The 72,089-nt window shown below is 36.9% G+C and overlaps 1 protein-coding gene and 1 long non-coding RNA gene across 2 annotated transcripts; both read left to right on the top strand.

Annotated features, from left to right (window-relative positions):
- The first annotated feature begins 16,528 nt into the window (after positions 1-16,528).
- LOC138425359 (uncharacterized) lies at positions 16,529-59,863 on the top strand. The gene is made up of 5 exons (XR_011251185.1): positions 16,529-16,624; positions 49,859-49,916; positions 51,287-51,386; positions 52,953-53,093; positions 58,430-59,863. It is a non-coding gene; the product is annotated as an uncharacterized lncRNA (long non-coding RNA).
- Positions 59,864-61,822: 1,959 nt separating this feature from the next.
- On the top strand, positions 61,823-66,213 carry DEFB110 (defensin beta 110). The gene is made up of 2 exons (XM_069562607.1): positions 61,823-61,877; positions 66,065-66,213. The coding sequence occupies exons 1-2, from the start codon at positions 61,823-61,825 to the stop codon at positions 66,211-66,213; spliced, it is 204 nt and encodes a 67-aa protein (XP_069418708.1).
- Positions 66,214-72,089: the final 5,876 nt, after the last annotated feature.

The raw sequence follows: 72,089 nt of genomic DNA, 5'->3' as shown, positions 1-72,089 counted from the left end.
CCATTACCTACAGAAGAAAGTGGAAGCTTCTGAGCCTGGCAAAGCAGTGTCTCCTTTATTTTGTCCCAGCCTGATTTTTCAAGATTATTTGCCAATGCACTCGTCCCTGCACAAGCCTCCTGCACAATCTCGTGCTTGCAGGATTCACGCTATGTTCTAGATACATGTGATAATTTAGTACCTTCTTACAGCTCCTGTTTCCTGCTGTTCCTCTTACCTTAAATGCTCTCTGCCATCTCAGCCACTGTAGTTGTATAATCACTTGACAAGACCTAACACAAATGAAGACTTCTTTTCACATCTCAGGGCCATCACTGAATAATTTCCTCAGAACCTTATACTGTATGTATCGATTATTATAAAATAATTGTGTATTTTTCCAATAGATTTTTAGGTCAAAGAAGACAAATACTATATTATGTTCTGTACTGTTTCTCCTTCTATCTCCCTAAATTTGTCTTATAAACAGGATTAGTATCCATTCTTTTCCTATTAATTTGAGCCCCTCCAGGTTATAAGAAAAATTCTGTTTTGGATTGATGACATGAGGATTAACACAGTTAAATCAGTGAGTGTCCATTCACTAAGGGACACAAGACTACTAATGCTTTATAAGGTTTTTTGTTTGTTTGCCTTTAGACATGCTTGCATTAAAATTAGAACCTATTGTTAATGTGAATATGTATTTATTTATTCACTAAAAAGTCAAGCACTGTAGAGAAGCTTTGAAATCAAATCTCAATTCAAATTACATCTGGGGAGAGCTACTTAACTTTTTGAATGTCACATATGCAAACAAAGGCTTCCCTGGTGGTGGCTCAGATAGTAAAGAATCCACTTGCAATGCAGGAGACCGGGGGTTCGAGCTGGTTGGGAAGATCCCCTGGAGAAGGAAATGGCAATCCACTCCAGTATTCTTGCCTGGAAAATCCCATGGAGAGAGGAGGCTGGTGGGCTACAGTCCATGGGGTCCACAAAGAGTCAGACACAACTGAGTGACTAACATTTTCTTTCACTTTCTTAAGGTAGTTTTGAATGATTGAATAGGAAAAATTGAGTTGAACAGTAAGAAATAACCAAAATTCTAGCATCTTTCTTTACCCACATATACAGAATCATTTTGCTGTGAAAGACAGCAAACAATGTTCCCTATAGAACAGATGATCGGTCAATGGTCAGCCTTAGGCAGATGATGGATTATAATGATAGTTACTACCATTACTATGATTAATATGATGTGATGATTAGGAGGACGCATTGCTCTAACCATCATTTCTCATCCAGTCTTCTCATAGCCAAGTCACTGTGTGTGTGCTAAGTTGTGTTCGACTCTTTGCGACCCTATGGACTGTAGCTTGCAAGGCTCCTCTGTCCATGGAATTTTCTAGGCAAGAACACTGGAGTAGGTTGTCATTTCCTACTCCAGGGGATCTTCCTGACCCAGGGATCAAACCCAGGTCTTCTGCACTGGCAGGGCGGATTCTTTACCACTACGCCACCTGGGAACCGTTACTATGATTATTATGACATGATGAGAAGAAGGACATGCATTGTCTTCTCATAGCCAAAGCACATATAAAACCTTGGCTCAGTTGTGCTTGAAAAATAGAGTGAAACTGCCTGGCCTGGTCACACCTTGGACATAAGTGAGTAGCCAATGGAATACTAAAACTTTGATAGATAAGAGAACAAATGACTGAAAAGCCAAGCACACATCAGCATTAAATTCAGTCACTATTAATTGAACCTCTACTGTGAGCCGGTATTGTTGGTTCCAGAATAAAAAGACAAGGGAGGTGCAGCTCCTGCCTCTGAAGAGCTTGCAGTTTGCTATTACACAACACAGACAGAGATGTGCTTGCAAAGACATTTACGAGAAAGACTATCGGAATGCAGAGAGAGAAAGGATTCATTGTACTGTTGGGATGTGCATACCTCTCTAGTCTTTAAGAAGGCTCTGGTTTTCTATATGTGTCTCACTGTTGGTGGACTTTCTTACATATCAAGTCATTCATTTTAATAGGATTCTGAACAATTTATGAGCAAGGTATAACAAAGAATCGTTGCTGATTTGCTTTTCTCTCAGTATCTCTGCCCCTTCTGTGCCCTCTTCCTTTTCTCTCTCTCTCTCTCTCTCTCAATAATATATATAAAGCCAGACTCAATTCCAACTCATGGAAGATGAACAGATTTTAAGTTATATCTTGGCTTCTGTTAAGTATTCCAAAGCAGGTAAGTAAAGGAGGCATATCACCCCTGTGTTGTCACTACAATGGTTTTCAGGTTCGTTGCGTGTTTAGGGAGTTAGAAAAGTATGAGGTACGAAGGATCAATTCAACATAAATAACATTGTTCCTTAATGACATTGTTTAAAAGACATTCAAGGACACTTGTTATTGTACTTACAAAAATTGTTTATACATATTGAACAACAAAAATCCAGTTTCATGTAGAATTATAAAGATTTATTCTAAAGGGATCAATGAAGCTCTATTTCTATAAATTATCTGGAAGAAAAAAACAGGAAATAACTTTCACATTCACATTAATGTAATTCACATTTACAATAATGGTTTTCACTTTATTTTTTCTTTACTTTTCTGTTAGTGTAAAATGTGCTGAAAAGAACCTTTGTTTTTCTCAAAATATGTCTCTGATTACTGTTTGCATGTATCTACCCGAGAGGCAGAGCTACAATAATTGTGTTTTATCAGAACATTCTACTTTAAATCTGACAGAGCACTTCTATAGCCAAATATTCAATTAGAAATACAGATGCACTAAAGGAAACCAATTTTTTAAAAACGTGTCTATATTGCTCACATTGCTCTTTATGTTCAAATTCCAGCCACTTAAATTGCACATAAGTTTAATATGAATATGGTGGTAGCAATAAGCTCCAATGAGTTTTGGTACATTTTCCAGGCACAACTCCGCAAGTCTCATGGTGAGGTATTTTTTTGTTCTGGTGATAACACATCTCATTTTTTATTTAGAAATATATCTCTTTGTAATACAGTAACACAAATTTCTCCTTTAAAACTAAAATTTTCAGAACTTATCTCAGTTTAAGAACCATCATGCTTCAGATTTTTTCCCTTAAACAGAAATTTTCTCTTAATATGTAGTTTAAAAAAGTTTTACATAGTAAGTGCGGTTGTTATTTCAAAATCTATTATATGTTATTACTCACATTTCAGTTCTAATTATTTTTTAAAAGATGCATAATTTCCCCCAGAGCTTGAAAAAATACAGTGCATTGACATTGTGCCATAAGTAAAAGAATCCAAACGTGAAATAAATTTCAACAAAAAGTATGAGTGGCTGGTGCAAGCTGAGGACATAGGGAAGAAGACTCAGTGAGACTCTGAGCAAAAATATCTATTCAAATAAGTAAATAGTTCAGTGCTTTTCACCTTTCTCATTTGAAGAATTACCTTATTGGGGCACAGAATTTGTCTTTTTAAAGTAGCAAATTCAGAGGAAACTAAAATGTTGAATAATGAAAGTATATTTTCCTTATATAATTAGAGTTTCAAATATTGAGATGGAAGAGTTATTAAAAATTTATAAAAACTCTTCTAAAAGATTTTTATTTGTAATCTATCATACTGTGTCAATAGGAAAAGATGTTTCTAATGAAAAACCAACATGTATCTTATTCCTCTCTAATTTGTGAGGTAGTTTATGGAATTGTCATTTGTCCCTTGAATTGCTGTTTCAACTCTCCAAGTAAGTACAGGTAGAATATTTTAGAATGCTTATAGGTATAATAAGGTTATTTTATTCTAATAGCATGCTATAAAGCAAAAGTAAAAAAAAAAGACAAAGTACAAATATGATTGAAAAGAAAATAAATAGAGTTAATACATATGACAGGTCATTCTCAATCATGCTTTATGTGTATTGTGGATTTTGACATCAAAATTACATTCAGGGATAAACATAAACCTTTGAAATCTACATTGCTCCATTTTATGCTACTAAAAACATTCAGACTCACTATTGATTTAATATTCATTCTCAGTTTGAAGATACATTACCCGCAGCAAGAAAATACACTTTGTAATTTTGGCTTGGGTTAATGTTCCTTACTAAAACCTCAATTCATAATGAAATAATTGCCTTCTCTTAGTATTGCAAAATTTAAAAAAAAATCAGAGGTAACATTACAGTTTGAAAGAAAATTCTCTCGTTTCAAGCTACAGATGGAGATATGTTGCTCTAATAACAAATGGTTGGCTTCTCAGAAAGTATATCTGTGTATGTGAGTGTGTCTGTGTATGTATATAGACAACATACACACACACAGCATGCAGTACACAGGAAACATTGGTTAAGCTTCCAAATTGGACAATATTATGAAGAGTTAACTCCCATTGGCTAGAAGCTATAGAATATCACGGCCAAACTGGAAGCTTGAATCTAACAGTTTATTTTTTTTTTTACATCAAAATTAGCTGAAGTAGCAGACATGCAAGCATATATTAGACCTTCTACAAGGATAATAAGTAAATATATGTGTGTAGAATCTAAAGACAGAGAGGAAGTTTGGGGTTTATGCTTCTACTTGCTTAGAACCAAACAATGTACATTTCAAAGTTCCAAAGGCACATTTGCACAGACATTCTAATTATTAGTTCACGTTATCTCTGCTGGCGCAACGTGGTTCTCAGCTTTTTAATCACTTCTCTACTGGCACGGCTAATGTGCCTACAAGTTGTCTCGAATTTTAATATTGCTAAATTTAGTGACACAAGTTGTGATTAAATTGTGAAAACTTGTTTAATGCAAACCCTGATTGAAAAGAATACATGCTTATTTAAGGAAAATGTACAACTTTGCAAAAATTATATAGCGCTATATATAGTCCCACATTTAACAGCTTTACCAACCTGCAAAAAAGTTGGTTCTTGTAGAAAACTGCCAGGCTATGTAGTCTGAAATCTGGAGTCGTAATACCAGAGAGCTGTCAGTCAGCCATCCATCCATCTAATTGGCTTCTTACCATCTTTCCATCATGTTTTTTTTATAACTGGTCGCCTCTGGCTAAAATGCAAATCATGAGGAAGAGCCGTCTAGAAAAAGCTGCTGCTTTCTTAATTATCTGTCAGAGTATGGACCAGTGGACCTAGGGCCGCGCTGTAGAGTTATGCTAAGCAGCAAGGCATCATGGGAATTGGAGTGACAGCTCATTTTCCTCCTGTGTTTTCTGTGTTCGAATGACAATGCAGAAATACGGGTTTTCCCACACTTTCTCTGAACACTTGGGCTATTGCTCAGGGGAGCACAAAGCCAAAACTGTCACATTTCCAGACATGGTCTTATTGCTGTCACTATGACAGGATTGTTGACAAATGCCAGCAGTCATCTCGGCATCTTGGGAAATGTCTGCCATGATTGTGTCAACAGCCTGACAGAAATTGTTAATGTTTAAACTTCTTCCACTGACAGAATCCTGTCTTGCTGACAATATTTGTCATATGAAACTCAATCTTTGTCAAACTTGCTTAAAAATTAACACTTTCTCAATTTCTTTTTTTTTTTCTGGTTTACTGCCTAGCAGTGCAAAATTTCAGCAATAGGATTTCAGCAAGGTAGTATAACACAGCAGTTTAGGTCCACATTCCATACAAATCCTCTAAACTATTATTAATTTATGTGGCTACTTTGTCCTTTTGACCTTTGACCTTTGCTACCAGGATAATTAGCCATATATATGCTGTGTGTGTATATATATGTATATTTATGTATACATACACACACAGACATGTATGATACACACATATACTTACATGTGAGTGTGTGTGCATGCTTCTGAGGAATCACACTTGTGAATTAGCCATGAGGTATAAAACACTTCCTCAGGATACAATGTGAAAAGTCAATTAAATCTTGCAGATTTTTAGCTTACATAAAACTCAGTTGCAAGTTTGTCGATACCCATTAACTAATTTCTTAGCTATAAATTTTTAATTTTGTTATTTTTAACTTTGATTTTTAAAAAATCAATCTGACAGGTTAAACAGTATCTATTGCAAGAACTCACCAAAGAGTTGTTTTGGAGTTTGTTAAAAAAAACAAAACAAAACAAAAACAAAATACATGATTTTGTCAAATCTGGAATGTGGGGATAGCTTGTATTTCCAAATTCTGATAATCTGTTAGGAAGTATTTATGTGAGCAGTATAAAAGATACTAGTATTTTATAAAGGAGCATCTTGTTTAAAATCCACAAGTGGTTGCTTTTTAAAAATATTTTTGGTGAGACACAATACTCTGATTATTAGAAGGCAGTAAAATCATCTCTGGCTGTACTAGAAATACCCAGTTATCCACAGGAAGCTGCGTTTCTTAGACACAGTGTAGAAAAGAGCACTTGGTTAGCTGAATATAGTGTCCATCTGTCCCTGACAGAACAATCCTTGTCAACCCTACAGTGACAGCTTGTTAATAATGACATAACTATTATTAGTTGTATTATTATTAGATAGTATGTCATAATACACAAATATGGTATCCACTTATACCAGTGGGGACATATTAAAATAATTTATTATTAGAATAGCAATATCCTAGAAAAATAGAGTGTGGCTAATGCTATTTACCTGAATTGCTGCCAAATATGATTTCTAGTTACTCTGTAGACAGAGAATGGACCAGGTACTACCTCATTTGCTGAAATAAAGAAACTTTGTTGTTTTTGATGTTGGCCATTTTTTTTTTTTTGAGTCTTTAGTGGATTTGTTACAATATCACTTATGTTTCATGTTTTGGCTTTTTGGCCCCAAGGCATGTAGAATCCTAGCTCCTTGTTCAGGGATCAAATCCATACCCCCTGCATTGGAAGGTGAAGTCTTAACCATTGGACTACCAGAAAAGTCCCAGGGGACTTCTTAATATGCTTTTCAGTCTCAATTTTTCTTTTCTTTCAAAAATTTATATATATATATATATATATATATATGTATATATATATATGTGTGTGTGTGTGTGTGTATGTAAAGGTATACATATTTATAAATAGCATATAATAGCATAATTAAATAATATGAAAATGTAATAATAATATAAATGCATTTAGTTAATTATTACTTAAATTTATTTCTTACAGGAGTTTTAAGTTCATAACAAAATTGAGCAGAAAGTATAGGGAATTCTCATATGTCCTGTGTTCCCACTCAGGTACAACCTCCCTACCATCAATATCCCACCCCAGAGTGGTACATTTGTTACAACTGAGGAACCCACATTGATATAGCATAATTATATTATTTTTCCTATCTTTTAAATTCCAACATTATCATAAGTATCCCCAACAGTATAATGTGAGGTCTCGGCAAACTTTATGCAGTGAAACAAATAGTAAATATTTTAAATTTTTGTTTGTATCATAACTTTTCAACTCTGCCTGCAAAAGTATGGGTAATACATTTTAAAATATGGGTGTAGCTCTCTTCCAATAAAACTATTTCTAGAAGTGGACAGGGGTCAACAAACTATAAACCTGTAAGTCAAATCTAGCCTACTGAGGGGCTAAGTCATAAGATAAATCCTTATTTCAAATTTCAGCTCTACTGCATATTAGCTGTGTGATGGTGAGCATATTTTCAGCATATCACTTTATTATCTCAATTATTTTTCAAAATAACCATATAGGAATATGTTAATTTCCTGATATTACAAGTGAGAGCTATAACTTGCAAAGGTCAAACTATGACCCCAGAGCTGCCAGGTAAATGAAAAACAGAACTGAGATTCTAATATGAGTCTGTCTGAATTCTTAGCTTTCTGCTTTTCTAAATTATGATATGTTGTCTGTAATTCTCAGTTAATTCTGAAATAAAATTCTAGGTCAAGTTTCAAGACTTAGAGAATAGTAATAGAGAAAAAAGATTGATACTGAGGGCAGTATCAGTGATTTAGGGGAAAATGTGCTGTTTCACCACCTAAATTGCTTCCTTATTGATAACACAGAATTTTGCCTTCAGCTTCTCTAATATTGATCACTTCCTAGAGTTGGCCCAGAATATCTAGGATAGGGTACAGAAAAGGAAGAGGAAATATGCCTTCTAAGTAATATTTAAGGATGACTCTCTCAAAAATTCAGGAACAGTACCTATGATGGTTAATTTTATGTGTCAGTTTGACTAGGGCACAAGGTACCCGGATATTTGGTTAAAGATTATTTCTCTGTATATCTATGAGGGTGTTTCTGGATGAATCAGTTAGACTGGATAAAGCAGATTGCTGCCCTCCCAATATGGTGCTGTGCCATGCTAAGTCACTTCAGTTGTGTGCAACTCTTTGCACCACTATGGACTATAGCCTGCGAGGCTCCTCTGTCCATGGGATTCTCCAGGCAAGAATACTGGAATGGATTGCCATGCCCTCCTCCAGAGGGTCTTCCCGACCCAGAGGTTGCACCCTTGTCTCTTACATCTCCTGCGTTGGCAGGTGGGTTCTTTGTCACTAGTGCCACCTGGGAAGCCCTCCAATATGGCAGGTTTCATCTAACCTGTTGAGGGTTGAATGAAACAAAAAGAAGGAAGGGAGAATTTATTCTCTTTCTGCCTGGGAGTTTCCAAACTGGGACATGGATCTTCTGCGCTTGGACTAGAGTTTCTACCACTGACTTTCCTGGTGCTCAGGCCTTTGACATTGGGCTGGAACTATGCCACCAGCTCTTCTGGATCTCCAGCTTGCCAATAGCAGACTGTGGTACTTTGCTCCTCCATAATTATGGGATCTAATTGTTTATAATAAACTCATATATAACAATAAATATTAATAGTGTATATACGAAAATCTCCTGTGGGTTCCCTGGAGAAACCTGATTAATACAGCATTATCTTAACATCCTTTCTAAGTAAGTCATGACAAAAGATTCCTCCAGGTTGGGCTGTGTGGACCGTCTTCATTTCATGGGACTATATCCATCATTCTTCTCTGGCTCAGTGTGGAAAGTGCACCATCACTTCCTGTTGAACATGAATCCTGCAGGCTCTGTAAAAAGTACTGAATCAAGACCCTACAGCCAGGGGGCGCATCTCCAGAAGTGGAAGAGGCATTCCTAGATAATCCTCTGCTGCTCCACCTTGTCTCTCGACAATTCTCTGTAATGCAGTTCAGTTCAAATTTGTAAATGTGAGGAGAGCATCTGTTTTGTTTTAGATTTAAGTTGTGTAGAGGTGTCAAGGAAATGTGAATCCTGATCACTTACTACTTGGAGATCATAACACTTTAGAAACCACCCAGTGATAAAATGGTAGAGTGCTTAAAAATCAAGCAAGAAATCCTTTTGTTTAGCATGAAAAAGGCATGTGTTTAGTAATGATGAAATACTACCAATTCTCCAGATATAAATATATATAATTGTCATGTTTATATTCATACAGGCAAATAGTCTTCCATGTCTTTTTAAATAACACCTTTTTTAATGTTTCACTTCTGTATTGCTTTACATATCTCATACATATGTGCCTTGTGGTTGTCGCTGTTTGAAAGGATACAGTACTCTTTGTGGGAGGAATCTGTTCTGTTTTTCAGTGAAATAAACCTACATTCTTGATCATTGTGTCGTAAACTAGATGAGTTGAATGAAATATCTTTTTCATTCTCTCTCACTCTCTTTCAAACGCAAACTCCTTGAGGCCAAAGAGGGTTTTTCACAGACTTAATATTTGTTTTGAAAGTGTTGCATAATTATGTGAGAGGAGTTATAGGTTGCATTGTATCATCAAAAGAGATATATTCAAGTCCTAAACCCTTCAGTTCAATTCATTCACTCAGTCGTGTCTGACTCTTTGTGACCCCATGGACTGCAGCATGCCAGCTTCCCTGTCCAGAGCTTACTCAAACTATGTCCATTGAGTCAGTGACGCCATCCAACCATCTTCATGCTCTGTCATCCTCTTCTCCTCCCGCCTTCAATCTTCCCCAGCATCCGGGTCTTTTCAAATCAGCCAGTTCTTTGCATCAGGTGGCCAAAGTATTGGAGTTTCAGCTTCAGCATCAGTCCTTCCATTGAATATTCAGGACTGATTTCCTTTCAGATGGACTGGTTGAATCTCCTTGCTGTCCAAGGGACTCCCAAGAGTCTTCTCCAACACCACAGTTCAAAAGCAACAGTTCTTTGGTGCTCAGCTTTCTTTATAGTTCAACTCTCACATCCATACATGACTACTGGAAAAACCAAAGCTTTGACTAGATGGACCTTTGTTGGCAAAGTAATGTCTCTGCTTTTTAATATGCTATCTAGGTTGGTCATAACTTTTCTTCCAAGGGGCAAGTGTCTTTTAATTTCATGGCTGCAATCACCATCTGCAGTGATTTTGGAGCCCCCCAAAATGAAGTCTGTCACTGTTTCCATTGTTTCTCCATCTATTTGCCATGAAGTGATGGGACCAGATGGCATGATTTTAGTTTTCTGAATGTTGAGTTTTAAGCCAACTTTTCACTCTCCTCTTTTACCTTCATCAAGAGGTTCTCTAGTTCTTCTTTGCTTTCTGCCATAATGGTGGTGTCATCTGCATATCTGCGTATCTGATATCTCTCCTGGCAATCTTGATTCCAGCTTGTGCTTCATCCAGCCTAGCATTTCTCATGATATACTCTCCATATAAGTTAAACAAGCAGGGTGACAATATCAGCCTTGACTTACTCCTTTCCCAATTTGGAACCAGTCTGTTGTTGTTCCATGTCCAGTTCTAACTGTTGCTTCTTGACCTGCATACAGATTTCTCTGGAGGGCAGGTCAAGCGGTCTTGTATTCCGACCTCTTTAAGAATTTTCCACAGTTTGTTGTGATCCACACAGTCAAAGGCTTTGGCGTAGTCAATAAAGCAGAAGTAGAAGTTTTTCTGGAACTCTCTTGCTTTATCAATGATCCAACAGATGTTGGCAATTTGATCTCTGCTTCCTCTGCTTTTTCTAATTCCAGCTTGAACATCTGGAAGTTCACAGTTCATGTATTGCTGAAGCCTGGCTTGGAGAATTTTGAGCCTTACTTTGCTAGTGCGTGAGATGAATGCAGATGTGTGGTAGTTTGGACATTCTTTGGCATTGCCTTTCTTTGAGATTGGAATGAAGATTGACCTTTCCCATTTCTGTGGTCACTGCTGAATTTTCCAGATTTGCTGGCATATTGAGTGCAGCACTTTCATAGCATCATCTTTTAGGATTTGAAATAGCTCAACTGGAATTCCATCACCTCCACTAGCTTTGTTCATAGCAATGCTTCCTAAGGCCCACTTGACTTCGCATTCCAGGATGTCTGATTCTAGGTGAGTGATCACACCATCATGGTTATCTGGGTCATGAAGATCTTTTTTGTATATTTGTTCTGCGTATTCTTGCCACCTCTACTTAATATCTTCTGCTTCTGTTAGGTCCATACCATTTCTGTCCTGTATTGTGCCCATCTTTGCATGAAATGTTCCCTTGTTATCTCTAATTTTCTTGGAGAGATCTCTAGTCTTTCTAATTCTATTGTTTTCTTCTATTTCTTTGCTTTGATCACTGAGGAAAGCTTTGTTATCTCTCCTTGCTATTCTTTGGAACTCTGCATTCAAATTAGTATATCTTTCCTTTTCTCCTTTGCCTTTTGCATCTTTTATTTTCCCAGCTATTTGTAAGACCTCTTTGGACAACCATTTTGCCTTTCTGCATTTCTTTTTATTGGGGATGGTCTTGATCCTTGCCTCTTGTACAATATCATGAACCTCTCTCCATAGTTCTTCAGGCACTCTGTCTATCAGATCTAATCCCTTGAATCTACTTCTCAGTTCTATAATTGTAAGGGATTTGATTTAGGTCATATCTGAATGGTCTACTGATTTTCCCTATTTTCTTCAATGTAAGTATGAATTTGGCAGTAAGGAGTTCATGATCTGAACCACAGTCAGCTCCTGGTCTTGTTTTTGCTGACTGTTTAGAGCTTCTCCATCTTTGGCTGCAAAGAATATAATCAATCTGATTTCCGTATTGACCATCTGGTGTTGCCCATGTGTAGAGTCTTCTCTTGTGTTGTTGGAAGAGAGTGTTTGCTATGACCAGTGTGTTCTCTGGACAAAACTCTGTTAGCCTTTGACCTGCTTCATTTTGTACTCCAAGGCCAAATTCCTGTTACTCCAGGTGTTTTTTAACTTCCTACTTTTGCATTCCAGTCCCCTATAATGAAAAGGACATACATTTTTTTTTTTTTATGTTAGTTCTAGAAGGTCTTGTAGGTCTTCATGGAACTGTCCAACTTCAGCTTCTTCAGCATTCCTGGTCAGGGCATAGACTTGGATTACTCTGATATTGAATGGTTTGCCTTGGAAATGAACAGAGATCATTCTGTCGTTTTTGAGATTGCATCCAAGTAGTGCATTTCAGACTCTTTTGTTGACTATGATGGTTACTCCACTTCTTCTAAGGGATTCTTGCCCACAGTAGTAGATATAAAGGTCATCTGAGTTAAATTCACCCATTCCAGTCCATTTTAGTTGGCTGATTCTTAAAATGTCGATGTTAACTCTTGCCATCTCCTGTTTGACCACTTCCAATTTGCCTTGATTCATGGACCTATCATTCCAGGTTCCTATGTAATATTGCTCTTTATAGCATCGGACTTTACTTCCATCACCAGTCACATCCACAACTGGGTGTTGTTTTTGCTTTGGCTCCATCTCGTCATTCTTACTGGAGATATTTCTCCACTGTTCTCCAGTAGCATATTGGGCACCTGCCAACCTGGGGAGTTCATCTTTCATTGTCCCCTGAAGGGTTAATAGGGTAGCAGAGATGTGTCTGCAAATGGGTCTCTCTGCTCAGGCTGAGCGTCCTTGCATACGAGGCGTTCTGCCAAAGAGTCTGGATACAGCCTTGAGTTTAATGGTCCCTTGCAAACGAGGGAGCATTCCCTTCTTGAGATAAGAAGGAGATGAGGGCTTTGTGCAGACTCTGCAGTAGACAGAGATTTCACTCCCCTTTGCTGTACGATAACATGTATGCACCTGCACTGTACTGAAAAGGCTTATTCTTACAGTCTGGAATTCTGCCTAAGGAGGGCTTTATAATAATAAACGGCAATTAGTTTGCCCAGTTCTGTTCCTCTGGCCAGAGTGGTGTCCTGTCTGTCTCTTGTGTGTCTTGTATGTTCTGTGTCATTTCACTCGTAGTAACCAACAGTCCCCTCTTTTTGCCTTTTCATAATGTTTGTGGGGTTCTCAAGGCAAGAAACTGAAGTGGTTTGCCATTCCCTTCTCCACTGGACCACGTTTTGTCAGAACTCTCCACCATGACCAATCCGCCTTGTATGGCTCTACATGGCACGGCTCGTAGTTTCATTGAGTTAGACAAGGTTGTGGTCCATGTGGTCAAATAGGTTAGTTTTCTGTGATTGTGGTTTTCATTCTGTCTGCCCTCTGATGTTCTCCATCAGATAAGAGGCTTATGGAAGCCTCCTAATGAGAGAGACTGACTGAGGGAGAAACTGGGTCTTGTTCTGATGGGCAGGGCCATGCTCAGTAAATCTTTAATCCAATTTTCTGTTGATGGGTGGGGCTGTGTTCCCTCCCTGTTGTTTGATCTGAGCACAAACTATGGTAGAGGTGAGTGAAGATAATGGTAACCCCTTCAAAAGGTCCCATGCAGGCACTGATACATTCAGTGCCCCCAACCCTGCAGCAGGCCACTGCCGAGCCACACCTCTGCCGGAGACTTCTGGGCACTCACAGGCAAGTCTGGGTGAGTCTCTTGTGGGGTCATTGCTCCTTTCTCCTAACCCCTAGTACTTCACAATTGTGACTTACTTGGACAGAGCATCATAGTATTAAATTGAGGTCATCTTGGAGTAAAGTGAAACCTTAATCCAATATGACTGGTGTCCCTGTAAGAAGAGACACAGGGAAAGACAGCCATGCAACAATTGAAGCTGAGATTCCAGTGATGAATTTACAAGCCAAGGAAATGTAAAGATTGCTGATAAAAACCAAAAGCTACAAGAAGTAAGGAAGAATTCTCCCCTCTAGCTTTTCAGAGAAAGCATGACTGACCCAACTAGTACCTTGATTTCAGAATTTAGCTTCCAGAATGGCAGACCAATATTTTTGCTGTTGTTTTAAGATACATAGTTTTTAGTACTCCATCACAACCAACCTAGGAAATGAATATAGGTGCATTAAAGTATAGGAGTAATAGGCTTTCTTTTGGAGCCCCATAAATCTGGATTAAAATCTCAACTCCATCATGTCCTCTCATAATGTTTCTTTCCTTATCTGTATAATGAGAACTCCTCCCCACTGGAACCTTCCTCAGACATTCACCAGAAGATAGTACCAACACACAGCCAATGCTAACATGCTTACCACATGCCCTGGTGTCTTGACTAGACCTAGATTGGCAACCAAAGCTTATGGTGATGGCTTAACAGAATTCTAGCCTCTTTTAAAGTGTGTTCATGAGTAGCTGAAAAAAACAGTAGCTGAAGTGAAAGTGGAGATAAGTATGTTTTCCATTTGCTTATGATTTTCCAAGACAGTGAGGTATGACATTATTCTGCCTAGGAATCTTATTCTTTAAGGATTGTGAGTTTGGAATCTCTTACCTTGTGACTGTATCAGTTCAGTTTAGTTGCTCAGTTGTGTCCAACTCTTTGCAACCCCATGGACTGCACGCCAGGCTTCCCTGTCCATCACCAACCCCCGGAGCCTACTCAAACTCATGTCCAAAGTATCTTTCAAATCCAAACCAAGACACTTGCTTGTGATGTATACCGTGAACCTGTGGAGACAGTGGTGCTGAATATCTGGAATCAGTTCTGCTAGGTAGTTGTAAAGTGCATGGCATTTCGTCCATAGATGACCTATGACCTAGACATCAGCAAACCACCCAGAAACTCGAGGAAAACATTTGTTCTCTCTATAGATTTTAAATGTTGAAATGGCAAAGAGCCCACTTTACATTGGCTGGGTGGGTGTTTATTCCAGGAAATCAATGAGGTTACGTTTCCATAGGTCAACTTCATATACAGAAGAATAACTACAGTATTCATATTTTATTTTGTCTATGTGTTTTATTTTTCTTCCACTCTCCAGTTAGTATAAAATGTGCTTTGTTAGTAGAAAATCACTTATCTTCAAAGTTTTTTTATTATCTTACTGTGTCTACTTGAAGCAAACTCTACAACAGACAGTAAGTCGTAAGGAGAATTAAATATCTTTTGTATAACTGACTTAGAAAAGAAGATATTTTAGGAACACAGAATATATTTTATATAGATAAAGCCGAACTGTAGGGGGAATAGCAGAAATGAGGCCAGTTTACACAAAGTAAGACCCTGACCTGTGCCCCAAATATCATAGAAACACCATCTGATTCCATAAAATAATCTATTATTAGTACAAAGGAGAAAAATATTTACCCCTCCCAAAGGCCAAAAAGTAGATAGAAAACAAAGTTATGTTAAAAGGATCTACAGAAGACAAAATTGCACTTAGATTTTATGTTAGTAATGGACACTGATAGGTATTTTTACAGCCTATGATTATTTGATAATTGAAAGTATTGCTGAATGTAAGATAATAGTGAGATGCATGGTTTGCAAAGAGAATGGAAGAACCAAGTTAATAAGGTGACAGTGAAGGTTAATAAATTATTATTCTGGATTTTAGATAATTGGCATCATTTGGGAGGAGGAAAAAAGAGAATGAAGCTGGAGAGATGAACTAGTGTAGTAAAACACTTTAACAAATGATCCATTTAACACCAATTATCATGCTATTTTGCCATCACTACCAGCTTTTGTTAAGTATCTTGATATCCTTTGGGAAAATGTGTCATACAAATGACAAAATGAGATTAATTATAATAAATTCAAAACAAAACACTTTGGAAACCAAGCCCCCATTTCTAAAGCTTATTTTAAATAAACCTAGTGATTTGTGGTTCATAGTTAGACAAACTTTGGCAAAGCATCACATTTCTGTAAAAGCCTGCTTCTTCTTTGCTCTTGTAATATTACTTGACCAACATTTACATGTTTACTTATTTTTAGCATGCAACCCTCAACCCTCTCCAAAATAGTTGATTTTAGAATGCTACTCACAGTGATCCCTTAACCATGAATACTGATAACATAAATTTTGTTCCAATATTTTGCTCATAGCTACATACACATTTAAATGCATAGTGAAAATCCTAGCTCTTGAGTTATCCCTTCTCTCTGCAAAGACAAGAGAATTTAAAATATTTAAAATATAGGACACCATTATTGAATCTTTCCTTTTACGATCACCAAAATTAAGCTTAAATGCCCTCATATTTTCAACTGAATTCACCTACATTTTTCAGTGAATTGGACCTCAGCTTTCCACCCTGGTAGAGAAGAACAATTGGAAAGTTTATAACACAGTCTTATCAGCAGGCACAAGGCCATAGGAACTGGGCACAGGCCAACAATCTGTTTCTCCACTTCAACCAAGAGTTGAGACAGCAAACCACTATTATTTTTGTAATAACAACGGAAGTTCTAAATTGTCAGTTTATCCCTTAAACATACAACTCCTGCTTTTAAGACTTGGAGGAGCTGCTTTTCAAGAGACATCAGGAAAGGAAACTGGAAATCTCATCAGAGAAAGAGGTTTGTAAAAATTGCATTCTATCCCTACTTTTTTTATAAAATGTATTTATTTTAATTGGAGTTAATTACTTTACAATACTGCAGTGGTTTTTGTCATACATTGACATGAATCAACCATGGGTGTACATGTGTACCTACTCTTACTAAATTCTAGGTTTATGGATGGGAGTGTCTGCTGGAATGAAGGAGAAAGTTTTTATTTGAGGTGAACTGTTCTTGGAGCTTTGGACTTCATGGAAAATGAGAGTCCTTGACAACCCCTATAAGCCACTTCCCCACCCTACTCATTGTATAAATATAACTTGGAGTTGCCTCTTCATTACGGAGTGTGAACTATGTTAATTTTCAGTTTATTAGCTGAATTCAGGCTGCCCAAGGCTCTGAACGACTCCATACCCAGGAAAGTTTCGATCAGAGGTGGGAAAGACTGAAACTCTGCACAGTCTGGCATATGGCAGATATTAAATTCATATTTACGAATCATGAAGAGAATGAGAGACCCCAAAACAAAATCTTCAAAGTCCATTACATTGAGTTGCTATAGGAGGTTCCTGTTCTGTGAAGATGTTTATTGTTTGAAGGGCCTGTAGGCAGCTTGGGTGTTGTCAGTATTGATTTGTTTGATCCGATTCCTTACTTTAAGTCAGAGTCAGGAATTCTTTAAGGACAGAAATTATTGTATACACTTCTATATGATCCCCTGGATTTATAACAATGCGTCATAAATAGTAGTATCTGAATAAAACTTGGAGAATGATTGCTATGGCTGAATGTTTGTGTCCCCCCAAAGTCATATGTTGAAATCCTACTGCCCCATGTGATGTTTTTAGAAAGTGAGGTTTGGGGAAGGTACTTGGGTTATGAGGATGACGCTCATGAATGGGATTAGTGGTCTGATGGAAGAGAATCCCACAGAGCTCCCTCACCTCTTCTGCCACGTGAGTGGCATATGAACTAACTACTAATGAGATGACTATGAGTTTTTTTTTAATTCCCTTTCAGGATGATATAGGTAAATTCAGAAAGTCTCAATATTTTCTTCAAACATCCAAATTCTCTTTTCAAGCTACAAGAGAAAACTGTGGCCCTGAAAAGGGCCTTAACTGACCGTGAAGGCACTTTGATATTAGACTTTCAGCCTCCAAATCTGTGAGGAATAAACCTCCTCTGTTTATAAGCTACCCAGCCTGTGATAATTTGTCCAAGCAGCCAAACAGATTAAGACAGTGATCACAAGAGCTAAAGCTTGAATGCCTTTTGTTTATCCCAGGCTGATGCTGATGAGGATGCTAATGACCGGGATGACAGTGACTTGGACAAACTGCATAAATAACTGTGATAACAATTAATTATTTTACCATATATATTATAGTTAGTACATGTATATTATAGTTAGTATATATATGTATAGTTTCTATATATAATATATATTTTACCTTATAGTTATAATTAGTATATATAGTTATATATATATGTATATAAACAGTTAAGTTTATCAAAACTAACCCTTCATCCTGTGAGAAATGTTTAAGATGAGAATAATTTGGATAGAAATTGTATCTCATCCACCCAAGCCAGTACCATATGAACTAACTACTAATGAGATGACTATGAGTTTGTTTTTTTTTTTAATTCCCTTTCAGGATGATATAGGTAAATTCAGAAAGTCTCAATATTTTCTTCAAACATCCAAATTCTCTGTTTTCAAGCTACATTGCTATAGTGTTTCAGTGACTTCCCAGTGGTAACAGAGCACCATTATTCTGCCTCTGTATATCTTATCTTTCTCTCTAAAAATTTTATTAAAAAACATAATTGACATAAGAGTTCTAAGAAGGAATAAAAACTAATAAGAAGAACAAAGGGATAAACTAATTAAAATGATGCATATATGTAGCGAAGGGTAATCTCCCTTTAAAAGAATTCTTCTGAATTAAGTTTATCAAAACTAGCTTCCTCACTTTAACATGAGGGTTTGGATATAACACATGTCAGTCTGGCCACTCCATTACAGGAATGACTTTCAAATATGCAGCAGATGGTAATCAAAATTGACTGGAGGCTCTTGAAGATATATGTTATGATTAACCAGACGTGGACTGCACAACTTAGAAATGAAGGAATGTTGGGGACTCTTGAAGAGGAATTATATGATAATTTGTAGTGTTACGGTCAGGTGGAAACATAAGCCACTGCCAGAACAGCATGGAAAGTGACAAGATGTGTGGTTGGGATGATAGAAGTTGTTACCAAAGTCAAGAGTGAATGACACTTGCTGACTTCTTACGTTAACCCTATGACATATTATCATAAGTGTAAAATACTGCAGTATCTCAGTGTGTACTTCTGACAGCTCCCAGACATTCACATGCAGGACAGGCATTTGTAGCTTCTGAGTGTGTGTGTGTGTGTGTGTGTGTGTGTGTGTTGGTCAGGGACAGACATACACTGAACTCCACCCCCATGCCATATGGTTGCCAAAATGTCCTCATGGGGATCAGGATGTGAATTAATGACAGGTGTCAATCACTCAGTCTAACAGAGCCTAGGAACAATGATCCTTTGGTAGTTTTCTATGTAATTATTCTCCCTACACTAAATGTCCAGAAGGGTTCAGAGGAGTAAACAGGGTGGACACTGGAGAAAAGAAAATAAGGGAAACATCTTCATTAACATCAGTCATGCCTCCAAATCCTGAAATTTCAACGTGGGACTTATGAAACATTAATATATTTGATATTTTTAAGTTTATTTATTGATAATTGAGCTCAATTGCAGCTCAATCTTGCTACAGATCATGGAGAAAATTTTTGGCAATTTGCTTCCATGCTATTTTTTGAGATGTCAAAACTTTCTCAATTCTAATCCCTCCATTAGTTGATTTATTTCTTTTTTCCAAAGTGGACTGTTATGAAAACATTGCTGGAGTCTAACATTCAGTTAGTTCATTTCAGTTGCTCAGTCGTGTCTGAGTCTTTGTGACCACATAGACTGCAGCACACCAGTCTTCCCTGTCCATCACCAACTCCCGGAACTTTCTCAAACTCATATCCATTGAGTCGGTGATGCCATCCAACCATCTCATCCTCTGTTGTCCCCCTCTCCTCCTGCCTTCAATCTTTCCCAGAACCAGGGTCTTTTCCAATGAGTCAGTTCTTCCCATCAGGTGGCCAAAGTATTGGAGTTTCAGCTTCAAATCAGTCCTTCCAATGAATATTCAGGACTGATTTCCTTTAGGATAGACTGATTGGATCTCCTTGCAGTCCAAGGGACTCCCAAGAGTCTTCTCCAACACCACAGTTCAAAAGCAACAGTTCTTTGGTGCTCAACGTTTTTTATAGTCCGCCTTTCTCATCCATACCTGACTACTAGAAAAACCATAGCTTTGACTAGATGGACCTTTGTTGACAAAGTAATGTCTTTGCTTTTTAATATGCTGTCTAGGTTGGTCATTACTTTTCTTCCAAGGAGCAAGTGTCTTTTAATTTCATGGTTGCAGTCACCATCTGCAGTGATTTTGGAGCCCAAGAAAACCAGGTCTGTCACTGTTTCCATTGTTTCTCCATCTATCTACCATGGAGTGATGGGACCAGATGACATGAACTTAGTTTTTTGAATGTTGAATTTTAAGCCAGCTTTTTCACTCTCCTCTTTCACTTTCATCAAGAGACGCTTTACTTCCTCTTCACTTTCTGCCATAAGGGTGGTGTCATCTGCATATCTGAGGTCATCGATATTTCTCCCAACAATCTTGATTTCAGCTTGTGCTTCATCCAGAACAGGATTTCACATAATGTACTCTGCATATAATTTAAATAAACAGTGACAATATACAGCCTTGACATACTCCTTTCCCATTAGGAACAAGTCTGTTGTTCCATGTCTGGTTCTATATGTTGCTTCTTGAACTGCATAAACAGATTCCTCAGCAGGCAGGTCAGGTGGTTTGATATTCCCATCTCTTGAAGAATTTTTCGCAGTTTGTTGTGATCCACACAGTCAAAGGCTTTGGTGTAGTCAATAAAGCAGAAGCAAATGTTTCTCTGTAACTCTCTTGCTTTTTTGATGATCCAACAGATGTTGGCAATTTGATCTCTGGTTCCTCTGCCTTTTCTAAATTTAGTTTGAACATCTGGAAGTTCACGGTTCACATGCTGTTGAAGCCTGGCTTGGAGAATTTTGAGCATTACTTTGCTAGTGTGTGAGATGAGTGCAGTTGTGTGGTAGTTTGAACATTCTTTGGCATTGCCCTTCTTTGGGATTGGAATGAAAGCTGACCTCTTCCAGTCCTGTGGTCACTGTTGAGTTTTCCAGATTTCCTGTCATATTGAGTGCAACACTTTCATAGCATCATCTTTTAGGATTTGAAACTGCTCAACTGGAATTCCATTACCTCCACTAGCTTTGTTCATAGTGTTGCTTCCTAAGGCCCACTTGACTTCACATTATAGGATGTCTGGCACTAGGTGGGTGATCACACCTCGTGGTTATCTGGGTCATGAAGATCTTTTTTGTAAGGTTCTCCTGTGTATTCTTGCCACCTCTACTTAATATCTTCTGCTTCTGTTAGGTCCATACCATTTCTGTCCTTTATTGTGCCTATCTTTTCATGCAATGTTCCCTTGTTATCTCTAATTTTCTTGAAGATATCTCTAGTCTTCCCCATTCTATTGTTTCCCTGTGTTTCTTTGCACTGATCACTGAGGAAGACTTTCTTATCTTTCCTTGCTATTCATTGGATCTCTGCATTCAAATGGGTATCTTTCCTTTTCTTTGCCTTTGCTTCTCTTCTTTTCTCAGCTATTTGTTGCTTAGGGTCTAACCTTGAGCTTCATGAATACACATAGGACTAAAAGTCGCTGACACATCCAGGTGTACTGAGTGTCATGCACTGTTCTGAATGCTTTGCAGTTCTTAACTCATTTAATTCTCACACTGAGATTCCCTGGTGGCTCAGTTGGTGAAGAATCCAACTGTAGCATCTGCAGTGCAGGAGACCTGGGTTTGATCCCTGGGTGGAGAAGATCCCCTGGAGGAGGGCATAGCAATCCACTCCAGTATGCTTGCCTAGAGAATCCTCATGGACAGAGGACCCTTGCAAGCTGCAATCCATGGGGTCACAAAGAGTCTGACACAACTGAGTGACTAAGCATATCACAGCACAATCCTCACACCAGTCCTATGAAAGAAGTATTGATGTTTTTATCCCCATTTCACAGATTCTGAAACTGGAGGCAGAAAGAAGCTTTTAAGTTGCAGAGCTAGATTTAACCAAGTCAAAATGTCTCCTATGCTGAAGTATTTTAACTACTATGCTTCCCTTCAACTCCCCTATCAGTTTGCACTTGCCCCAAGAGGAACACCAGCTACAAAGTCCTTGAAGTCAATGTTCTTTACTGTTGTGGTTGGATTTATAGAACTTACAGTGGGTAACAAAGCTTTTTGCAGGATTGTGTTTAAGAATAAGGGGAAAGAGGACACAGTGCTATAAAGATACATCCTGAAAGAGGCTGGTCCCAAGTCATTCTCAACTACTGAGGAAATTTTTTCAGCTCAAAAGTATAAGTTTAATTGAGCAAATTATTTCTTCTGTTAAATGTTTTTCATCTAAAAGGACCTGATTAGATCATTTCTATGACCATCTATAACTCTTGTATTCAAATGAACATAGCATTTTAAAGTGGAATTAATTATAATATTATTAATCTTTATCTAAGCCTTGGCTACCATGTGATTTCCTCAGAGATGGTATCCGGAATACTTTATATAAAGCAGGTACCATTCCCTTCCTTTCCTTTTCTACACCAAAACCTCATTGTTTTCATCATGCCAGTCTTCACTGATAGTAGATATGTGTTTATTTCTTTGGTTTATTATCTGTTTCACCCACTGGACTGTATATCTTTGAGGATAGAGACTTGGAATATTTATATTTACCATTTTAGACTTATCTGTCACAAAGTATTGTATATGCTGGACATGAACAAATTATTTCTCTCATTTTTCAGTATGGCCATGGAAGGAATTGTGCCACTCTACTGTAGTTTTTTAGATGATAAGATTCAGTTTATTATTAGGGAATACTACTTTACTTATTAGGAATTTTTATAGGCAATAGCTTCATAAGAGCCACAGTAATAGCTAAGCTATTCTTTAGCCTTCAAATTATCTGCTATTATAAATCTTAAAAGAAATTGTAAGTAAGTTCGTTTTTTTGCCTTGTCTTTTTGACTCTATGATAAAAACTCTCCAGAAAGCAGGAATAGAAGGAACATACCTCAACATAATAAAAGCTATATATGACTCTAAGATACTGTTTCAAAAATCTATTACTTTACTCTTGCCTATGTGGTAGATTGCAAAGAAATGGCTTTCACAGTTCTTTACAACTCTTCCCCAAAGAGGCAGAATCTGCTTCCTCACTCCTTGTATATAGAGAGGCCTTCTGATTGTATTCTTGCCTGGTGAATCCCATGGATGGAGGAGCCATGGGGTCGCAAAGAGTCGGACACAACTGAGCGACTTCACTTCACTTCACTTCTTCTGATTGTTTTAACTAACAGAAACAGGCAATAGTGAGATTGTGCCATTTCTACACACAGACCTAAGTTTTGCAGTTTCCTTTCTTGTTGCTCTTGGAAAAAATGCCACGATGTGAATAAGTTCATGTTAACTGATCCAAATGATGGCCAGACATCTAATAGGCATGTGAGTGTGGCCCAGGACTCACCATCTACAGACAGGTATATGAACTAACCTAGTCAAGATCAGGAACTTTTGACTAGACCAGAAGAACCGCCCACTAGAATTTTGAGCTAAATGAGTAATGGGGTGGTATTTTAAATGACTATTTTGGGATGTTTGGAGGCTAATAAATAAAGTCAAATCCAACAATATTCTGAAAGCTTGCACTGATATTTTGGGCATCATTTATCTCCATTGAAATGGGGCAAGAACTCTACACTATTTTTAATTCTTGGAACTATCTTCTGTAGATTTTCTTTCCTTTATCTTTATCAGATTTGATGTGAGGTCAGAGGACTTTCTCTAGAAGTCAGATCTTTCCCACACTTCTAAAATACATTTTAAATGTGTAACAGAATCCAACTTGTGGTAGTTATATATTTTATTTAAAAAAATCTTTTAAAAGTTTGAAAAAATCCCTCAAGTTTCAATTTACATAGATAATTTTTGTGGCATCCATTTTGTATAATTATAGCTGTTTTAGTTTTTCATTCGTATTTGCTAAATTTGTTTAGATTTAGTATGCTTGAAACCCACTCCAGTGTTCTTGCCTGGAGAATCCCAGGGACGGAGGAGCCTGGTGGGCTGCCGTCTATGGGGTCGCACAGAGTTGGACACGACTGAAAAGACTTTGCAGCAGCAGCGGCAGCAGTATGCTTGAAGTCACATGAAATGACAACTAAGTAAAAGACTGACCTTGATTGGTGTCAGATTCTCTAAACCCAGATATCAGCAAGCTGTTTCCTCGTATATCATTCACTTCAACCTCCCATGAATAAAAGTGCACCGTAAACTTTTGTTTACCCTTTGGACAGAGATCCTTCCTAAGTGAAATACTTTACAAAGTACTAAGTCTAAGACCCTAGTAGATAAAAGAAAAAGATGAGAAGAACTTGAAAAATAACCAAAATAAATAAATTAGGGGACGAATTGAGAGAGTGGCACTGATGTATATAGACTGCTGCTGCTGCTAATTTGCCTCAGTCGTGTCCGACTCTGTGCGACCCCATAGACGGCAGCCCACCAGGCTCCCCCATCCCTGGGATTCTCCAGGCAAGAACACTGGAGTGGGTTGCCATTCCCTTCTCCAATGCATGAAAGTGAAAAGTGAAAGGGAAGTCGCTCAGTCGTGTCCGACTCTTAGCGACCCCATGAACTGCAGCCTACCAGGCTCGTCCGTCCATGGGATTTTCCAGGCAAGAGTACTGGAGTGGGGTGCCATTGCCTTCTCCGATATACAGACTACCATGTGAAAAATAAATAGCTAATGGGAACCTGCTGTATATCATAGGAAACGTCAGCTCAGTGCTTTGATGACCTAGAGGGGTGGGATGGGGCAGGGATGGGACAAGGAGACTCAAGAGGGAAAGGATGTATGTATACATACAGCTGATCCACTTTGTTGTAGAGCAGAAACTATCACAACATTGTAAAGCAATTATGTTCCAATTAAAAACATTAATTTTTTACAAACCCATAGAATATATAACAAAAAAATTGAATGAATAAATGAATGGTTCTGCAAGAATAAGTAAGACTAACTCTGAAGCCTTTCTCCTCTAGTCCATGGTACTTCTCCGGAAGTGGTTATTTTGTCCACATTATAGCCTGAGTTGGGCACTCAGGTGCACCCAATAATGTCACCTGCATTACATAATATTTTAAATGCAGGTCTCAGCAGGCTCACAGCTTTTCACATTCTCTGACAGATACTCACGTTGACACTAGACTGCATGATAAACCCCAAGAAAGTGACAGGAATTCTATTAATACCTGGATACAGAATTCATAAGGGAACACAGTAGGTCAAGAAGAGATTCCTAAAGTAAGAAACTTTGCCCAAGAATAGACTCAATCAGTTTGATTTGGTCAAATCAGAGGGAAGAGTTTGAAAGAAGCAGCAAAAAGGTTGAATAAGAAAGACTAGCACAGGCATTTTTGAGAATTTGGCTGAAGAAGGAATAAACTTAAAGAGGTAAATAGTGTTTCAATCTAAGTCTTAAGAGAGGAATATCATTAAGGGAGGAGAAAGGAGAAGATAGATGAAGCCAGAGACCATGATAGGAGGGGGTGAGTAGCAGATAAGAGAAAAATAAATAATTGTTGGCTGAATATGATTTGGTTGGAAATGTGTTTAGAACCTGAATGTTTTTCACTTCCTGCTAATGATACACAATATTTATTTATTTTCCTCTCAATCTGGATGTGTTCCTTTGCAGTCAGTGTAATGGATAACTCCCTTACATCATAAGGCTGTCATGGCATAAGGTAATAAATATAACTGAATATGGAAAATATGAACTGCTAAGGGAATATTATAATAATCATGGCAAAAGTAAGTGTATATATGAATACTTCGACTCTAAAAATCAAGAGCCAGAGCAGTTGGATTCCATGAATGAAAGGGGAAAGAAACCAACAACAACAAAAAAAAATCCAGCACAGTGACCACTGTCCAAGTGACCTGTGACCAGATTTCTGAGTGGGATGCTCAGCTGTCAGTGAGGAAGGCCCTGCCATGGGTAGTGTGCTTGGGTCCTGACTATGATGTTTTTATGTTGCTGGGTTTCATGAGGTCTTCTCTGTAGACATCTATCACAAACAGAGTTTAGATGCTCTAGGCATCTTTTACTTTGTTGTTGAGCTTCTCTCATAAAGATGAACCTGGAAAAGGAAAAGCTGTCTGCCTATGGCTATAGTTAATGTTTTTGATGCTATATCTGATGACAACTTATTTTTTATTGTAAACTCTTGGGAGTGGAGAAGCGTATAATGGGGCTTGGTGGTAAGTATAGCCTTTCTTACTGTCTCTGACACTGCTTTCAAGTTTGTTGTATTATTCTGATTTTAAACAAATACATATTAGACAAAGACAAGCTTAGTGAAGGCCACTCAATAGGCAAATTGAGATAGACGCAGGACCTACACTATAATTTCAATATTATGTCTGGGTCCTAAGTTGTTAGATGGGACCTTACATCCTAAGAAGTCTTTGGTATGAAGTCATTAAATGGTGACATGGCCAGATTTTAGGGTGTGGTATCCTTACTTTCTTAAGGATTTCTCCCTGAGTCCAGGAACTTTTCACATTTTAAGTTAACTCATTGTTGACCTTGAAGTTTATTGATGAGCATTATGGAAGAACCTGTAATGATCTAAAAATCGAATGCAGAGGTAATCACATAGCTGTGTTGTGCTCAGTCACTTCAGTCGTGTCTGACTCTTTGCAATATATGGACTGTAGCCTGCCAGGCTCCTCTGTCCATGGGATTCTCCAGGCAAGAATATTGGAGTGGGTTGCTGTGCCTGGCATCAGGGGTCTTCCCAACTCTGGAAGTGAACCCATATCTTCTGCATGTCCTGCATTCCAGGCAGGTTCTTTACCCAGTGAGCCAGCTGGGAAGCCAATCACATCTAGACCCAAATGCAATTCAAATAAACATATATTTGATATCATTTATATAAAATTTAGGCTTCCCTGATGGCTTAGAGAGTAAAGAATCTGCCTACAATGCAGGAGACCAAGGTTTGATCCCTGGGTTGGGAAGATCCCCTCAAGAACAGAATGGCAACCCACTCCAGTATTATTGCCTGGAGAATCCCATGGACAGTGGAGCCTGTAGGGTTACAGTCTGTGGGGGTCAAAAAGAATCAGACACAACTGAGCGACTAACACTTTCACTTGCTTTCATATAAAATTTTAAAAATTGTAATTGTGTTTTTCATCTTCATATGATACAGAAACAGGTATACTACTTTTGAACACTACTATCTGTTCGTCTTCATGTTGTACATATGCCTCAAATTACTTATTCTTTCCAACATTCTCCGCCATTCCCATAGCACATACTTCCAATCAACATATACTATCATAGATATTGTATTTTTTTTTCCTTCAAATACATACAAATTTTGGGGGGTTCCACAGGTAAGTGAAATAATACACTATTTTTCTGTGTATGACTTCATACCACTAGAGAGTAGAACAATGTTTGCCAGGGGCTTAGAACTAGGGAAAGGTGAGATGTTGGTTAAAGCATACAAACTTCCAGTTATGATTCTTGTACGTTCTGCAGAACAGCGTGGTGATTATAATTACAAATTCTATACTGTGTACTTGAAATTTGCTAAGGAAGTGCATCTGAAGTGTTCTTACACTATTGGGTGGGGAAAACGGTAACTACTGAGGTGACGAATGTGTTAATTAGCTTGATCGCGGTAATCATTTCACAAGGTATACGTGTATTAGGGAGAAGGCAATGGCACCCCACTCCAGTACTCTTGCCTGGAAAATCCCATGGGCAGAGGAGCCTGGTGGGCTGCCGTCTATGGGGTCGCTAAGAGTCGGACATGACTGAGCGACTTCACTTTCACTTTTCACTTTCATGCATTGGAGAAGGAAATGGCAACCCACTCCAGTGTTCTTGTCTGGAGAGTCCCAGGGACGGGGGAGCCTGGTGGGCTGCCGTCTACGGGGTCGCACAGAGTCGGACACGACTGAAGCGACTTAGCAGCAGCAGCATATATGTATTAAATCATGTATTCCTTAAGAATTCAGGCTGTACAACATAAATATATATAATTTGTGTCAATCATCCCTCAGTGAAGTTGGGAAATTTTTTAAAAATAAAAAACTCCCCAAATAGGTCCAGAATTTCATTTCTTAAAAGAAAACTTAAATATGTTCCACCTATCTTAAGTCTTCTTACATAGTACCTGAGTGCTACATGTATGGTTTCTACAAGGTTTTCCTTGTTTTACCCATATTATACTTTTTTTCATGCATAGTAGAGTAAGTAGCCAGTTTGTACAGTAAGAAAATTGTGCCTTCTAAGCACTTGCCACCCTTTTTCTTTGCTCTTTTCCAACACATTCCTTCTTTCCCTATGTCCTTTCATTCTTTCTAGGCTTCTTAAAGTAGTAAGAAAACTATTCAATTTAGCAAACATTATTTAAAGCCCATATTTTCAAATAGATCACAAATACTTCAAGGCCAATTAATCCAATTCACTGCTTCCAGCAAGATGAAAACTTTAAAAGAGGGTGAAATGACTCTTTAATCCAGAATTTGACATTAAAACAAACAGAAAAGTAACCATTTTATTCAGATAATCTTCTTAACCTCACAAGACTATCTATCATTCTTAAATATCTCAGGTACCGTTCCCAAGTCTCCTAGTGTTTTCTCATGTGATTTTCTCTTCTTAGAATAACCTTACCTTTCATTCTTATTTGTTGAAAGCCCAATAAAACTTTACTTACAAAAACAGATGGTCAGCCTATGGACCATAATTTGCAATATTTGTCTTGACTACTAAATTATTTGACTTTCCTTAAATTTTATACTCAAGGAGCATGCCTGCATCATTTCATCCTAGTCCTGGCCCTGTGATTTATCCTTTAAAATCTCCTATATTAAATCTTACCTAATACCTCAGGTAGGATCAGTTCTTTTTCTCCTAAAATTGCAAATGTTTGGCCATACTTTTATAACCATGTTTATCACATTACAGAATAATTATACAAAAAGAAAAAAAAAAGACCTTGTCTTCCTATATTTCTGTGACCCCAAATAAAGGATATCCTTTAGACCACATTTTGAGCTAACCATATTTGCTGGATGAATAAATTAATGAATGATAAAATCAAAATGAAAAAAAGTCTCTAAGGTGGGGCATTTTTCCTGCTGCCCTTAACACAGTCATTTTAATGCCTTAATTTACTTTTCAATGATGTTTTCCTTGGAGACTTTCATCCAAAATTAAAGATATTTTAAGAAACATGGAGGCAAGAATCGTGTTTTCTATTATTTTAAAAATATGTATTTATTTACTCAACTACATCAGGTCTTGGTCGTGTCGCGTGGGATCTCTTGTTGCAGCGCAGTGAGCTGTGGCTCCTGGGCGTCGTTGCTCTGTGCCACATGGGATCTTAATGCCTGGAACGCAGATTGAACTGAGTCCCCTGCATTGCAAGGCAGATTCTGAATCACTAGACCACCAGGGAAGTCCCAATATCTGTTTTCTTTTAACACAATATACACCAAAGAAACTGGGGATTGAATTAGGCTTAAAGCTGTGAAACAGTGACCCCCGATGGGACAGAGATCAACCATTTTGAATCCTAATTACTTCAGGAAATTTGGTGGCGAGAGTAAGGGGTTCTTTCATGACAGGACCCATATTCACCTTCACCTCTCTTGTACCAAAAGTATGGTATATATGCAACCAAGTTTTGATAAATAAATAAATGCATAATGTACACAAATGAACTACAAAAAAGAAATTAAGCATTCTGAATAATAGGAACTTCTTATGAATATTGCTTTTCTGGTAAGTTATTTTTTTCTTAAATCATTTTTAAAGATGGAAATATAAATACATAAAAGAACAAAAATTGAAGTTATAATTAATTTCTAATGGCTGGACACCTGCTTTATGCCAAATACATTTTTTTCCTAGTCTTTACATATACACATGCCTGCATACATGCAAAGTCACTCCAGTTTTGCCCAACTCTTTACGACTGCATGGACTGTAGCCCACCAGATTCCTCTGTCCATGGTATTCTCTAGGCAAGAATACTGAAGTGGGTCATCATGCCTTCCTCCAGAGGATCTTCCCAACACATGGACGGAACCCAAGTCTCTTATATCTCCTGCATTGGCAGGCGGATTCTTTACCACTAGTGCCACCTGGGAAGCCCAACATATGCACAAGTCAGGTATTATTTTTCTTGCTCCAGTTTTTTTTTTTTTTTTTTTAGTATATGTGCTTCAAAAAAGTGCACATCTTTCTTCAAATAAAGAAACTGAGATCAAAGAGGTAAATACAGTACCCTAATTTAGTAAAGAATTTTGCAAGAACTCAAATTTAACTCCAATTCCAAGGTCTTTATGTTCCAACATCTTCATCCATGATAATTATATATTCATTCCATTTTGCATAGCAGGAAACTTGGAGAAAATAAGTTTTGCAACTGAAAATTGTTTTGCCAAAAAAAAAAAGGCAGAGTCTGGATTAAGGACCAGTAAATTTCACTCTGTTGTCCACACATAGAACCATTGTTGCTTCTGCCTCAGTTGTGCCTCAACTCATAACTTGTTTCTATTTTAAAATCTGTTTCCACCTTATACATATTACCTATTTTAATTTTCCATAGAATTGTGCTGTGAATGGAGTACTGAGATGCAGACCTTGACTTCATGCACATGTTCCTATAAAAACTTGCTCCGCCTGTCACAGGTGTTCACAGCTGTCAAAGCAAAAAACATCGGGGTCTTCCTTGACCCATCTTCCTCTCACATTCCTTCCAGGTCCTGGCAATAAATCCTGTTGACTTTAAAATACATATTAAAATTCAGCTACTTCTCCTCTCACTCTGGCCTGAATCAAAATCATTTCTTACCCAGATTGTATTAATAGCCTCCTAACTGGTCCCCGAAGACTTTCCTGGTGGCTTAGCAGTAAAGAATCCACCAGCAGTGCAGGAGACACGGGTTCAATCCCTGGGTTGGGAAGATCCCCTGGAGAAGGAAATGACAACCCACTCCAGTATTCTCTCCTGGGAAATCCCATGGACAGAGACGCCTGGCAGGCTATAGTCCATGGCATTGCAAGAGTTGGACACGAGGCAGTGACTAAACCACCACCGACTGGTCTCTCAGCTTCCATCCTTACCCTCCTACAGTCTATTCTCAGGGCAGCAGCTAAAGAACTCTTTTTAAAAGACAAGTCATATCATCTCATCTCTTTGTTCAAACTCCCTCCTTGTTCCCTATTTCACACAGTAATTTCTCACCATAATCTGTGAGGTTTGTCATAATCTGTCTCCCTTTTCCCCTATGATTTAACCTCCTCCTGCTCCTCCTCCCTGGACTCACGTCCCTTTTTCACACTTGCTTCCTTGCTGTTTCTCAGGCACTCTATCAGGTTCCCTGCTTCCTTAGGGTTCTTGTGCTCACTGCTCCTTCTACCTGCACGGGTCTTCCTTAGGTCTGCTGGGTTAACAATTTCATCTGCCTTACTTGTTTCAGTTTGCCCTTCTCAGTGAGATCCATCCTAATGACTCTATTTTAAATTACACCTCTGCTCCCACCCCCTGCTCCCTAATCCTTCTTCCTCTTTCTACTCCTTTTTCCCCATATGGTTCACTGGAATTTAACATCCTATTTGTTTTACTCACATGTTATATCAGCTATGCATGTTCTGTCTTCCCTAAATAGAATGAAAGTCCAATGATACTAGGCGTTGTTCTCTGTTTTGTCCACTGGTATATGCTAAGTGCTTTTAACGATGTCTGACAGGCAGAATGTTCTTGTGACAAGTGGTCTTACTCTGTTTATGAATGTTGCACTACCGTCAGCTTATAAACCTCACCCTCCTCCCTTCCCCTTGTGCCTTATTTTTGGGAAATCTGAAGAATCCCCAGGTGTTCCCTCTTGGTCACTTGTTAAAGACTGAAATCATGCAAGCCCCTTTGTAAGTGAAACCTCACCCCAGCACCACCCTCTAATTGCTCATAAAATCCTGAACCTCTCCTTTCCTTGGTCTCATCAGCTATTTTGGACCTCTTTGAGAGATAGTCCTTGCCCCCACCAGAGACTCCAATCCTCTAATAAACTTCTGAATATTATTTTAAGGGGAAGGGGAATTGTGACATCAGTCTAGAAACCCAAACCAGATTTTGGATAGTGGTCCTTTCTGCCTTCCCAGAGTAGCAGCAACAGTGCTATAAAAATATAAGTGTTAAAGATTTTTTAAAATGCAAATGAAAACTGACACACAGAATCTAAATTGACAACTACCAAGGGAAGGTTCAAACGAATAGAAAGACTTTGGTCTTCCTGCACATGAGATGAGGGAGATCAGCAAAACTTTTCATACCAGAGGGGGCAAAATCATTGAGCCTCCTGGATCCTAACCAGAAGAAGAACATGCAAATGACAAGAGAGGTCCATCTACTCCCAGCCCCACCTTATATGGAAAAAGCTGGAGCAATGTTGTCCAAACACCTCCTTGTGGTTACGCCATGCTAGCTCTTCCAGGTCAGGAAAAACTCATGCATTTCAAACTGGACAAGGAGACCTCAGACGATACATGGTACCATACTCTCAGACACAAACACAATACTAATCCATCACCTCCATCCCCTCAGAAGAGGGCTGGTTGAGAGCTCAGGAACTAGAGCCCCTGGTTAAGAGTGTTGTACCAATGGCAGTAAGGGCGTTCCCCTGGGGCTCAGGGGTAAAGAATCCGTCTCTAATGCAGGAAATGTTGCAAGAGCTTTGGATTCGATCCCTGGGTCAGAAAGATCCTCTGGAGAAGAGGAAATGGCAACCCTCTCCTGTATTCTTACCTGGAAAATTCCATGGACAGAGGAGCCTTGTGGGCAACAGTTCACATATCACAAAGAATTGGACACAACTTAGTGACTAAACAACAATCAGTGGTAGTAGGGGAGAATGCAGTGATGTTTCATAATTTGTTAATAAACTAGTATAAAAACATTCAGTTGTTTTTCTTTAGGAGCAGGGGTTTACTACTATGGTAACATTACATGTAAAGACCTAGGAATCCAAGATCTAAAGATATTTTGATTGATTTAATGCTTGTATTTGCTTGGAGGTAAAGAAGCTAAGTTTTGGCTGCTGAACTAGCAGATAAGCTTTATTTGACAGTTGTTTTTCTACACATGCCATGTTGTTGAGTTAACATATGTAGAGTAAGGGTTAACATATTCCTGTTGGTAAAAAACAAAAATATTATAGGAGATCAATATAAAGTTAATCCATGCTATCTGACCCATGGGAATGCTGCCATCATTGTATTTCTTTGATAAATTCTTGACCCATACCTGGTATCGGCATTCTGGTGTCTAGATCAGTTATAGCCTGATTATGTGTCAAAGATGCAGTGCAATTTATCCAGGAGCAAACTCTAGCTATTATATTTGTAGGAGTTGTACCACTGAGAATACAAAACTTTCTTCTGATAATGACCTCAAAATATGGGTTAGAGGTTGGTATGTAGGTATTTTTAGTTCTTAAGTGGTTTGATTAAGCTAAGGTAAAGTTTATTTCCCCTCAAGGCTTTTATGACTTACTATATACCCTCAAATTTGTCTTTTATTATCTTTCTTCCACAATCTGGCTAAACTAGTCATTTCTACTTTAATGTAAAATTCTTTCTCCTTTTTCAATCTTAAAAGTCGATCTTTTTTTTTTTCACTTTTCAGATAATTAAAATTTTTCTCTCAAGTATCTGATATTCTGTAGTAGTGGGATTAGATGTGTATATAGGAATATTCATAAAAATAAGAAAACTATGCTACTCATCTGTAAATATAAACAATCCTATTAGATTAGAGGAAGGCCAGAAAATTTTGGAGTGCTTATACTCCTTTGAAGCAGAATCACTGGATAGATTTTTAATAGTTATCCTTCTTAATTTTGCCAGTGTGGAATATTGGTTCTTTTAAAGGCTTTTTACTTGCAACACAATATATTTTCTTATCTCTAGACTCTTAAATTATACAGATCATTGATTCTTTTGGTTGTTTTATTTAAAGAGCCATAAACTGTATAAATTTCTAGCCTATTTACTTTTTTAGGCTATTTTGAAATGTCTAACCACACATCATTGAATATTTTCTAAAGTGACAATTTCACATTTTTTTCTGGTTAAATGGGCTTGAATTTACCTTTAAAAATAAAGGATAAGTTTCTCCTTATGTCAGTGATTGAGTCTACCCCAGAATCCTATTGGAATGTTCCCTGCAGTCTATGTTTTATCTTAATTTAATTTACAAATTGAAACTGTGTTCAATCTTCTCTTCAGGAGAGGCTTTTGAAGTTGCCTTATGTAGTGTACTTTCAATATTGTATTAAAAAATTTTTATATCTGTGCTACATAAATTTTCTCTTTTCTACTCTGCTGATTTTGAATATCCTCTCCATCAATGGGCTAATGATTAATTGAGCCACTTGGTGCAGCTCTATAGTCCAATATAATAAGTAGTTCACAAAATTATTAGAGTGACTTGCTGTTTTGATTGCTAAGTACAAGGTTCAAAGAAAGTGAATATTTGTTGCTTTATCTCTTAATTTTCCTCAAACTAAAGCATATTAACTTATTGATTTTGACATGTCAGAAATCCTACTTAATGACCATTTTTATACTAAGTAAAAACTATTTTGGTCCCTATTCAAGTAAAATCCAGGAATTGGAAAAAAGTGTAGCTTAATTCAGAAAGTCAAAGTGCTTCCTAGGAGAAGTTTGAGATTTTGACATAGACAAATTCATAACAAACAAAAATCAGAGGCAGTTAGACACAAAGTGTGTTTATAAACAGTGTCTTGAATTTCCCAGCCAAACAGAAGTCTAGGAACAGTGTTTTCTTAAGTTTGTGGAAATTATTTTTCATATTTTAAGTACTCCCCCCAAAAATTCACATATGTTGAGCAAAAATGATGTACATGATCTTTGTGGCAGTACTATTTATAATAGCCATACACTAGAAGCAACTCAATTTTTTAACCAGAAAATGGATAAATAAATGGTGGTCTAGTCATACATATGAGAAATGGAATGAATGACCTATTTTATTATTCACACCAACATGGCTGAATCTCACAAACAGGATGAAAGATACTTGTCTCCAAAAATTATAGATTGTCTGATTTTCTCAATATAAAATACAAACGCAAAGAGAATCCATGGAAATTGAAGTCAGCTAGCGATTACCTTTTTGTAGGTGAGTAAGGGGAGTGGCTGAGATGCTGACAATTTTCTCATTTTGATTTCAGTGATAATTATACACATTTATCATGGTGTACATTCAAGTTTTTTTTTTTTACTTGTTCTATATTTAACACTTCAAAAAGATTAATAACAACAACAAAACCTGGAAATTCAATTCTGATAAATTAGTTATAAAATAAAGTAAATCTTTCAAATACTTCCCACATACACACATACCTTCCTTAGACCCCTCTACCTCTTACATATTTTTTTCTATTTAGATAGGCACAAGCCCACATTGTGTTTCTCAAAGAAGACAATCCTGTCTCACAGCAATTTTTTGCCATTATTACAAATACATAAGTCTGAATGGCTAACCACTAATGATTATTTCTCACTCTGCTTTCTCTCCTCTCTCTTTCTATCTCCCTCCACCCACAGACTGAATATAACATTGTAAAATACTTATATATTTGCAGTTTTAAAAAAGAAAATTGTTTTCTTAATTCCCCTTACCATTTTAACCATTATATATATGTATATATATGTATATATATATATATGTATATATACATACATGTCAGCATGACCTACTTAATACATCATCTCTGAAGAATTAAAATTTGTAACCAACTTCAGAACAGTATTTTTGCTCATACTATGAAATAACTTTAATGTCATTCCAATATGTTCTTTCTTAGACTCCCAAGTAAAGCCAGAAGGGGCAGAGGCAAGTACTGTGTTAAAAATATTGTAGCAGGAGGGGAAGCAGGAAAAGGGTGGAAGGAAGGTTTAGAATTGACAGAACATTTTGTGCCTCCAAAATTATTCTAATGCCATTCAATTTTAATTCAGGGTGAAGATTCGGGTCAGTTGCTCATTAATCCAATCTGGCTTTCGCTTCTAGGCTACTATTATTAACTCCCTTATTCAGATGTTATTCAAATGAGTCTCTCTATTAAAAGAAGTGAACTGATGCAGGCAAAACATATTGTTAGTAAATCTTCCCCAGTTTGGCAACACATTAATGATAGATCTGGCATTCTCAGTGTCAAAAACTCCATCGGCATCTGTTACAACAGAATCAAGATAAAATGAGCGAGATGAAAACAAATGGAGGCAGGGAGGGGAAAGTGCTATCAAATATTTGAAATGCTCTACAGATTCTTTGTCTCCAAAGACTCTCTCACTTTTCAACAAATTGATCAAGAACTTGGTACCACATTACGCAAATAACTTATCTGCGGAAATACAAACAGGTAAACATGTATCGATAACTGTATGGAAATACTCAGGGCAGATAGATGCTGTCAGAATAAAGTATCTGAACATGTCTTTGATGGATTCCTCCTTCTTTGTAACTCTTTTGTCCCTGCTTATACCCATTCCACCAGGCACGTCCTCTTTTACACCCAAATGTCCAGTAGTTTAAACATGGTGCCTAACCGAGCATTAAACAGTACAGCATCGTTCATCAGCCCTGAATCTCATTCTGGAAAAACCTTATTCTATAAGTTGATTGCACTTATCAGGCATTCAGATCTGACTAATGTAATTCTTCATTAACAAATTATCCTGCTAAAGACACTGCTGCTACTAAGTCGCTTCAGTCGTGTCCGACTCTGTGCAGCCCCATAGACGGCAGCCCACCAGGCTGCCCCGTCCCTGGGATTCTCCAGGCAAGAACACTGGAGGGGGTTGCCATTTCCTTCTCCAATACATGAAAGTGAAAAGTGAAAGTGAAGTTGTTCAGTCGTGTCCGACTCTTCACGACCCCATGAACTGCAGCCCACCAGGCTCCTCCGTCCATGGGATTTTCCAGGCAAGAGTACTGGAGTGGGGTGCCATTGCCTTCTCTGACTAAAGACACTAATAGTATAAGTCATCAAAGCATAGACTCTGGAGCTAGGCTGTGAGGGTTCAAATCCTACCACTAGCTATGAGACCTGGATCAAGTTGTTTTACTTTTCTTTTCCAAGTTTTTTCATTTCTAAAATGGATAATAAAAATAGTACCTACTTACTGGGCTTTTAAGAGATTGAATGAATTAAAATATGCAAGTTATTTAGGGCAGTGTCTGACATAGTAAGCACTGTTTTATAACTGTTATTCTTATATGTCAAAGAAATTTTATTTTAAATAGGAGTTCTTGGAGATGCCAGTAATCTAAATCCAAAGAAAGACTTTCTAATTGGAAAAATACTAGAACAGCTTATGAAGCAGCTAGGGAAAAATATACACAAATATTTTAAGAACTCTCAAAATAAGCCCTCTCTCTAGTGTATGATTACTGCCAGGTTACAGATAATTGAGGTCCAATGAGATGACATTGCCTGGCTAAGGACATAGAGTTAGTTAGTGAAGGATGGTGACAAAGTTTGTCTTGGTAGAGCTAAGAGGTGCAGCACTAGGGATCTGGGTCTTTCAATGAAAATGATGAGACCCTAAGAGCTTCAATATGCCAAAATCTCTCTTCCCCAGTTCTCAAATCTACATCTCCTTCTAGTCTGTCTTCAGCTGTGGATAATACATCCAGGTGCCTCCAAGACACTTCTGTTTCTGTAACCCAGTGTATTCCTCTGTCTATACACATGAATATTTTGTACCCCACTGGTGCTGGGGATAATGACTATGTTTGAAATCAAAAGGGATTTTGCTTAGGATGGCAAATTAACGAAGTAACAAAGTTTGCTTATAAAACTTTCTCGGGCTCATATTCCATATCTCTTGTGATAAGGATGATCTCCATCCTCCCAGTGTAGGGAGGATGCATTCCCATAGGAGCTTTTTTTCCCTGATTTCAGGGGAATAAAGTGGGTCAGAGTGTTCTTCTTATACAGACTGTTTCTCAAGTAAACTTTAATTCAAAATAATCCACATGGTAGCTTAGCACATTTGGGGCTCCCTTCCCCAAGTCCAGTCACTCTTATAGCTGCTGCTACTGCTGCTGCTAAGTCGCTTCAGTCATGTCTGACTCTGTGCGACCCCATAGAGGGCAGCCCACCAGGCTCCCCTGTCCCTGGGATTCTCCAGGCAAGAACACTGGAGCAGGTGGCCATTTCCTTCTCCAATGCATAAAAGTGAAAGGTGAAAGTGAAGTCGCTCAGTCGTGTCCGACTCTTAACAACCCCATAGACAGCAGCCCACCAGGCTCCTCCGTCCATGGGATTTTCCAGGCAAGAGTACTGGAGTGGGGTGCCATTGCCTTCTCCTACTCCTATAGCTAACTCCTACCAATTCTCCTATCACTGCCACTTCTTCTAGAATTTCTCACTAGACTAGACTCCTTGAATTATGCTGAATTAGAGGCCTGATGTTATAAACTCTTGAAGCTTCCAGGTATGTGCTGTGTTTACATTACAGATGACCTTGCCCCCTTTTGATGGTCAATTTGCTAGGGCATCTTTTTCATACCGTATACACACTACAGAAACAGTGACTACGCCACTTCAAGAGTAGTCAGTCACTACAGATTTTCTGGTTACTGCTCTGTCAAAGAAAGTAGCCCAGATCCTAACAAGTATGGACTGGCTTGCTGGTTTCATTCCAACACTCTCAGGATCTGCCTTTTAAACTGTATTTGCAAAGTCTAGTGAGGTCTTATTATGCCCACCTTTTGTGACTGGTCCATCCAACATGAGGATGATTCATTGTGAGTAAATACCAGTCACATTCATGTGTGGGCACCTGAGACCCAGCCCAGCATGCTACAGAGAGAGATACTCAGGGATGTGATGGGGCTGGCGGTGGGTGTGGTGGAGGGAACAAGGGGTGGGGAGGGTGGGGGGAGCAGGCTAACAAAAAGCATTTGCTCACGTTCTCCGCTCAGTAACACGTTGAGCCTCTCTTTAACTGATGAAAAATCGCTCTCGCTAAAACCTTCAGGTATAATGTCTCCTTCAGAAAATATTTTAGACTTCCGCTCAACACTCTCTGTCCCTCTAAGGTATTCTGAAAGTATTATTGGTCCATATTCTGTGAAAGCCCTTATCATATTTTATTAAAATCTTCAGAGTTAGTTTCTCCCACCAAACCATAATCTCTTTGAGAACATGGGTCTATTTTTAATTTGTATTTGAATTCCAATCACCTAATTTAGCATGCATTGAATGTGTGCCTGTTGAATTTTGTAAAGCAGAACTAAGAGTATGCCACCCGGATGTTCACTGAAGTGAACCACGGAGGTGAACACCGGACTATTAGGTGGGTCATCCTCAAATCATCCCCTTCAGACTCTCTCTCATCTTTCTTCACACCCCCATCTTTCTCAATAACTCTTGTTTAAATAATATTTTTCCAGGTATCCCTATCCAATAACAGGTGGAATATGAAAATTTGTCTCTGAGGACTTAAGTCCTAGGCAGATTATCCTTCCAAGAGAGAGAAAGCAAAATCCCAGAAGAAATAAGCCACTTTCCAGATAATATCTTTATCTGTTGTACCCCTTCCCTGAATTTAGGATCAATATTCTTAACTCAGGGAAGACAATGTATTCTAATTTTCTAGTATATATCTTGTAGAATGGCAGCTTTCCTAGATTATCGTATCTTGTTTTCTTTCTAACAACTGTCTCACACAGACAGTTCACTCTGAACTTACCCCTTGCATAAGTAGATCACTAGGAAAAAGTCTACCTTTCTACAGTTTCTATAGAAAATAATTCTCTTCTGAGTGTGAAAGGGCCCAGAAAGTTGAGATATCTTTGAAAAGTAGAAAAAATGTTGGCTTCCTATCCATTTTGGAGGTTATAAGTTATTTGGTTCTAGTTTTTCCCTCCCCCAGCAAGTAAAAATCATAATTTCTCACTCACTGACTATCATGGATGGGATTATGTAACTACCATGGACACGTCCTAATGAGGTGGACTTCTTAGATGTTTCAGCTCTAGAATGTTCCAGATACTACACGACATACTTTATGAACATTCCTCTGCATGCTGTAGATTAGGAAATTGAGGCACAGGAGCTTTCAAAGTTTACACAGCGATTGAGCTGAAACCTACTTCTTGCAGTGCTCACCTTCTCTGCCTCCAACTCTAAAGTGCCTGCGTTTTGTGTCTGTGTACCAGGTAAGTGTACATTTCTGCATAGTGAAGACCACATCTTTACTCTGTTCAGTGCTAAGCCCAGGGCCTTAATGATTCTTAATTACATTTTTATATCATAAGTGAAAGAATCATAAATGTGCTGAAGGTTAAGAGCTGACTTATATTTTATACCTTAAATAGTAAAAGAAACATTCACTTGGGTTTTTCCCCCCAAATTTCAATTTCTTTAAGCTTGTTTAAACAAAGTATTCAAAGAACACACTTTAAAGAAAACACTCTTTATGAATGACAGTTTTGGAAAGAATATTATACTCACAATGAAACAGCAGAAAGTTCAACGTAAGGATAGCTAACATTTGTCTAATACTTAATAGGAGTGAAGGTTTTCATGGACATCACTGAAATGTCCATGATTACAGGGAATACCCTGTGATCATTAGGATAACCTTCAGATGTGATTGTTACTATTACCCTCAATTTCACAGGTGGGGAATTAGGTCTCAGAAGTTACTAGGTATCTTGCTAATATATAAAGCAGACAAGCAGTAGAGTCAGGATTGACCCTAAGCAGTCCGTCATCATAGCCTTCATTCTTCAACATTTGCATTAATACAACACTGAGAAATGCCTTCCCTTTTCTGCACTGAATATTTTAGACTCTTAAGGACTTATGATTTGTTTTATGTACTCTATAAATTATAAACAATAAATCCCCATTAATCTGTCATGATTCTGGCCTTTCCGTGGTACACCATGTGCACATTCCCTGATGATCACTAGAGGGCAGCAGTCATGTTTTTAGGGTGGGTTAATTCTAACTAGAAACCATGATTGTATGCAAGATATAGTCAGGCAACCACTCTTCAGTTGTGAAAGGATAGTATAAAACCAGTTTAATTCGCCATGAATTCAACAAATAATTTTATGTGTCACTTTGGAGTCAAAGAGAGACATTCTCTACTCCACGAGTTTGCAATATATCTAGGGGGGAGCTGTGCACGTTATAAATTTTAAAAAGTAGAGTGGACACTAAGACTTGGAAGCTTAGAAGAACAAGCTATTGTCAGCCAAAGAAATAATATTACATGCTTATAAACTGCTTTACAATTTCAAAGATTTTGTTTCTTTTGGATTCTCACACCTTTATAGAAGTATAATTCTCCTCCTCCTCCTCCTCCTCCTCCTCTTTAGAGATGGTTTGCCCCAATTCCTGGTTTGCTACTAGCACTGGTGAGATTTTCGTTTGCATCTTCAAACCATTCAGACCATTGTTCTTCTTACCCTTGCAGGAATTTAACATGTAACTAACTGATAGAAATTGACCATTTCTACATCTTGGTGTTTTGACTAATTGTTCTTCTCCCCAGTTCATTCCATCTGTCTAGAAATAGTTGGTGTATTTTTGTTGTTTGCAGACTTTACACCTAAAATGGCTGAATAGACCAAACAAGTGTGTATGTTTTTTTGTTTTTAATTTAAAAAAAAAACTGAGTTGTATGCCTCAGACCTTGTTTGCCAAGTTTCAACAAGGAGAGAATTTTTATGGTCAAATTATAAAACCCTGAAAATAGGACTTTATAATGGAAATGCTGATACAACCGTAACTATAGCATAGCAATTGCAGCGCTATAAGAAAATTGGTTTAGATAATATACCCTTCTGGAATGAATGCCATTCTAAATGATTGTGCATCTCCATAAATCTAAGCTAACTCAGTAATTCAAAATTACAAAGATTTAAGTTTAGTACCAATAAGCAATAAACTTATGGCTACTGCTATAATAACTGTTGGTCCCTACACCCTTATTTCACAGCAGGTGGTCTGCTCCATGCTGGTTGCAGACTGAATGAAAGCAGGCAACACTTGGAAACTAATTCCTGAAGCTGATGGAAGACTCCAGAGCCATTTCAACTGGTGAAATAGTGCTGTGCTTTGTGCACTTTTTTTTTCTTTTTAAATTAAATGCTCTGAGACATTTGACCTTTCTGACAAATGAAGGGCAAACACAACTTTACTCTCATTTCATGTCACAAATATGTCTCTAAATATTTCAAACTATCTTCAGCAGATTGTTTCTTGTTCATAAGTCATTATTAACACAATATCCCTGTTAAAAAAAGGAAAATAACTTATTGTCATTGAGTAAAAAAAAAAATTGATAAAGGGCTTTAGTTATTCCATCAATGTTTGACTCGGGACAACCAAGCCAAGAAATCTTGCTCCTTATTCCTAATCTTTTCATAAGACCATCACATATTTTGTTTGAAATGTATGTTCAGGTTTCACAATTTAAAATGCTCATTTTTAAACGATGAGGTAAGACATATGGAAAAGCCTTCTTCACAGGAAGAAATAGTTTCAGGCAACCATTGATGAGATCCAGTCCTCCTGGTTTTAGAATTCTGACATTTTTCTAAATATTGATGAAGTGTTTTTCTGAGCTATTATAAAATAGATTAACAAATCTTTATTAATATCAGTAGTTTAGATGATTTAAGGTTTGGCCTAGGTTTGTATGAACCCCACTTTTTCTTTTCTTTTTTTTTTAATACTTCCTTATCTAGCTGGTGGGTCAGATGGTAAAGTCTGCCTGCAATGTGGGAGACCCGGGTTCCCTGCCTGGATTGGGAAGATTCCTGGTGGCTCAGATGGTAAACAGTCTGCCTGCAGTGTGGCAGACTGGGTTCCATCCATGGGTTGAGAAGATTCCCTGGAAAAGGGAATGGCAACACATTCCAGTATTCATGCCTGGTGAGAATTCCTTGGACAGAGGAACCTGGCAAGCTACCGTCCACAAGGTCACAAAGAGTCAGACATGACTAGCTACTAACACACACACACACACACACACACACACACACACACAATCTAGAACCAAACCTTACACAGAATAATCACTGAATAAATTATTTTCTCTTTTTTCTTACTTTGAGGAAAATGAGGTTAATTTAAAGGAGAAAGTGGTATTCAAGATAAAAGAAAGAGAGATGATTGTTAAAGCCAAACTCTGATGAAAATTATTGAAAATAGTAAAGAATATAGCTTAAAATACTAAATGAACATAATATTGAATTTGAAATTAACTGATTTTAAGCATCATGGATTCCCATGAAACAATAAGTATAGTATGAGGTGGTCTTACAGAAACCTCTGTTGAGAAAAGATGTTTCCTTTGGCTAGGGTTTTTTACTTAAAAAGAAAAAAATATTATGTATGTTAATCAATTTGAGAATACAAATATCAAATAAAAATGTAACTTTATTCTTATGTGTGCATGCTGAGTCACTCTAGTCATGTCCGACTCTTTGTGACCCATGGACTGTAGCCCAGCTCCTCTGTTCATGGGATTCTCCTGGCAACAATACTGGAGTGGGTTGCCATGCCTTCCTCCAGGGGATCTTCCCAATCCAGGATCGAACCCACATCTCTATGTCTCCTGCATTGGAAGGTTGTTTACCACTAATGCCACCTGGGAAACCCAATTTTATTTAAGGAAGCATATTTTATTTTGTTTTATTTATTGAAATATAACTCTTTTTTTCTTTTTATTTAAATGTGGTAGACTTGGCATATTTTTTAAAAATTTGTTACCAGTACTTTGAATACAATAATCATAGTAAAGTCTAACAAATGGAAATTCATAAACTTTGGGGCCACATATGGTTAAAAAATATTCTTCAGGAAGTTTCCAAACTGCTGAGCTTTGACAGTTCATTGACTTGCTTGTTACTGTTTTATGAAGTGACACATTTACCATGTAACATTGAGATGTACATAAAGAATATATTTTCTTTTTAATTCACATAATAAGTCTTATGATTGCCATTTCCGTGGATAATGGGGAACTCCATTCCCTGTCAATCCCTTTGGGCCACTCAGCCCTAGATAATTTATCAGTTTAAAACTGACTTTCTTCTTTGGTTACTCCAAAATCTTCACTTCAATGTAAGTAGTGTTTAGATATAGTAGTTTAATGAAGATTTAGGCGTCACTGGGAGGATTCACACTGTGGCAGGAGCAGTCTGCTGTCTCTGCCTGGCTTTCAGCCTCTCAGTTTCCTGGAGCAACAAATTATTTTTGCTTTTTTGTGCAGGTGCTTTCATTTACTTGCACTTAGGGAATACATTCCTACCCAAAGTAAACTTTTCAAAGAAGGTGCTCAATATAGCAGGGGTGTTTTTCTAGAAAGGATGTATACCACCTGCCAGTGCAATATTAGCATATTTTACACAGCATACTGTAACACAAATGTTGGAATTGTATACAAGTCATGTATTTTAGATTTCTACAGTTCATCTATATTTTTGGACGTCGCTGGAGTTCTTTTCACTAACTGGCCATTTTGAACAGACCACAGGTTATTCGTTCTCCTCCATGAAATTTGTTTCCAATGATACTCTACTACAAATGATATTGTCATGATTATTCTTGTACCTATCTCTTGGAAGATAACTTATATTTTAACATTATATTTAGATCTGAGAGAAAGGATTGCACAGTACTAGAAGATGCTGCATTCTTCAATAGCTGTTTGGTTGAAATGAGAGTTTGAGCTGTCTCCCTTGGGAAGGCGGGGAGGCTGTCCTACATATGGGACAAAAATGTTAATGGATGCTTGCTGACCAGAAAAGTTAACTGGGCTTAAGACTGGCTGCTGCTGCTAAGTCGCTTCAGTTGTGTCTGACTCTGTGCGACCCCATAGACGGCAGCCCACCAGGCTCCCCCGTCCCTGGTTTGCTGTTCCCAAATTCATTTTCTCTTCCTTCTGATATCACAATAGGCATATTTCAGCCTATTTTAGAATTAAAAGTGCTCACCTGACTGAGTTCTGGTTAAAGGAAGTAGTATGTAATATTTTTAGGACTGTTCCATAAAATCACCCATAAAAGAGTCTGTTTCTCCTCCACTTTCCTCAGTCACCTTGAAACCCACATGTTGGAAAGGAATAGAATCCAAAAATGGAAGAGGAAAGTGAAAGTGAAAGTGTTAGTCATTCAGTCGTGTCTGACTCTTTGTGACCCCACAAACTGTAACCCACCAGGCTCCTCTGTCCACAGAATTCTCCAGGCAAGCATACTGGAGTGGGTTGCCATTTCCTACTCCAGAGAATCTTCCCAACTCAGAGAACAGGACTTGGGTCTTAAAATCTACAGCTTAGAAGATACACCCCCTACAGATCAATGTTACCCATTTTGACATTACATGGGAAAGAAAGAAACGACTTTCAGGTTTAAGGCATTGTACACATCTGGGTTTCTCTGTTATAGCATCAAGCATAACCTAAACTGTATACTATTTATGAATCTGTTTCTCTTCTCTTTAAATGAAGATAGCAATAACCACCCAGTAAAGTTATGTCAGAACACGTGGAAAGTGTCTAGTATAATACTCAGCGTGAAGAAGTGAAATGAAAGTCACTCAGTTGCATCTAACTTGGTGACCCCATGGACTGTTGCCCTCCTGACTGTAGCCTGCATTATAGACAGAGACTTTACTGTCTGAGCCACTGAGAAAACCCAATACTCAACATAGTGATGCACAGTATTTTTTTTTTAATTTTAAGAGCTTCTGAGTAAGGAAGAGGCATTAGACTTCTTTCTAGCGAATTCTTCACATTCAAGGAGAATACTGAAATGTATAAAAAACGATTATATATTTTGTAGGGGAGGAGCTTCCCAGGTGGCACTCATGGTAAAGAATCTGCCTGCCAATGCAGCAGACACAAGAGACGCGGGTTCAATCCCTTGGTCAGGAAGATCCCCTGGAGTAGGAATTCTTGCCATTCTTTCCATTCTTGCCTGGAAAATTCCATGGGCAGAGGAGCCTGGTGGGCAACAGTCCATGAAGTCACCAAGAGTCGAATACAACTGAGCACACACAGAAACTTTTTTTTTTTTTTTTACATTTTTATATTCTGGGACTATGAACATAAAACTGTCCTGTAACTAAAAAGAAAATGTAATTTTCACCAAAACTTTCCATTCTCCCTCTGAAAGCACTCAATAGTAAATGAAAAAAACAAAGGTTTTGATGCGTATCTTCCTTATGCAACAAGTATAGTGAAGTCATTTTCTTAACCCCCAGTGACATAGTTAAGGGAAAAGAAAAAAAAAGATAATCATGTTTTGGTTCTTCTTCTTCTACCCTGAACATTCTGGAGCCTTACACTGGTGAGCAGCTCCACTTTGCTTGCTTCTGTGACCTTGAACCAAGAGGAGTTACATTAGTGATCAAAGGAACAAGGAGGATTTGAAGATAAATATTAGCCTCATACAAAAAATGTTCCAATGTTGCCCTAATCTACAGGCAACATTTTTTCACTCCTGGTATAAATATTAATGAATTTTGTAAGTCAGGAAATGTTTAATGACCAAGGGTTTCAAGCTAAACCATAGTTCTGTCTTCCTCTGTGTTTTTGTGCCCCGACTGCTTTGTCTTTTCCCCCTCTTTTGTCTCACACAAAGACATAACTTTTATTATTTGTACTCTGTAATAAAATGTTATCACTAATGACTATCAGTACTTAAAGTATCAGTGGAGCATAGATTTCGATCAAAGGGCATGTGGCATTTTAGTGAACAGTTTATCTTGAAATAGCCTTGTGGTTGGTTGAAATGTTACATGTTGTTCAGTAAGAACGTTCCCTCTTTAATTAGTTGTGTTATCTGTGCTTGATATTACAGAGTGTTCTTGGGGGTTCAGCCTTGAAGATTTCTCTTTATACTTGGCATGAGCACAATGTCCAGTTTGAAGATCACAGAAAAGCATTATCACTTCAAGGAGACCTAAATTATATTTGTTCTGCTGTATCAAATCCAAGCAATTTCCTTTAACTTGCATTTATTTCTCGTGGGGTTACTTTCCTCTGATTTATCTTACCATTTGCAAAATTGCCCTTTCTTCTCTCCAAATGACGCTATATCTGTTCAAGCATCTATCCAAAAAGTGTTCTCCCCCCTCCCCTGCCATTTGCACATCCCATGAAGTTATAGAGCAGTCATGAGTATCTTCTCATCATTTAGAATATGTTCTCACCGTGACTTAATACACACATTGCATTCTTTATTGTCTGTTTCCTTGAAAACACTCTAAAATCCATCCAAATCTCACAATCTGAGTGCATATTCATTTTTCTACTTTTTTCTACCACCAGCCTAATAGGTTAGCAAACCTTGGCTATCATCTATTTCTTGAAAAGGTCCTTGAGAAAGACATTCTGGGGTTGTAAAACTAGAATGAGACTGGGAGACTATCTACATCTCAAAGAAGAAGAATTTGTATTGCACGTTTTCTCAAGTAAATGCTTTAAGAAAAGGGAGATTGGGGGCCTACTGCCAGGAAGAAACTTATTTACGGTTTAGCCAAGGTAAGGAGAACACTGAGATTATCTTAATCAAGAGCCTTTGTACAGGAATAACATGTCCTCTCTGTTTGCTATGCCAAAAGGAAATCTCATATCATATGCTTTCTGTCTCTTGAAAGTGAAAGTGAATTCGCTCAGTCTGTTCGAATCTTTGTGACCCCATGGACTTAGCCTACGAGGCTCCTCCACCCATGGAATTTTCCAGGCGAGAGTACTGGAGTGAGTTGCCATTTCCTTCTCCAGGGGATCTTCCCGACCCAGGGATTAAACTCGGGTCTCCGCCATTGCAAGCAGACGAATTTTACCGTCTGAGCCACCATAGCACCTGTCTCTTGGGGGGCTCTAAATAATGTCCTCAGATGAAGAGTGTGTGCAGTCTCTGAACAGTTTTGTGCATTACTGGAAGGAAAAGGACACTTACCCCATTATTTTTCTCTCAGCAGCCTAGTAGTGCTCATATATAAATTATTCCCTAGGAAATCCTTTACTAAATTCATAAATGCCTTTGGTAAAAATAGGATGCAAGAGATTTCTGTGTATTAATTTTTTATCTTGCAGCTTTACCAAATTTATTGATGAGCTCTAGTAGTTTTCTGGTAACATCTTTAGGATTTCCTATGTATAGTATTGTGTCATCTGCATAAAATAAGTTTCACTTCTTTCCCATCTTGGATTCGTTTTCTTTTTCTTTTTTCTCTGATTGCTATGGCTAGGATTTCCAAAACTATGTTGAATCAGTGTGGCAAGAGTAGACATCCTTGTCTTGTTCTTAATCTTCAAGGAAATGCTCTAAGTTTTTCACTGTTGAGAATGTGTCTGCTGTGGGTTGGTCATATGTGGCCTTTATTGTGTTGAGGTAGGCTCCTTTCATGTCCACTTTCTGGAGAGTTGTTTTTTGTTTTTGTTTTTTTTAAATCATAAATGGGTATTGCATTTGTCAAAACCTTTTTCTGCATCTGTTGAGATGATGATATGGTTTTTATTTTTCAGTTTGTTAATGTGAATTGTGGAAGGGATTTAGATGGTCCTCCAAGGGTCCTGTAGTCTAGCAGTTTTCAGAATGGCAGACTCTTGAATTATTTCCTATGAGAAGCCTGGGATCCTCATTTTCCTACACCGGAAAAAATTGGACATGAGAGAATGGTCATGTCCCAGGTCTCAAGTGTGCCTTTGGGACAGGCTGCCAAGTGAGGGTCCTCAGCAGGAAATTTTTTCATAGATTTTTGGGTTTGGGACAGAGGTAGTAGAATAGTTTGGGCCCCACAGTTCAAAAAGAAGCAGCTTGTTAAAATTTGAAATTTTCCATGTGTCTTTTTATAACTGTCCTTTTACAGTTGATTTCTCAGTTTGAATTTGCTATTTTCCTCTTGCTTCTTTCCCATAAAGTATTTGAAAAAATTGAAAATTCATTTCTATGATGATTTTTAAAAAATAAAAATCATTTAAAAATAAGGGAATTGGGGAGATTTTACTCCCAAAAAGGTTAGTCTCAGGATCCAAAGGAAGTAATTCCCCCTATTTCTCAATCAGTAGAGAGCAAATACATCTTGTGCATTTTAATATCCAAGGAATGGTTTTTGATAAACCTAAATGTTGTGGACCCCAAATCACTAACCCCAGTAATAATTTACTTCTCTATAATTTAAAAAGGAGAATTGGGAAGTTAAGAGAAAAATGAAGCATAATAAAATAAGCCTATTAATGCACTCAGTGTACTAGTTTTTGCCTTAATTCCTGCCATCTAGGCTTTTCTTACTAGATCTGCAAAATCTATAGCCTAGAAATGTTGTGATATACAATCTTTAATGTTGAATTTTGTGCTACAGGGAAAATATACTCAGAAGACAAACAAGAACTATTTTCATATAACTGTAATGGCATTTTTCCTATTGATTTGCCATTTATTTTTCATGTATTTTGAAAAATAATTTGAAGTTCTCAAAGCAGTAATAAGATCTTCTTATTTATTTTCCTAAATATCTAAAATTTCTACAAGATGGTCATAGATTCCCAGTCAATGAACCAAACATACCTAAATTATCCATTTGTCTATGATTTAAAATTCTTCACACATTTGTAAAACAAAAGCAATTTAAATATTATGTATTCTCATATCCAAATAATAAGTGTTGAAAGCAGTCATCTAATTCTACCTTGTGATATAGATTCTGTAGAATGTGTTTAACATATTGGACTTTCAGATTGAAAGAATGAAATGATGTTTTCCTGGTCAAAAAGATAAGTAGTTTCCATATTCCCCATGGGACTAGACTTTGGGTTACAAAGCATCCTAAGTGAATCAGCAGTTCTGTTATAATTTTTCTGTTTTTTTCTCCAGATTTAATAAAAGAAATATCCAAGATAAATTTCTAATTGGTTGTGATCCTTGAAGGAAGGTAATGATATTACACATTTGTAACATCTTTGGAAAGGAATAAAATAGAAAATCAATGAGACCTTTCTTCTCTGCTCTTATGTTTATTTACAGGAGTTCTGATAACAGAGAAAGTACCAAAAAGTTATTTTAATAGAGTTTGAATTTGAATTTTAGTGACTCAGCTAGTATTTATCCTTATTCACAGCAATCAAATACTCTTATCTTCTTGCATATACACTACAGCAACTAGAGCAGTAATAGGCCCATGGTAGGAGTTTGATTATCTTTTGTTGAATCAGTCATTCTTACATAGATTTATGCCTAAATGATCTTAATCTATGTCAGATGTTAATTCTCAATCATGTGCTTCCAAGCAAGTTCTTAGCTTTCAAAAATAGTTCTTCATTTTTAATTCATGTTTCATAGAGTGAAGCAATTGGTTGCAGAAGGAAACAATTCTTAGACATAACTCATTATTACTTTTTCAGGAAGTTTTGCTGAGATGCTAAATATCTACATGTATTTTAATAGCAAAAGCCTCTGTTGCTATAAAACAAGGGTGACTAATGCTGACCAGAGCTCTTTTCTACACTGATTCTTAGTGCCCTTCTCGGGTGTGATAAGACAGAATCAATAGACCATTGCTCCTAACCTTTACTTGTGGGAGCTAGGGAACAATTTCAGCTGCTCTTCTTCAATATCTACTATAATAAACCATGGAAAACTTATGGATGAGTTCAGAAATAACTCCAAGCAACACAGAAAAAAAAAGAGAGAGAGAAAGGCAATCTCACTTTTTAACCTAGGCTGTTTATGCATTGAAATTTATAAATCCTGCTTGAGGAGACTGGCTTTCCTTCAAGGGTACAAATAATTTCCAAACACATAATTATACTGTCACTATTTATGTTCATATATATTTTAAATAAAATGATATGTATCATGAAGTCACCTGACCACTCTGGTATTCAGTACATTTATGTATAAAAAATTAAATTCTCTCAGTGGTAAATTCAGTCTAAAATTCTGTTCTCGATTTCCCATTATGTTGAAATTCATTCTTTACCTTTCTGACATTAAAATAGTATATGTGATTTATAAAACATACTTTGGAATGTCACATGATTACTGAAGTTTTATTTCCAAACTTGGTCACATAGCAATTTATGGCCATAATCTTGTAACTGTTAAAATTTCTTAAAGAAAGTAATCTCAAAAGGAATCAGCATAATAGATTGCATTTTTGTGTGGCAAAGCATCAGCTTTTTTCTACCAACAATGTGTTTGAACATCGTACTATTCAACCAAGCATAGAAATGTTCTTACCCGTAATAAGCCTTAGTAATCAAAGATTCTTTTCTTTCTTCTTTCAACACCACCTGAGTTAAGACAGAAGATTTGTGGACAGTTTTCTCCATTTCTTCATTTGCAATGAAGATACTTCTCTTTTTCTCTATTTCATTCTTCTTTGATGTCTTCATTCCACCAGGTAAAATGAATATTATTGCCAGGAAGAGTCAGCTTTAAATAAGGGGGATATCAGGATTTTTAAAGTAAATATCATTAATGTTATAGAATCATATTAATACCATAGCATGACAACATTATATTTATTTGCAGCCCCTAATGAGAAAATATTTGGATAATTTTAAGGACATGAACTAATAAAGACTTTAATTCACTGTTTTTTAATTGTTGGAAGAAAATACTTACTGTGATCTCATCAGTCCCTGAAGAGTGTATCTATTCAATATTTAAATTCTACTAAATTTAATATACACTAATATACTTTTAAAAATTGAAATGGAATGATTTTAGGTTTGGAAATTATTCATCCCACATTTTTATAGTATTGATAACAGAGGTTATGTAAAGTTTAATGACAAAGGTGTGTATAGACAAAGCTATGGTTTTTCCAGTAGTCAGAAACAGATATGAAAGTTGGACCTTAGAGAAGGCTGCTTGCCAAAGAATTGATTCTTTCAAATTGTGGTGCTGGAGAAGACTCTTGAGAGTCCCTTGGACTACAAGGAGATCAAACCAATCAATCCAGAAATCAACCCTGAGTATTCGTTGGAAGGACTGATGCTGAAGCCGAAGTTGCAATATGTTGGCCACCTGATACGAAGAGCCAATTCATTGGATAAGCCCCTGATGCTGGAAAAGACTGAAGGCAAAAGGACAAAGGGCCAGCAGAGGATGATATGGTTAGATAGAATCACTGACTCAATGGACGTGAATTTTAGCAAACTACAGAGCAAGTTAATGTGCAGCAGTCCATGGGATCGCAGAGTCAGACACGACTTAGTGACTGAACAACAATAAATAGCATTTATTATATCCATAAATGAGACTAGCTGCATGTCTACTCTCTTCCAGTTGAATTCTTCTTCCTTATCTTTCTGCTTTCCCTGAAACACCAAGACATCTGTAGCTATTGATAGAAATGATCACCAAAAAATAAATCTGAAGTATCCTATTCTCTCATTGCTACTCTGCTCTAATGCTCAAAAATAAATGTTAGCTTACAATTTCTTCACAAAAGTGGAAAAGTAAATAAGCTTGAAAATATAACCCATATTACTCAAAGATTGCAATTAATTTAAATGACTAAATTTTTCCTTCATCATCTTCATAAAAACTTATTAGAATATGCTCACTAACATTCCATTTCTAGAAATTGTCTATGATACTATGTATATTATATAAATTTCAAAATGCACTGATGTTTTTTCTTGTTAATAATAATAATAATTATTATTATTATTATTATTATTAAGGCTCCTGTTCTGCCTTTTGCCTACATTAATTTATCTGTTCTGCCTTTTATCTACATTTATTTATTTCTCCTTATGATAGCCATGTAAGGTATTTTAGGAATAACCAAATCTTTTGTTTACTGATTCAACCCAGTTTTAAAGAAATGTGTGCTACTTATTTATCATTTTCTAAAGCCTCTTATAGTATATAGGACCATGAAATAAAGATAAGTACATGAATGTTTTCACTTTGGAAAATTATTTTTTAACTTTTAAAGTTATTTTTTCTTTTACAGTGGGCTCTAGGTCTGTTGGAAATTCTGTGCCACCATCAAAAGTCCCATGTCTATTGAAGCTTGAGAAACTATACTCAGAGACACGTAATTCCTCCACAATATTTGAAAATGCACAATATGGTACAGAGGAAAAACAAAAAGGTAAAAATAAAACCAAATAGAATTATATCTTGCATATTTTAATTACTATCTGTCAAACAGAATGAAGGAAATATCCTAAGGATGCTTTTAGCCCATTTACTTAACTCTTGCCTTTTATCTTCTTGGCTTATGAGGGCTGAATTTCTTGGTTTGGTTTTTTTTTTTTTTTTTTTTTTTGGTCATTCCACGTAGCATGTGGGATCTAAGTTGCCTGACCAGGGACTGAATCTGCGCCCCCTACATTGGAAGTGCAGAGTCTTAACCACTAGACCACCAGGGAAGTCCCTGAATTTCATGTTTAAAGTGGAAAAGAACCTCCTATTTTAAGTCATAGGGTCTTATTTTTGATGAAACTCTTTCTAGACAAATGTCCTCAGTATTTGCAGGAGGGAAAATTCTCCAACCATTACTTCCAAATTTCTACTTTTTTACGTGTTGTTAGTACCATTAAGCTTAAGAGTAAGACTTCTCTCAGTTTTTCTTTTATCTGAGAACTGGCAGATTTTGTTTTTGTTAATCACTGCTGCCCACCATTTGTAACTCTGATAACCTTGGCTATCATATATAAAAGATATAGTCATATAGAAAGAGGAATTAAGGTGTTCTAATGAATGCCATGAAAGGTAAAATTAAGATAACTTGAAGAGGCAGCTGAGCAACAAAAGTCCAGACTGGGTGCTGAAGAATTGTTTAAATAATGTTTTTTCTGTTTTAATCTTTATCTCAATCATGATTTAGGTTATTATTCAGCAAAATACCTTCTAAAGCGAGAATGATATGAACACCATGTGAATGATACAGATACATTTCTGTGGGAGGGTAAACAGAGAGTTACTTTGTGACATTATTCAGAAAAAGACTTAGTGATAAGGTCTTTGGTCAACTTTACTCATAGGTGGGTCTTTTTTTTTTTTTTTTTTTTTTGCCAGAGTGTCATTGCTAAAGCCTACCATAGTGCTCAATATATAGTAGGAGCTCAATAAAGATTTATTGAATCAGTCAATAAATGAATAGATAGATAAGTGGATAGAGGGAGAGAGAAGAACCAAAGAAATAGTCTTCAGAAATTCAGGGATCAAGATGGCAGAGTAGGAGAAGGGGAACTTATGTCCCCCCATGAACACACAAAAATGCCATCTACATGTGGGACAACCCTCACTGAAAGATAACTGGAGACTGGCAGAAAGACTCCTGTATAAGCAAGACTGTGAGAAAGATATACATGGAATCGGATAAGAAAGGAGGAGAAGTGATGAGTGCCCCTGGGAGGGGTTTCCAAAGAAAAGGGAGATTACACAGGAGGAGATTTACCCTGGGGAGGAAGCATTTCAAACCCCTTATTGGGTACTCCAGCCTGAAATTTCTACAGAAGGAAAATAAGCCTCCTTGGCTGTTTGGGGACTGCTGGGACTAACAGAAAGACCATGGGAAGGCTGGACTTCATTCATGAGAATCCCTTGCACATACTGACTTGCCCAGGAGCCAGAGTGGAGAGGGTGGATTGAGAACTGTTCCAGTGGCTGCCTGGCTTCCCATGACCACTCTGGCATACGTCCCAGCCTGAGATGAGTGAACACCCAGCGCCACTTATTCCACGTCTCAGCAGTTCACTAGTCCTAGAGCCGCCACAACTGGGGAGAGAGCTGGGCCGTGGGATAAGAGGTGACTTGCACCGTTAGCAGCTGGGTGGGGTGAGGGCAGCCGTTCTTGGTGAGTGCTCTGGCAGTGCATTAGAGGCAGCTTGGAACTTGGACAGCATCCAGTTCACCGCCGCCTGTGCACTGATACATGCGCGGAGAGCTGATACAAACCTCACCTGCCCTGTGGGTTCACAGCAGGGTGGGGCCAGGGGAGTTTGGGGGAGCGATTATCTGTGAGGGACAAAGAGGACTTGGACCCAAGGCTGCATGTGAGCAAGGCAAGGGCAACAGTTTCTGGCATGTGCATGGGTGGTGCCTTGGAGGCGGCTTGGATACCCGTCTGTAGCTTCTGCTGCACCCTGCTGGTCCCGTCATGAGCCAAGAACAAGCATGAGTCCCTCTTGCTTCAGCACTCCCTCCTCTAGGGCAAGAATCTGAGTGCTGGGAGAGCAGAGAGCACATATTTAAAGGAAATGGAGCCAGCTCAGACCTGACCCTCAGCAACTAGAGATCCAACCTTACCCCTGATTGGGCAAAAAATACCACTCAGTAGAGGAAAAGCCCTGCCTCACACCTGCCTTCAGCTCTATTCCTTCCATCTCCAGCCCCACTACCTACCAAGGTGATAGCTACCATCACACACTGAGAAAACATTTGATTTGTATCTATATCAAATCTACCTCTTCAAGCAAAGCACTGGGCTCATATAAATTGAATAGGGATCCTCCCATATAAGGACACACCTTCAGGACCACTGCAGGTAACTGCTTCATCTAAATTCATAGAGAAAGTTAAGCAAAATGAGAAAGCAGAGGAACTGGTCTCAATTGAAAGAGCAAGAGAAAATGTGTGAAAAATAAAGCATAACATAGAATAAGTAATTTACCAGGTAAGGATTGAAAACATTAGTAGTAAGAATGCTAACTGAATTAAGGAAAAGAATAGATGGTGAAAGAACATAGTGAAAAATTTAACAAGGGACTAGAAAATATACAAAAGACCTGATTGTGAATGAATAATTTAAAAACTGAAATTTAAAAACACACTAGAAGGAATAAGTAGCTGATTAAATGATATAGAAGAATGCATAAGTGATCTGAAAGGCAGAATATGGAAATCACTCAATCAGAGACTTTTGCTAAAAGAAAAGCACATTTTAAAAATATGAAAACTGTTCAAGATATCTTTGGCATAACATCAAGCATACCAACATTCACATTATAAGGATCCTGAAAGAAAAAGAGAGAGAAAAGGAGATTGAAAATGTATTTGATGAAATTATAGTTAAAAACCTCCCAAACCTAAAAAAGAAAATAGATAACCAAGTAGAGAAAGCACAGAGAGTCCCAAACAAGATGATCACAAATAGACTCATTCTAAGACATATCATAATTAAAATGGCAAAAATTAAAGAGAGAAATCAAGTTCCTCCTCTTTGTGAGGACACAGCAAGAAAATGGTCATTTATGAACCAAGAAGTGAATTCCTCACCAGACACCAAATCTACTTGTGCCTTCACCTTAAACTGATAGCCTCCAAAACAGGGAGAAATAAATGTCTATCGTTTATAAACAAACAAAAAAATTCTAAAGGCAGCAAGAAAAAGACAGAGTATACATAAAAGCTTTCAGCTTATTTTTCTGCAGAAACTTTGCAGATGGAAGGGAGTAGCATGATATATTTAAAGAGCTGAAAGGGAAAAACTTGCTATCTATGATACTCTATCCAGCAAGATTGTTATTTAGAATTGAATAAGAGGTAAAGAACTTCTCAGAAAAGACAATATTAAGTTCAACAATACTAAAACTACCCTAAATTTCTTCTCTAAGTAGAAAGAAGTAAGAATCTATAGGAAAAGGAAAATACCACTAGGAAAGGCAAATGTATAGTAAAGGCTAAGGATCAACCACTTCCATATGCTAGTGTGAAGATTAAAAGACATAAAAATTAAGAAAGCCACCATAATTGAAATGAATAGCTATAGGACAAACATGAAGATGTGAAATGACATTGAAAATATAAAATATGGGAGTGGACCATGATAACTCATAATCATGTATGTACCCAGCATAGGACTACCCAAATGTACAAAGCAAATATTAACTGATGTAAAGAGAGAAATTGGCAATAACACAATAATAGTAGGGGCCTCTACATCCCACTTACATCAATAGACAGATCATCCAGACAGAAAATTAATAAGGCAATAGTGATCTTAAATGACACAATAGAATAGTTGGACTTAATAGATACCTATAAGACATTCTATCCCCATCAGCAGACTATGCATTCTTTGTAAGTGCACATGGAACATTCTCCAGGATAAATTGTACACCAAGCCACAAAACAAGTCTCAACAAATTTAAAAGGATAGAAATTATATCAAGCATTTTTTTCTATCACATAATATGAAACTAGAAATCAATTACAGGAAGAAAAATAGGAAAAACTGAAACATGTGGATACTAAAAAATATAGTACTAAAAAACCAATGGGTCAATGAAAAAGTTTTAAAAATCAGAAAGTACTTTGAGATAAATGAAAATGCCAACACAATTTTTAGAAATCTGTGGGATGCGGCAAAAGCATTTCTAAGAGAGAAAGTCATAGCAATGTAGGCCTTTCTCAGAAAACAAGAAAAATCTCAGATAAACAACCTAACATACCATTTAAGAGAATTTAAAAAGAAAAACAAACTAAGCTCTAAGTCAGCAGAAAGGACATAATAAAGATCAAAGAAGAAATGAATAACACAGACACACACACACACACAAAAGAAAAGATTAATGAAACAGAGCTGTTTTTTGGAAAAGATAAACCTTTAGTCAGGCTCACCAAGAAGAAAAGAGAAAGGACCAAAACAGACAAAATAAGAACTGAAAGAAGCAACAGTATCAATCAATTGTTGTTATCGTTGTTCAGTCACTCAGTCGTGTCCCACTCTTTGGCACCCCATGGACTGTAGCACGCCAGGCTTCCCTGTCCTTCCCTATCTCCCAGAGCTTGCTCAAACTCTTGTCCATTGAGTCAGTGATATTAATCAATACCACAGAGAAACAAAAAAGTCATAAGACCATATAATGAGCAGTTATATTTCAACAAATCAGACTACCTAGAAGAAATGGACAGATTTCTAGACAACGTGCCAATGTGTAAATCAAGAAGAAACAATTTGAACAGGCTGATCACTAATATCACATCAAAAATAATTTTAAAAAAACCACCTAGGAATAAAACTAATCAAAGCAGTCATAGACCTATAATCTGAAAATTATAAAACATTGATGAAGGAAATGGAAATAATTCAAAATAATGGAAAGATAACCTGTGTTATTGAATTGGAAGAAATAATATTGCAAAAATGGTGACAATATCTAAAGCAATCTAGAGATTGGTTGGACCACTCATATTTAGTGGCTCTAGAGGACAAAGGTATTAATAAATTGCAGGCTTTTCATGTATCCCTTATTGAGTCAATACCTAATCAATCAAAATTTGTAGAGATGTGACATCTATAATAGGAATCAGATATTTTCTGATTTACTTGACTTGCTCTGATACAAAGAAAAAAAAATTCCAATGAAAAAATGAGATAATTTCTTTTTCTCTCCTCTGCGGGCTGTGCTTCTTCTTTTAAATACATGTATTTCTTACCTGGATTATTAATTCCATTCACCCTTTTTTTTTTTTTTTCAGCTGGAAGTAAAAAGCACTACGCTCTCTTTAATCTGACACGTGCATGTATAATGTTTGGTGGTCATTGTAAAAATAAATGTGGTGAAAATGAATTTAGGATGGTATATTGTGATGTTTCTACATCACTTTGCTGCATTAGACAATGTAAGCCTAAGAAGTATAAATAACTGAAGAGACCGATTCACAGAAAGAAGATCAACATGAACTGTCTTCTCACTACTTCATTACATCTATTACTTCATTCACAGCTTAGTGTTTCTGTTTATAAATCTCTAATAAATAAAGGACTAAATAAAATACATTTCAACCTGAACCATTCATGAACATTGTGGCTACTAGGAGGAAAGAGTCAAGAGTACAGAATAGAGCTTTGAACTTGGGAACGGCAATAGAATGAGAAAATCCCATCATTGGACTATGGTGTTAAATGAAATTCTGGGGACAATTCTATGTTTAATGTAAAAAGCATGCTGTCAGTGATTGATGATGAATATCAAGTATTCTTTTAGAAGAGACAAGAGTGGAGAGAGAGTTTATGAGAGATGGAAGGTATGTGTTATCCCTGGAACTAGTGAAAATGGTTGCAAGAGCTTTGAAATGTGGAGTCATTGTAACTTTCTTAATTATGCTTTTCCTCTGTTTATTGATAGAATTCTAAAAATGAAAATAATTCAATTAACATAGCCTGTCTTTTGAGAAAAAATAACTCAAAATGGTAGTATAGAAGGGAACTATTTGAATGAAGAAAGAGAAGATAAATCTCTGCAGCTTATGGCAATAATAATAATAACTTTGAATGTTATAATTGCAACTTTTTGTTTTATGTTGTGTTTTTAAGATATTTTCTCATATTGAATAATTCTATCAGCTTGTTATCAGCATCTCTAATCTTAATATTTTCCTTATATGTACATAATTCTGGGAAAAAATAATAGAATATATATATATGCATACCTATATGATAAGGCAAAGCTCTCTTTCACTTAGTAATACATGTTTAATTCCCCTATATCTTTTCATGGCTTGATTGTTAATTTAGTTTTAAGCACTGAACATAATTCTATTATCTGAATATATCAGAGTTTATCCATTTACCTACTGAAGGCCATCTTGGTTGTTTCTAAATGTTGGCAATGATGAATAAGCTACTGCAGACATTTGTGTGAAGTTTTTCACGTGGACATAAATGTTCTGCTTCTTTTACTAAATATCAAGGAGCATGTCCACTGGATGGTACAGTAAGAATATGTTTATTTTTGTAAGAAATCATCAATTTGTCTTGCAAAGTGGCTATTTCCATTTTGCACTCCCACCAGAAATGAACAAGAGTTCTCATGACTCCACATCCTCCCAGAAGTTGTCAGTGATGTGAATGTTGGCCATTCTACTAGGTGATAGAAAATTGATTTTCATTAAAGTTGTATTCTGCACTTACCCTGCGTTGGTCTTTTTGCTGGGCTCAATTTATCCATGTTATTCCATATCTCACTCCACAAATAAAAATTACCTCATAATATGCCAAAAATCTAAATATAAAAAGCTAAAACACTAAAATTGCCAGAAGAAAATATAGGCTAAAAGTCTGCTTTGTAAGTTGTGTCCTTGCTCAATGAAATTACATGGAAAAAAATCTGATTACTATTCTGCACACCAGTCCTTCTTTAAGAAGAAGATTGTCCCATGTGCTGCCTGTAGCTGTCCCAGTTATGCATACTCTGCTCTTCACCTTCTATAAACTGACAATCAGGAGCCATAGAACTGAGTGCTACAGAAAGGCAAATGTGAAGTGGTACATTTTATCGCTTAATTTAATGGATAGTTGTTTTCAGAGCAAGAGTGTTTAGGATTTCTTTGACCTGTCTGAGGAGTGAATAGGATAAGGAGGACACTTGATATACAGTATCCTTCCCCATTGCCTATCATTCATCTATGGAATCTTGTATGTCTTTCACATCTCATAATAATTTATTCATCTCATCCCTACTATCAGCAGATTGACAGGACAGTGGTTAGAAAAGTTTAAATAACTTAAGAGTTTTTGTAGAAAATAGGTCAGGCTTTTGAAAGTGTCTCTGATTGAAACTTTCACACTTGGTCTTTCTTGTTGTTTTTGAATTTCCTAGAGATTCATTTTTAAATATTCTAAACCTTGCCATTCTTTTATCTATAATCATCTATTATGATTTAAGGGCCTGTTAATGTGGTGGTGAGGTTAGTGGGAGGGGACGCATTCTTTAAATTTGTGATTTTTTTTTTAACTGCAACATGAGAGGATTTGGTTAGACCCTCTAAGCAGCTTCACATTCTTTACCAAACTATGACACAGATTCTGACTCTCTGGTTTGTTTTTCTGATGTTTTGTAGAGTGTATGGATCCAATTTCCTAGAGTAATATGTGGAGGCTTTTAGCAGTATTAGCATACCAGGATCTTGTTAGAAATGCATTTGTCAGTCTCCATTTTAGCCCTACTAAATCAGAGATGCTGAGGTGGGGTCTTGCAATCTGTTTTTAATAAGCCCTCTAGGGGATTGAGATGTAGCTAAAGTTTAAGAACAAGTATCCTAGAAACTCTCTTAACTGTGATAGGATAGAATCAGTTAATTGCTCTGGATGCTGTGTAATATCTCCAGCTCTTTCTCACGTATATGAAGTAACAGAACTGGGCAGTGTGCAAATTGGATCAAAAATCACCTCTGGTTCCATAAACAGAATTAAAATCATTGAACCTAAAATTGTGAAATTGGATGATTTATTATATTAAATTCATTTCATACTTAAAAACCTATTGTGTAATTTTCCATACTCATTAGCGACTCCAGAATGATCATGCTAATTTAAATAATTACACGTTATGTGAATCGAAATGTCATTCAACCTCTATCCCTAGTTCTCATTGATTTTATCTGTTAACAGAAGAGATATCAATAGAAACTTTTAACTGTAATTCCTTTAGACTTTTAGCTAAAATCCTGTAATTCAGACATTGAGACATAATTTAATACTAAGAGCACTGGAATATTTAGCGTTATGTGTAACATGTAATAGAGGATTTGTATTACTATCATGTTTTTACTTTGGATTGTTTTAGCAATCCAAACACATATCCTTTGAAGTTCCTTAAAGATTATATTTTCATGAGAGTCTATTTAGGGTAACACAAGTAGGTTTTACTTTTATGAAAAAATTTAATAATGATTTTTGTGACCCTGTTCTTTGAACATAGCACTATTCAATCAAGCATACAAATGTTCTTGCTATTGGTAAGCCTCAGTAGTTTAAACCACTTCCCAGGAGAATCTATAAATAAAAGATTTCTCTGTTTCCTTATTTGAAAACTTCTGACTTGAAAAAGAAGACCTGTTGGCCCTTTTTTCCCTAAGAAACTCTCTACCATGAAGATTCATCTCTTTTTCTTTATTCTACTCTTTGGGGTCACAATTCTACCAGGTAACATAGAAATGGTTATGGGCATACTTGTGCTAATGAATTAGAGGAAGCATCAGTTTTTCCTTGTTAAACGTATAGTAATAATATAAGGATTGAAAGATTTTATGATAATGCAATGTGGTACTCCGGATTGAACACTGGAACATAAAAAAAGGCAATAGTGGGAAAACTGGTGAAATATGAATAAAATATGTAGTTTAATTAATAGTATTACAGCAATATTAATTTTTTAGTTTTGATAAACGTACCATGGATAAGTGAGATATTACCCTAAGGGAAGTTGGTCTCTCTTATCTTTGCAACTCTTCCATAAATCCAAAATGACTTCAAAATAAAAAGTGTAAAATACCTGCAAGATCAATTCATTAGTCTCATCACCTTCATCCTGAAACAAGAGTCAATTCTTGCTGAAAAACATATTCTTTGACATAATCAACTGGTAAGTGGTAGTTGCTGCAGTATAAGGGAGAGAACTATTTACGTCTTTCTTTCTTTTAAGCTATTTCAATCTACTTCCAGCCTAGGAAGACTTTCTTAATATTCTGTCCTTGGTACTACAGGCAAATCATGTCCCTTGTTGGCCTTTCTTAAGATCACATGAATGCTGAGTGTAATAACTTGTACATGAGCTATATTTTTCATGAGATTTTTCCCCTCAAGGATTATCTCATCACATCAGGTATCTAACAAGATTCTCTTCTCCTGAATTAATGTGTAAGTATGAATTGTACAGAAATAAAATAGTAAGTTTTGGAGATGGAGAGATCATTGATTTTTCCCTTCTCCTTAAAGAGTTTAAAGTGAAAGAGCAAGCTCAAATCTGTCCAGTTTATACTACTGGCACTGAAATTAGGCTCAATTCACTCTCTCAGGAAAATATTCTTTTGTAGTAAGAAGCTGACATTTTTAGGACAAGTGGAAATTGTAATAGATATGTACAAGAATGAATTAATTTACTTCTTTATGAATATTATAAAGTCCATCGTGACAATTTTCATTTTTGTCATTTCATTAAAAATTTTCACATAATAAACTGATAAATTGTCTTTTAAAGGTTGTAAGTGAGAAAATTCTATATAGGGGCAAAACATCAGAAAAGTGACAAAATAATACAATCAATTGTTAATTTAACTAGGAAATAACTTCCTCCACCTCCATTCAAAATTTGTTGGAAAAAGGATCTCTGAATTTTTTCCATATCTAGAAAGAACCAAAAGGAAATTCTACACAGATGCATATAGCTTTTAACATGGGATAAATCTTTTTAAGTTTCTTCTTTTAATTTCAACATTAGCTAAAATTAGTAGATCACTATGGCAAGTGTTTTTATGTTTTACTGGATTAATTTTTCCTTATAACAACTATATCAGGTGCTCCTAATAATGGCTAATATTGTTCATCAATTTATCAACAAATTTTAAATTATGTGTTCTGTAGACTTAGAAATGATATATCACTTGAGATAGAGTGGCATAGTTTACAACATCAGTGATATTAACTTTTTGTATATTTTTTTCTTGTAGTTTCAAAGTGAGGCCATTATTATTGTTAATCACACATGTACCAAACTTTTAGAGAAATTCTATCATTAGTGATAAAAATATAAAAGTAAAAGAAATACATCAAGATACATATTTTCTTCATAAAATTAGAAAGTGTATATGTGAAAATTAGATACTTTTAGACAATAATAAAGCAATAAGAATGTTATCTTTTACCTTGTAGTTAACCAACATATGGTGGCTGAACTAAGCTGGATAAAATTAAATGTCTTATATATGACTCTAGAGTTCCTCAGTCGTTTTTTTGTATATCATCTTCAGATGGTGAAAGTTCTCACTCAAAATTCAGATACAGAAACTCATTAATTTCCACTCCAACAGTTACAGATGAAAAAACATTTAGAAAAAAAAATCCTTACATTTTCCATGCAGAGAAATTTCCACTGAAGGCACTTAGCTTTCCTCTTTGTTTTCAAGTTCAAAACTCTGTTATTGCTAACAACCACTTTTCTTTAAGACTGCCATGTACTTTGGACATAAGTTGGTATAGCTTTGTACAAAAAGTGGTAATCATGATTTTCCCCTGTTTTCAAAAAGGTTAATGATAGTCTAAGAAATAAGATAGCAAGTCAGTGAAAACAAAAACAAATTATGGGTTGAAAAGATACTTTAGGAGATGTCATGCATGTTTTTTAGCTTAAAATATTAAGTAGAGTTTTATATATTGTTTAAGGAAATTCCCTAACATGTGAAAATGCTCTAGATGCCAGATGAGTGATGCTATGAAGTAATTTTTGAGAGCAATAGAGAGATGACTTTCTTGAAAGTGATCTACAGAAATTTCAGAGAGAAGATAGTATTTGAACAGTGTATCTGAGGACAGAGACACTATACTTTTGGCTTATCACCACATTGCTAGAACAGTGATTTTCTTTCCTTTTTTCCCCCAAGGACTTACAGATTTACTTCTTTATTTATTATTGGAATTTAGTTGCTTTACAATGTAGAGTTTCTGCTCTACAGCAAAGTGAATCCTAATGCATATACATACACCCGGCCTTGTCAATACAGAGCACTGATCCCTGTGACACACAGCAGGTTCTCATTAGTTATCTATTTTACACAAAGTAGTGTATATGTGTCAATCCCAGTCTCCTAATTCATCCTCTCCCCTTTCCCTGCTTGGTGTTCACAGGTTTGTTCTCTATGTAGAACAGTGGTTTTCAACGAGGGGCAGCTTTGTCTCCAAGGAGACATTAGGCAGTGTCTGGAGATCTTTTAGTTTGTACTACTGGTACTACTGGCATCTAATGGATAGAGGCCAAGGACACTGCTAAATATCCTTCACTGAAGAGGATCACATCCCACAGCAAAGAAGTGTCCAAAGGGTCCATAGTTCTTAGGATGAGAAATCCTGCCCTGGGAGCTGTCACAGAGTTAGACAGGAAGTGAACTTAACAGTTGAATGACTAGATGCTTGCAAAGATGAGTATTAGTGATCCAGGGACACAAGCTTGGGGAATACTCATATTTAGAGGTGAGAATCAGGAAAAAGAAAACAATAGTATTTTTAGAAAAGTTAAAACAAGGGGGAAAAAAGCATGTGGTCAGTGTAGGATGGCATATTGGACAACAGGGTTAAATGTGACAGAAATCTTGTCAAAATGAGGTAAAATATGAAATTAAAATAGATTGACTTAGAATGGATATTAGAGGCTATCAGTCCAACATCTCTCAATTCCCTGAGTACTCCCAACTATCCTAAATAATCAACTTCTAGTGAGAGTCAATCTCCAAACTACAAGATAAAACATGGAGCTTGGAGCACTAGTAATTTTTAAAATCATATTACGGCCAAAAATGGACCCATCTTTTAGTCACTCTTCTTTTTTAAAAAAATAAATGCTGACATTAAACATATGTATAAGCTCATTTCTTTGGGGGGAAGTAAGTCTCAAGATACACAAGAGAGTTGTAGAAATTCAGACAAACTGTCTAACATTGCATCTCCTTCCATTAAAAAGAAAGTGAAATCAAGCTACAATAGAAATCTCTAGAAGGAGAATTCACAAAGCACAATTACTGTGCTTTGCTCCATTGTGTTCAGTCTAAATGTGTGTGAGAGTGAGAGATAAATTATGTGGACTTTTATTGTTACTTGGAACTATCCTACTGTTGCTATTCAGTCACTTGTAATAAAAAGTTGGCACACCTAACTGCAGTCCAAGACACTTTCTGATATCCAGGATTTACCTTGCATCAGAGGACAGTGCATTCACTTAAACTTCCTCAGTAAGATTTTCACAGTCGTAAATTAGAAGGAGGCTTCTTCTTTTGTCCTATTCTATGCTCTTTTGCAGGCTTTCCTGGTGGCTCAGATGGTAAAGAGTCTGCCTGCAATGCAGGAGAGCCAGGTTCCATCCCTGGGTAGGGAATATACCCTAGAGAAGGGAATATACCCTAGAGAAGGGAATGGCAACCCACTCCAGCATTCTTGCCTGGGGAATTCCATGGACAGAGGAACCTGGCGAGAAACAGTCTACGGGGTCATGACACAATCCCATGTCAGACACAACTGAGTGAATTCCACATCACGTGCTCTTTTGCTTCTCAGATATTCTCCTTTTAAAATACGAGTTTGTCATAGTTAGATTGCTAATTTCAGTCACTGTTTCCTTCTTACAGCACGAAAAAGATTTCCACACTATGGTAGCGTGGATATGAGGAGACAGTGCGTAAAAGGTAACGGTCGATGTAAAAATGAGTGCCATGTATCAGAAGTTAGGATTGCTTACTGCCTAAGACCTGGAACTCATTGCTGCTTGCAGAAGTAAAGATGACAGAAGAAAAGAGACACATGCTCCAAGAAGAAGGGACCAGTGTTACTTTCTTCCTTCACAGCCTTTCTGTACATCCTTCCAGGCCTGTGTATCACTATCGTGCACAAAGAATTAAATAAAATCTAATAATGAACCATTCAGAAGCGGTTCTATGTCACACACGCATCTGGTGCCTTTTATTTTCTCTTGATCTCTCGGTACCAGAAACAAGCATGATTTATTTTATGCAAGTTCTTCAAGAACTATTCACATTTCTATATGCCCTGTGCTAGGTGGCATAAACAATGTTGGAAGAAACCCTAGGTCAGAGGTAGTGACCCATCTTATTTCTGAGATGCATGCTTCCATGGAGATGTGCTGTTTTTATTATTAATCGCTGTTTATAGACTATCCCATGGAAAGAAGTATAAATCCACTGAATGTGTGAGGTAAGACACTGAGATACAGATCCCTCAAGTGTCTCCTGAGAGAGAGGTGGAGTGAGAGAATGGGAGCGTGTAAGAACAGAAGAGCAGAGGAAAGTCACAGTCACTCCAGTTTCCACCCACTTGTTTATATAGTGAAGAAAAAATCTCTATCAGGAGAATGAAAAGGGAGTGTGAAGCGAAGAAAATAATTTCATAAAAGAGAATTCTGACCTAGGAAGTCAGAAACTATGACTAACAGCTGAACTCAGCTCCTCCATCCTCAGAGGTGAGCCTGTCTGAGGAGACACAGGCAGCCGATGGAAGGATGAGGAATATTCCACTTGGAGCTCTGCTCTGCCAGACTTCCTCTCACTACCTCCTCTGAAGGTCCAACAGTAGTTTTCCCCAACAGTCCTCTCAACAATGCATACATATCATACATTTTCTACTCAAAACATGCAAATTCTTCTCTTATGATTTTAGGAATACAATTTAGTAAATTGTGTCAACTCAGAATTCTTTTTAAAAGAAATCATCACTACCACAACAGAATAATAAAACAGAAATTTCCCTTCCTCCTAAAATAAATAATCCTTTGGTCATTCCACTAAAGAAAAAAGAAATCTATTGAGTGGAGACTTATGTACCGGACTTGGACTCAGAGGATGCAAGTATTTCCAGGCCCCAGCTACTCTCTTGATATTTTTACCATTGTGTCTCCTCCCATATTCTAAATGCATATATGAGATCTAAGGGTCTACGTGCATACTGAACATTATCTATTACTGGAAAATGCATGGAAAAATCATTTTTCCCTATTTAGATAAAATTTCTAGATATATTTCTTTCACAAGAGACTGTTTAATTTTTAGTTTTAATTTTATTTTAAAGTTGAATTTATTTTTAAAAAATAATTATTTTAATAAGCACAAGCTCCCATTGAAAGTGAAAGCTGCTTAGTCATGTCTGACTCTTTGTGACCCCATGGACTGTACAGTCCATGGAACTCTCCAGGCCAGAATACTGGAGTGGGTAGCCATTCCCTCCTCCAGGGGATCTTCCCAACCCAGGGATCAAACCCAGGTCTCCCACATTGCAAGTGGATTCTTTACCAGCTGAGTCTCAAGGGAAGCCCAGCCACAAGGGAATACTGGAGTGGGTAGCCTATCCCTTCTCCAGCGGATCTTCCTGGTCCAGGAATTGAACCACAGTCTCCTGCATTGCAGGTGATTCTTTACCAGCTGAGCTATCAGGGAGGCCCAGGAGCTCCCATTAGGAAACAATTATTTGCTATACATATATCAGAGGCTTACCTGCACTCTTTCACATTTTAATAACTTAAAATAGACTGTGTTTAATGTGTTACCTTGTAGTGTAAATATCTTCAAAAGTATTTTTACAACATTCATTTCAAAAGACTTTCTCAACCTTAGCACTTATTGATATTTTAGTCCAGACAATCCTTCATTGTGGCAGCTGCCCTGCACTCTGTCTTTTCTCCCCACCCCAAGTCTCTATACATCAGATGCCAATAGCACCATTTCCTCTTAATTGTGACAACCAAAAATGTCTGCCTACACTGTTAATTATCTCCTTTAGGGGGCAAAATCACTCATGGTTTAGAGTCGTTCGTTTATAATTAAGCACTCTTTCTCACAGATATGAAAAGATATAAATGGAAACCAAAAAAAAATCAGCAGTGTTTTCAGACAACCAATAAACTTCCCATGTTTTATGAGACCAAATATCTATTTTTTTATAAAAACATATCTCTATTTGCTTTTATGAGAATGAATTAGGTATTTATGAGAACAGGTATCTATTAATGATTTCTTTTAAAAAGAATGCTATTACAAATGACCTAGAGATGATGATACATTGATGACTCCAGAAAAAAAGTTAGCCTAACTTTTGGACAGTAAATGTATCAGCCACATGAAGAAGGATATTAGTAATTTAAATGCTTGAGGTGAAAGTTTGAGTATTATTTACCACCAGATACTGGGTCATCATTACTTTAAGGCCTGTAAAACAGAATTGAGAAGCCTAATATACTATTAATATGGAACAAATAAGAATTGAGTTTTTAGTGACCAGCAAGAAATGGTAGATGGTGAGAGGTTTCTTAGAAGACGTTTGAGGCATTTCTACTAGTCTGTGCTAGTAGAACTTCCATCTTTCAGTTCTTGATAGAGAAAACCAAAACCATCTGAAGCCTTTATTTGGTCTCTCCTTGTTTAATCCAGTGTATATTCAAGCTGCCAGCCTCTGCCTTCAGAACAAGGAACAAATGAGATAATCTTGAAGAAGGTAAATTCATGAGTATCAAGTATGAAATTATTCTTCCCTGCAGAAATCTCTTAATTGCGTGTGATGTAAACTGAAAATTCTCTAGAATTTAATGAATTTCTGCAGCCAGAAAAGAAAGAGATGTCACAGATTATTCATATTGTCTTCAGAATTTCTTAGCAAAAAAGGAAAACTGCTTATAAATGGGAAGATTTCTGGTAACTTTCTTGCTCATGCACTGTAATTTTCATTACATTTATTGACCAAATACCTAAATAATCTTAAATTAGTTAGCTCTCAAGAGCTGAAAGTTCACATTTTCCCCTCCTTTGGCCCAGAATCTAAATTTCCATAACATCATGTATTTCCCTTTATTTTCAGTTTCCTGTCTCAATTGGTCTTGATGAAATAGACACCACAGGGTATTGGATATTTTTGCTGTTATTCAGTAGCTCAATAACACTTAATCAGTTAAAAGCATCATGTAGAAAACATCGAATTCAAGGGCAGGACTAGGAAAAGAAGAATTACCATCCAGTCCTGATATCATGCATTCAAACCAATCTATCTCAGAATTTATTTTACCTCAGTGTCCTTGGGCAAGAACAAAATCTAATTCCAATTAGTGATTTATTTAGACAGCATCTGATTAATGACTTGTTTCTTCCCAGGTATGATGTCATGGGTTTTAGATTTGAAGATTAAAAAAATTACAGCTTCTGTCTTAAGGCATTCATTTATTGTTTACAAACTTGAGTTTTAAGTACTATTTAATTTGATAGAGTTAAAAAATAAATAGCACAGGGGATCTGCCCTGAGGATCAACATCAACTCATAATACTGACAACAAGTGAGCTAGATTCTGTCTTTCTCACCCCCTCATTTGTTTACCAATTCAATAAATACTAGTTGAGAACCTACTGTGTGTCAGCCTTAATGCGATAAGATTGGGACACATCAATAAACAACACAAAAACCTCTAGATTTGTGGAGCCATATTTTAGAGGTAGAGAAGAATACAAACAGTACTCATGATATATAAGCAAATTATATTAGAAGGTAATAAATTAAACAGAGGTAGGGACCCCAAAATACTGTAGGGCTGTAGTAATTTAAAAGGATCTTTCAGGGGTCCCTTAGTAAAAAGTTGCAATTAGAGCAAAAAAATGAAAAAGGCAAAGATGTGACCATAGGAACATAACTGAGATTTGTGAGAAATGCCAGTGAGGCAAGGGTGGCTGGGCAAGAGTGGCTTCGGAGGAGAGTCCTGGGTGAGCCGGTCAGAAAGGAAGTGTACATACAGATTAGTCGGAGCCTTGCAGGAACTAGAAAGGATCTTGCCTTCTATTCTGAGAGAAAGCCAGTGGATTTTAGCCAGAGGAAAAACATTCTTTGAATTTTGTTTTAAAAAGACATCTCTGAAGTGCTTTCATGATTAGGAGATATTGAAATAATATGGTAATATATAATGATAGCTTGGTCCAGGGTGGTAACCAAAAAAAAAACAAAAAAAAAGACAGGAATGGTAGGATTATGGATATGTTAAAAGTAGAGTTAGTCAAATTTTAAGAGATTTTTTTTTCCTTTAAACTATTTTCTTTTTTTTTAATTTGTTTATTTTAATTGGAGGTTAATTACTTTACAATATTGTAAGCTACTTTCTAATCTGTCTCTTTCTATTCTTGACCAAAATTCTTAAAAAGCAGCCCAGACTCATAGCCCCTACTCTGTCAAATCTTGTATACCCTTCTCTGCAATACATTTACCTGTATCAATTAACTGAAAATCTTCTTGCTAATATTATAAATATCTTCTTAAAAGCAAATTCAAGGGCCTATTTTAATTCTTCATCTTGCTGGAATTTTACATGTGGCTGGAACTGGTCACTATATTGACAATCATTAACTGACTTCCCCATTTTAATAGTCTCTTGGATGCCGTGGCCTCTAGCATTTCATCCCTGAATATCCTTTCTTCTTGTTTTCCCAAGATTACTTTGTTTATTACAATGACTTCTTCTATCCAAAAGTATTTTTCTCAAAATCTCAAACCACAGAGCTGTATTTATTGCTAGTTTAGGACTTATATATTTTGCTGGTTTCCAAAGTTTTAAATCTTGATATATCCAAGCAAAAAACCATCTTAAAGATAGTAACTTTCTTCTAAAAATTCCTTTAAAATACTATACTTACTGGTTAGAATATATAACTGACAGACCAAGACTGGTCAAGTGAATTTCCAGCTCATAAGAAGGAACACTGCTCAAACTTTCCAGGTTCTTTAAGGTCTGGTCTGTGTTTAAAGATCACCTCTAAAACTGAGCAGGATATCACAAGAAACTCAATTACCTTAAATCCAAACCCTGGCAAAATAATTCACTATTTCTAGGTTGACCTTGAGTCATCTATTTAACTACTCTGTTTTCATTTTCCTCATCTACAAAATAAGCATGACAACAATATATTCTTTGTGAGGTTGTTATGAGGACTAGAAAATGAATTTAATATATTTTAATCAACATGGATTTGATGGATTGACAAGATATTAAGGTCTCAGGAATTTCGATTAGTTTAAAAAGTACTACCCTGGCAAACGATTTTCGAAAAGGTAGGAGCATCAACACTCATACACTGTCAGGTATAAGATGGATAACTGGTGAGAAGTTGCTGCCGTTTGGCCACCTCGTGCGAGGAGTTGACTCATTGGAAAAGACTCTGATGCTGGGAGGGATTGTGGGCAGGAGGAGAAGAGGACGACAGAGGATGAGATGGCTGGATGGCATCACTGACTCGATGGACGTGAGTCTGAGTGAACTCCAGAAGTTGGTGATGGACAGGGAGGCCTGGCGTGCTGCAATTCATGGGGTTGCAAAGAGTCAGACACAACTGAGTGACTGAACTGAACTGAACTGAACTGAACAGGGAGCCCAGTCTGGAGCTCTGTGATGACCTGGAGGGGTGGGAAATTTTAATGAATTACTCTATTGTACTTTTTCTGACATACACATATGCAATATTTAATGTTCAAATTGTATGTGTGATAGCTACGTTTATTACATTCTGTAGAGCAGATGAGTGGATGCTTTATCCAACATAAATAAGTACCATGATAAAATTGAAGGGAAAGAAATAAGCTTGACCATCAAAGTATCTTCTAAAGCATTCATTGCTTTAC

The sequence above is a fragment of the Ovis canadensis genome, chromosome 20, assembly GCF_042477335.2.
Source record: "Ovis canadensis isolate MfBH-ARS-UI-01 breed Bighorn chromosome 20, ARS-UI_OviCan_v2, whole genome shotgun sequence".
Lineage (NCBI taxonomy): Eukaryota > Metazoa > Chordata > Mammalia > Artiodactyla > Bovidae > Ovis > Ovis canadensis.
Note: the sequence above shows the minus strand (reverse complement) of the source record. Positions and strands in the feature narration are given on the sequence as shown.

Coding starts and splice junctions, on each gene's coding strand:
- DEFB110 (XM_069562607.1), top strand. CDS start 61,823: ATGAAGATTCATCTCTTTTTCTTTATTCTACTCTTTGGGGTCACAATT. Junction 61,878..66,064: donor TGGGGTCACAATTCTACCAG/GTAACATAGAAA, acceptor TCCTTCTTACAG/CACGAAAAAGATTTCCACAC.